The sequence below is a fragment of the Solanum lycopersicum genome, chromosome 1 (assembly GCF_036512215.1).
Source record: "Solanum lycopersicum chromosome 1, SLM_r2.1".
Lineage (NCBI taxonomy): Eukaryota > Viridiplantae > Streptophyta > Magnoliopsida > Solanales > Solanaceae > Solanum > Solanum lycopersicum.
In genome coordinates, this window is record NC_090800.1 from 70,575,296 (window position 1) to 70,647,384 (window position 72,089).

Genomic DNA, 72,089 nt, shown 5'->3' on the forward strand with positions numbered 1-72,089 from the left:
CCCGGTTAGCATCAGACAAACCGGAACCAGGATTATCAACGTAGAAAACAATATGAGTCCGTCGATGGTTGACCCTACGGCGGCGAAGGAGTTCACGGCGGCGCTGAGACACAAGGTACCAACGAGCATATAAATGAAGACCCACCATGAAAACAACAACAGTGAATAAGATAACAATAGCACTTAGCATAATTTTTCCACTCAATGCATAGCCTCCATCTCCTGTGGAATCAATCAATGGATCATGAATCATGCTTGGGGTATCGTTATTCATGGTAAATACTGCCAATGAGATGGACTATCTGTAATTGTAAATATAGCAAAATTATTGTAGAAGATATATATATATATATATATATATATATATATATATATATGGATGGGGAAATGGGCAAGTTGAAGGAAGAAGAGAGAAGGAGGAAAGTTCTTGATGGTTTCGGTGGGAAAAGGGAGAAGTTTAGGTATGATGGTTTTAGTAAGAGAGTGTAATGTGATGGAAGACGCCAAAGTTGACGCGGGATTAGCAAATGACACAAACACCCTTTCCCGCCTGAATCTCTTTAGAGCCCGTTTGGCTATGCCAGATGGTATCATGATATGGAATTATGAGATGAAATTAAAGTTTTATTTGTATACGCGATATAAAATTTTGGTATCATGATATGAAATTATGAGATGAAATTGAAGTTTTAGTTGTATACGCGATATAAAATTTTGATATTGTATATTTTCTCATGAACATAAAAATCTAATAAGTAATAAACTATTAAAATTGCTCCTTTAATTTATTCAATATTATTAAATAATTATAAAATCGTATAATAAATTATTACAAAGTTATTTATTCTCAACATAAGTAATTATTTCATCAATATATTTTGAGTAAAAATGAAATACCTTTCACGGGCTCTTCTAGATTTTATTACTCAACAATCATAAAATGTGAGTGAAAGTGACTATATGTTCGTGAGAATAATAAATTTTATATCCGTGAGTTTAATAAATTTTAAGAGTAATGATGTGATTATAAATTTTATTATTACATGTGAAATAAATTGTTAATAGATATAAATGTGAGGTTATTTTAATCGAATATAAACCCGTGAATCAATTTTTGTATTAAAATAACTTAAATCATGATATGGTATTTCTATATGACCCCACTTCATAATTTTTGGAGAATACAGTGTCACATCTGGAATCAGCACAAAATCGCATATCGTAACACTGATTCCATCTCACAATATCATATCGTGATATGATATCACATGGTCAAACACCTACTTAATGTCTTTTTTCTTATTAATTGGAATTGGAGATTCGCTTGAAATTTGATTATTTTAAATTTCGAACTTGAACTTAAGATATCTATTTAAGAGAGAAATAGTTTGATCTATTTTATCATAAATCGTGGAATGTTTGGACATGAAGAAGGTTAGTTAGGTTGGTTGAATTGATTGAGGAGTAAGTAGTCAAGTTTTCCGTGTAAAGTTGCGTTACATAATTCAAACACCATTAATAACGTCTTCCTGTAAATGTATTTATCCATTTATCACAACAATAACAACTTATATACTCTCTCCATTTATACTTTCTTTATTATGCCTATTTGTTTCGTTCACTATATTAATAACAAATTTGTGAGTTTACTTGTTACTTTTAAAATAATCGTTATTTTCTAATACTTTTATATTGCATTAATTATACAATATAGAATTTCAACCACCAATTTTTGCTGACTTCTCTAGATCAAAATTTCAAATTACAACTTACTAGTCCGTGGGATTCATTAAAGTACCTTGACTAAAGGTTCACTTAATCTGTTCTAGTTACTTTTTCAAGAAATTAAATTCATTTTTATTACAAATTCATCCACACAACTACTCTTTTATATCTAGAAATTTATTACAATTCAATAATAATTTTGGAACAACTCAACAAACTAAAGACTAATAACCCTAACTTTTAATGAGAGGCGGATCTATATTTAATGTGTTGATTCTCGTGCACCGGTTAACTTTGAAAACCATATGTATATGTATGTATCTATCTTAAGAAATAACAACAATTGTGATATAATTAACAGTGCACACATGATGAGTATAGTTATATAGGAGTGTCCTTGTATTGTTGGTACAAGCTAGAGAAATCATTCGCGAGACTAGAGTTTAAATTCAGCTAGAGCATTATTTCTTTAGTTTTCTTTTAAATTTGTTGGTGCATCTAAAGTCTTTAGAGACTAGAGTTTAAATTCAGCTAGAGCATTATTTCTTTAGTTTTCTTTTAAATTTATTGGTGCATCTGAAATCTTTAGCAAAGACTAAAAAAATATAGTAAGATATTATAATTTTTAAATTTTTTTGGCTAAATTTCTGATCATCTGGCACTTCTTTTATGTTACATGTATATATATAGAAAAATCTTTTTTGATAAAATGATATTTTATCTATGTTATTTTATCTTTTTAAATATTTTTATCCTTTAATTTTAATATTTTTTAATTAAAAAATTAAAAAAATTATTTTAAAATTAAAAACTATTATAATTTTCTTAAACTTTCTGGCCGATCTTTTACCCATATATATGTTGAAGATTTTTCATACTATGGTATACCACAAATTAGGATGTTTACTTCAAATAGAATTTGGCTTCCTACAAGAAAATATCTAATTTCCTCCCATAAAAGAAATTTCACCCAATAAGAGAACTTTGACTCCTCTTTCAACTTTATTTATGCTTTTTTTTTCTTCTTTTATATTTTATTTCAGCTAAGTATTTTTTTTTTCCTCTGCTACTTCTTTGATTCTCCCATTTATTTTCGTCGTTGTGAAATTTGTAAAAAAAATAATAATAATAAAAGACGACTTATTTGAATCTTGAATCTCTACTTGTTTCTATCACGTAAATGTAAAAATATAATAATATGATATTCACAGTTTTTAAATTCTAAATCCACTTTCGTGTACACTATTTTAAGATTCCATGAATATCTCATTATGTATTCCAAATAAAAAAAAATGTATTTACGCCTATTATTGGGTTTTATATATTTTGCACTTTATCAAGAAAATCTTAATAGCGTGTGGATCATTGAAGCTTCTCATGTGAATGCATGCATGTCATTCCTAACAGACTTGCCTAAATGTATTTAACTGAGATTCTGATGCGAGTTTTAGTCGTTATATGAAAAAAATTATATAGAAAAAAAACAAACTTATATAAGGCGTATTTTATTTGGATAAATCTCAAAAATTAATGTTCTCCGATTTTCAATATAGTGTTGTGGAACTCTTCTTTAAATTTTCAAGTATGTTATTCTTTTGTTTTAAAACAAGTAATGTTTTAACTTAAAAGATATTTATGATAGTAAAAACTTTGGACTTGTTTAACAAGAAACTTCTGATTCACACTTTTTAGTGTCATATCTTTCAAAACCAAGTTGTGTTCCGTCCGACATGATACATCTCATTGTAGACAACATTAAAAACTTTGAGATATACCTCCTTTGTTTCATATTAATTATATTTTTGAGGTGTTTCACACTCTTTAAAAAAGTAGATCAAGACATAAAAATGAATATAATTTTCTATTTTTATCCTTATTAAATATATCAAATTTATTGAAGTCATCACATTGAAAATCCAAATGAAGGATAAAGTTGGATTAACATTTAAGTTAATTTAGAAAATGAAAATTGAACATTTAAGTTAATTTAGAAAATGAAAAATGCCTCAAAAGTTCAAGTAATATGGAATGGAGGGAGTAACAAATACATAGCTAAAAATACTATTTTTGAAAAGGTACAAGTCATCAAGAAATCTAGAATACAGGAAATTAGGGGTGTCAAATGGGCGACTTGAGTAAAATTAGAGATATTAAAGTGGGTTGAAATAAAAATTGGGTTGAGCTACCAACCCCCCCCCCCCCCCCCAAAAAAAAGTTTTTTTTTTGGCTCAAATGGACTAAAAATCAGGTTGGGTCATTACCTGTCCAATTTGATCCGCTTAATCTCAATATATTAACATATTGTTATTAAACTTTTATAGCCATAATTGGAATTTCAACTCAACATTTTTTAAAAGAAACTTACAAATTGATAGATAAATCCTAAAAGATATAAAATAGATTCTAACTCATACTTTTTCAATATAAAAACATACATTACATCAATGCAAATAAAAAGCCTTAAAAACAGATTGAAACAGGAGATTAAATTAGGCTCAATGCCTCTCTTAAAATAGTTAAGACTTGAATGATCTAAAATTGAATACAATTCAATTTAACTCGAGCCCAAACCTTAAATTTTGAATGAATTGGACGAGTTACCTATATAAGCTACCTATATGTGTGCTCATTTTTAACACTCCTACAAAAAATTATCTAAAGTTCTAAATACTATAAATGACTATATACATATTATTGAAACACCAGATGACTGAAATATACAAAGCAAATAACAGATCAGTAAGCTCAAATAAGTTCCCTTACATATGTGCTCATTTTTAGCACTCCTACAAAAAATTATCTAAAGTTCTAAATACTATAAATGACTATATACATATTATTGAAACACCATATGACTGAAATATACAAAGCAAATAACATATCAGTAAGCTCAAATAAGTTCCCTTACATATGTGCTCATTTTTAGCACTCCTACAAAAAATTATCTAAAGTTCTAAATACTATAAATGACTATATACATATTATTGAAACACCAGATGATTGAAATATACAAAGCAAATAACAGATCTGTAAGCTCAAAGATAATATATTATTTGTTACTAAAAACAAGGGGTAATATACTCATATAGAATAGTAATTAATTTGATTCTCTAAGTATGTGAATGAGCTAAATAAGCGTGTAGGAATTCCTTATGAGTTAGTTCGAATTGATTACATATTCTATTACATTATGTATTGCACTATTAATGGTGCAAATAGTGTAGTTAGTTCTAATTTTAATTGCAATTAATCAAAGTTAGTTAATTATCTAAGTTTATGTAGCATTATCATATAAATACATGTACTAAGCATTGTGAATCAATCAATGTAGGATAAAATTCTCTCTATAAATTACTTTTGTTCTCTCTAGAATTTTGAATTATTCCTAGAAGACACAACGTTAACATGATATCAGAGCCAAATCGAACTTACGTTAAGGGATTTCCTTCTCATTTTGTGAAGAATTTAAGTTTTTATCAACTCAAAGCAATTTTTCAATTTATAGGTTCCTTTTTCATTTTTTTAATGTTTCAATGGACATTCCTATAATTGTTGCAAGGATTCAACTAGTTACTGCCATAGATGTAGCTATCATTGATCTTCTTCATCCTTTGTACATCTATTCACCTGAATCACTTAATATGAACATCATGCTCACACAATCTGACTGTTACACCTTGTGGAGCAAAACTAAGGTGAAAGTAGAAAAAAAGAGATAGTATAGGTACCAAAATATTAATCTGAATTGAAGTGACAAGAACTAGCACTTCTTAGAAAGAAAAAGGTTGAATTTATTTATGGCACACTAATGCCAGAACAATTCTCAGGGGGACTTGACACGATTGTGAGATCAATGCAATGTCATTGTAGTTTTGTGGATTTTATGCAATGTAAATAAAGATTTACATATTGGTGTTCTTTTTTTGTTTAGATGCACATTTGATTTGGAGGATTTGAAGGAGAGATTTAACAAGGTTAATAGTTTGTGAATAACTGCTTAAAATGCTGGATCAAACTATTATTAGTGACACATATGAGACTGCTAGCATGACAGGTAATTCTTTTATACCTCAATCTGATTTAATACATTGGATTGTGGATACTAGTGTTTCCCACCATATGATAGGTAATCCTCACTTACTATATCATCTTAAAGGTCTAATAGACAATGCAAGACATGTCCAACTGCCCACTGATACATCTGCCAAGTGTCATACATTGGAAATTACCACAGGGGCTACTCTTAGAATTGTATAGACATTCAAGTTCAACATTATGTCAGTTTTACAGGTGAAAAAACACTCGAATTGTTGTGTCACCAGTTATCATAATGTTGTATCTTTTCAAGTCCTCTCATCTGGGAGGGTGAGGGTGATTGATAAGAAGGGAAATAATCTTTACAGGATAGGGTCCCACAAAAATGTTTAATTGTCACACAAGAAACTAATGGTGGTGTATGTCTTAGGGTTTTTCATGTTCCCATAAATGTACTTAGGAAAATTCTTGTTTTACATAGTCCCAGTAATAAGTTTGCACTGTATAATTGTGAAGTTTCTCCACTTGCCAAATAGACTAGGTTACCTTTTCCACATAATACAAGCAAATCTACATGTCTTTTCCAATTAATACACATGGATGTTTGGGGTCCTCATAAAATAGAAAATTTTAGTGAAATAAGATATTTCTGGACTATTATGTACGATAATTCAAGGTAGACATCGACTTTTTTAATGAGGCTTAAATCCGATGTTATTGATTTGTTGAAATAATTTTTATTGATGTTGAAACAATTTGATACCAAGATCAAGAGAGTTATATTTGAAAATGGATCTATGTTTTTTAATGTCAATTGTAAGACTTTTCCCAACTTTATGGTGTTGAACATGAAAGTTTATATCGTTGTAGAATGGTGCGGTGAAAAGGAGACATGCATATTCTTGAAACAGCTAGGGCAATCGAATTCCAAACCAATTATGTAGATAGATTTTGGAGTTTTTATGTTCAAGTTGATGTATATGTCCTGAACAGGATATCTTCCACTGTCCTAGAAGATGTCTCTCCATTTGAATAATTATATGTAGAACCATCTCTTCTAACCATATGAAAGTTATATGGTGCTTGTATTTTGTCAAAAATTTCTCCAAACATGATAAATTGAGTCCCAAGTATTGTAAGAGTTGCTATAGAACTACTTGAAAGGTCTATAAGTTGTAAGATCTAGAAAATAGGTGTTGTTTATCAGTGGGGATGTGGAATCACCGGTCAACAAAGTCAAATGCATACTTACAACCAATTTGATTTGATGACTATGTTAAAACTGCTATTGTGTCAATACTCACTTCCAATCATACAAACACTTCAACACTATCTATTTCTCAAGAGGTTGAAAAAGAGCATGTTCTTTTTGTAGTTCTTGTTTTTACTGGTATCTCTGATTCATGAGAAAAACCACTAGAGGTGTTAGATCCCTATTTTGCATATGGACTATGTGACTGAAGCGAGTACTCCATTGCCTTGTTTATGAATTATACAGGTTTGTCACCTCACTACTAGAGTTCTATCTCTAAGTTATCCACTAATATAGAGCCTATCAGTACCATCTACACAGAAGCTGCTAAGGATCAGGTGGATAGAAGCTATGAAGTGTGAGAATAAATCTTTAAAAGATAACAAAATACGGGAAGTGGTGGAATTGCCTAAAAGGAAGACAATTTTAGGATGTCGATGGGTTTATAAAATCAAATACAATGTTTACAATATAATGGATGATTAAAAGTTAAATGAGTTGCCTAATGATATAATCAATAAGAGGAATTTGACTATCAAGATACTTTCTCCTTTGTGGTGAAATGGCTATGGTAAGGTTAGTAGTTTCTCTTGTAGTTTCCTTTCATTGACCTATTCACCAAATGGATATATATATTGCCTTATTGCAAGGAGACGTATGAAAAAGTATATATGAAATTTCCTAATGGTTTTCACTATAAATCTGGATATAATCAAGCTTGCAAGTTATTGAAATCATTATATGGGCTCAAACAAGCCTTTAGGAAATGAATATTAAGCTTAAACTGTTTTGGTTGCATCAAGTTTTCACTACTAGGGACTATTTATTGTTTACCAAGAAAAAAAGGGGACAAAATAGCCATAGTACTTATTTCTGTGGATGACTTGTTGCTAACAAGAAATGATCCTTTTATGATACATGAGACAAAGGAAGCTTTGCTGACAACTTTTAGGATCAAAGATCTTGGATAACTTAGATACTTTCTTGACCTAGAGTTTGCTAAAAGTGGTGAAAGTATTCTAATACATCATAGGAAATATGATTTAGAATTCGTATCACACATGTGGTTAGCAGGAGCTGAACCAGTCTATACTCCAACAGAATTGAACCTTAAACTCACTATCACTGAATTTAATGCTAACGTATCATCTAGTGATCATGATCCTTCACTTGCAGATCCTACCGATCATTAGAGATTAGTTGAGAGGTTGTTATACCTGACCACCACTAGACCAAACATTTCATTTGCAGTTCAATGTTTAAATAAAATCATGCACTCACCCAAGAATTCACATATGGATGTCGCATTTAGGCTAGTAAGATACCTAAAGTCAACATTAGGTCTGGGAACTCTGATGTCCTCTACATGAGATAATGAGTTGAAGGTTTTATGATGTTGATTGGGGTGCATGTATCAATCGTAGAATATCCATCACATGTTATTTAGTTCAGTTTTCATGGAAATCAGAAAAGCAACTTATAGTCTCTAGGAGTTCAAAAGAAGTTGAGTAGAAAACTATATCTTCAACTAGTACTGAGATAGTTTGGCTTGTTGGTTTATTTTAGGAACTTAGTAAAAGCATTTCACAACATGTCTCCTAGTACTTCAGTTCTTCAAATTGTTGTCAATCCTGTGTTTCACGAGAGGACAAAACACATTGATTGTCACTTCACAATCACGTGTTTTATGAGAGGACAAAACACATTGACAGTCACTTCACAATCATGTGTTTCATGAGAGGACAAAACACATTGACTGTTACTTCATTAGGAAAAAGATTTAGGATGGGTTGCTTGTTACCATAACAACCAACATTCTCACAACGCACTTGGAACTAGTTCTCTGTCCCATCTTATGTCCAAGAGCTAAGAATGAAGAACATCTTCATAACTCCTAGATTGAAGGGGGTGTAAAGGAGTTAAATAAGTGTGTAGGAGTTCCTTGATGAGTTAGTAAAAGTTGTCAATTATATATTGCACTGTTAGTGATGCAAATAGTGTAATTAGTTATAAAGATAGATACAATTAGTCAGAGTTAGTTCACTGGCTAAGTTGTTGCAATATTGCATAATACATGTACTAAGCATTATGAATCAATCAATGAAGGATTAAATTCTCTCTGCAAATTACTCTCCGAAATTCTGGATTACGCCTAGAATTTACAAAGTTAACAAAGCACTCTTTGAATTATAATTATTCAAGTGGATAAACATGTATATTTGAACTATTATAACTATACATTTAAAAGTTATTAAAGTTGAAACTCCCTTTAGATCCAAAAGTCTTCATATATCTATTAAAGAAAAAGCTTAGGAAATTTTCAAAATTAGAAGTGCTCGGTGACGTAGAAATATAGATGAAGACTTAATAGGCCAAGAAAGTCCTACCTAGGTGACTTAAATTGACTTGAGATTGAGGACTAATTATATATATGGAGTTACTAATTATATAAAGTTTAAATATAAAACTAATTTAACAAGTCTAGGTTTCACAGTCTTTAATTTGTTCTTTACTTCCACACTATGCGTCATGTATAGAATGTAAACAAAATGGTTTAAGAAGAAACAATTCTTTTACATCTTTTCTTCTCGATAGTCAAATGTGGGTGGTTGTCGGTGCAAGGAACTTTACTAGTTTGGTGCAATCATGACTAACAAATACTTTTTTATCCATTTTTAATTGTAATGTCGTATTTATTTAAAGTTAGTTTGATTAATTTTCAAAGTTAAATTGGATAATATTAATTTGATATTTTAAACAAAATAAATTGAATATTCAAAAATTATATGAAACGTATTTTCATATCAATATGATAAAAAAATAAAAAAAAGTCAAACCCACCCATTAGTGTCCCCTTAAAGTTGGCACAATATTTCACTTAGACACTTTAACTAGACCATTTTTAGACACCTAATGTAGGATCCCCCGCTATGTCATTTTGACACCCTTTTTAATGAAAGCTATCAAGAAAATTTAATTTTATCGAATGAGTAATTATAGTTCATAAATATAATATATGTTCTAACATACTATATAAATAAATCATATATCTCCATTATTACTTTTCAAAATAAAAATATGTGAGTTCAAACTTTTAAATAAACGTAATTTTATAAAAACTAATTAGCCAACATCAATACTCCATATGTGTCTATTTTTCTTTTTTTATTTGTCTCTAATTACTGTCTACTTTGATAAATCAAGAAAGGATAATTTATATTTTACCTATTATATCCTTAATTAATTTCTTTGGAAACGGTAGAACTTCTTGAAAATCTTAAGTTTTTAATTCATCAACTTTATAATTAATAGGGATAAAGTAGTAAACTTATTATGACAATCATTGTTTTCTTAAAAGGTGTATCAATTTAAAATGGATAAGTAATAAGAGATCGAAGGAGTAATAACTTCGCCCGTTGTCTCATTTCATGGGATATCATTTTCTTTTTAGTTCGTTTCAAAAGAATGTCACCTTATAATAGTCACAAATAATTTAACAATTTCCTCGGTTCATCTTTACTTGTTCAGTATACTATTTTGGGATGTACAATAATACCTGTCCAGTTTATAAACTAATGATAATTTATTATTTTATGTCTATTTTGTCATTGCTATTAAATTTTTTTTTAATGTTTATCTGGCTTATTTAATAAGAGTGGTTTGTCAAAATTACCCTCATCATTTAACACTATTTCTTAATTCATATGTCAATTAGTCAATATATAGTGAACAATTATTGTTGGACAGAAAGAATATAAAAAATATCTTTTATGTTTAATAAAATGATTCTCTGTCACATAAATATCTAAAGATTGTTTTATATCACAAGTTTCAACAGTTTTTATTTTATTTGTTAAGTACCATATCAAATCAAAGTATACCGTATAAAATGAGACACCGTATCAAATTAAAAAGTACCATATAAAATGAGACATAAAAATAATAATTTTTAATACGGTACAAACAATCTCTTCAGAATTAAACTTGTCAATTATGTATTATCTTTTCATTTGAGAGTAGTATGATTAGTCATCCATAAATTTTATTAATTCGTGGCCAAATCCATTAATAGCTCTCTAAAGTTAGCACTAAATTTCTCTTAAATACGATAATATTCATTTTAGACACTTTATGTATGGTTCCGTTGTCTCATCTCCTCCTCCTCTTCCTCCTCCTCCTCCTCCTTCGACTTCGAATTCTTTATTTTTTTATTCAAATTCATTTTCAAGTCATTTTCTTCTTTGTATTACTTTTCTAAATCTACAATTACCATTCTCCACCTTTTTTGTCGGAAAAATGGATACCAACACTTATATTTTTATATTTTTTTCTTTCTTTCTCTCCCTCCTTCCTCCTCTATTTTTCTCTCAAAACAACACCAAAATAGAAAGAAAATAAAAAATACGAAATAATTAAAAAAAGTAGATTAAAAAAATAAAATAATTATTGAATATAGTAGAAAAGACAACTACCATCGGGCCGAGGGTGGGGTGGGGGGTAAATTGTTTTTTTTATAATAGTATTTTTTATTTTATTTACTAAATAGATTTTAAAATAACATCTAACTTAAAATGAAACATGTAATTATATAATTAGTCGTTTACTACGTCAATCAACGAGTGTATTTTACTCTCTTTCAGTTGTTTGTTGATTGCCAGAAAAATGTTAAAATGACACGATGAAATCCTACATGAAGTGTTTAAAATGAACATCGTCTAGTTAATTGTCTAAGTGAAACTTGATGCCAACATCACCGATCAATTTGGCCTTAATTCATTTATGAGTAGTTATGTTCATTTCATGTGAAAGAAGACTCCACAAGTTAACCGTGAAGGTGATGTACCCAAATTTATACTATTCAACACGTCTCACCAACATTAAGCAAACACTTCATGTTAAATTCCGTGTTTGAAACACTAGTTTTTGTTTTAATACCGTATTATTTATTTATTCAAAAAGAAACAGCCTTCTAAGAAATTAGGTCAAAACTTTGTTGCCTCCCCCATTTTCTATAGCTTCTGCCTTGTTGTGTGGGTGGGTGTAGGGGGGTAGTTTCTCTTCTGGTCTTTCAATATTTTATTTTTGGGCATTTTACGGAAGTTTCATACATTTGGAGCTAATCACATTTTTTAAAGTTTCTTCAATTATCAAAAATTAGGATTTTTTATTGCTCTTGGATACATTTTGATTGTCACATATATTACTTAATGAGAGGAATATATCTGAGAGGAGATAAAGATGTATTCGAAAAGGAATAGGATTGTATCCAAACAAGGACTTTTATTAAAAAATTGAAAAATTTTCAGAAATAAGAAACATGATAGACATAATAATGCTCTATAATTATAGTTTTGATAATTGTGCTCCACAACTATAGTTTTGCTTGGTATGGAGGTTGTGGTTTGTATATTTATACCCGTTTGCATATTTCGCTTGTGTATACAAATTTTGTACTTTTACATTTAGAAACTTTTTGAAACTCGATTTATATATTTCGCTTGCCAATATAAAAATAGGGTAATTTATTATGATTTTTTTATAAATCGTATATACAAATAGACAGGGTAAGCATATACAAAATTCTGATTTCATATAAGGAACTGAATTATATAAATTCTGGATTCAAAAATAAGAGATATTATTCAAATTAGGCGAGTTATACAAATCAAACAAATAACAAAAATTGGAAAAACTATAGCCGCGAGTTATAATTTCCTTAAAGTGTAGGTATAATACCTAAATAGGCTAAATGTTTGTTATTCTGTATAATTTTTCCTTTTTTAAAAATGGTAGAAAATTTTAGAGATTATAATATTTACGTTGTATGTAATTAATTCTTTTTTTTCTTCATGATATAGATTTTGGATCAGATCAAATCGAGTTGGAGCATAATTATTTGTTTGGATTTTTAAAAGGGATTTTTTTCAATATATATATAAAAAATAATTAGTTTTATATATACATATATATATATATATATACACACACACCGAGTATATATTATGATACACTCAAAAAATCTGAATAGAACTTAATAATTTATAAAGTATACACTGGTTATACATGAAGTATACACTGCGATATATTATACATAAGCTCAAAAATCGCCTCTAAACAGTCTCAAATATTAGATATGAAATACTCTCAAAATTTTAAATTTTGATATATAATTTACTCGAAATGATTTATAGTTGTGATATCACAAATTTTTATTATTATATTGTAAAGGTAAAGAGAAGGAGGAGGAGGAGGAAAAGTAGAAGAAAAATAAGGACGAGCACGAAAAAATAAAACAAACCAAATTTTTTAAGAGTTGAAAGTGTTGAATGACCCCTTGTCATAATAAGTGGTTTATTTCTTTTAGTGGTAATTTTTTTTTTTTGCATAAGATATTTAATCTAATAGATATGTTGTTTGGTTTGCACTTTATAAAAAATTGAGTTATCTATTTAAAAGTTAGTATTCCTAGGTTGTGTGAATTTTGTATTACAAAACAGTAGTTAATTAACCTTCATAAAGAAAAACATAAAAAAGTTGCATGAATATATATAAAGTTTACCCCAAAACCTAATGAGAGAATAACTTATCTTTTTACTAGTGTTTTAATAGAGGTTTTAACCAAACTAAGCCATTATATTAAGTCATTCACTAAAATAATATGTTTTTCTAAAATTTTACAAAACTAGTATAAACGTATTCCACAGTAACGTTTTAGGATATATTTTATTTTTTTAAAGTTGATGGCGTCAGATTGATATACGTTACTTACAGTAACGTTTTACTCCTTAAACGTTACTCACAGTAACGTTTTAAAACGTTACTGAAAATAACGTTTTAAAAGTAAAACGTTACTTACAGTGACGTATATCAACCTAATGCTGTTATTTTTAAAAAAAATAAAATATACCCTAAAACGTTACCATGAAATACGTTTATACTAGTTTTGTAAAGTTTTAGAAAAATATATTACTTTGGTAAATTGTTTATATAATGATTTAGTTTGGTTAAAAATTCATTTTAGTATTAGATGTGTGTTCGGTTAAGACAAAATATAGAAGTTTATTTTTATGATCGATTTTTTGTATTGGATGTCTCAATAATAAACGTATTAGTGTTTCCTTATTTACATCTTCTAATTGGGAAAATGATGCCATGCTAGGTTTAGCATTATTGGTCAGAAAAGTAGAATTATCTACTTGCAAATCCGGAAAAACTGCAAGAAAACCATTTGGGAGTTGATACTCTATTGCAATTCATTCATTATGACATTTGTTGTCCAATGTATGTAAAGACAAGACATGATAAATGATATATCTAAGTCAAGACTTCTCTCTTTATTGAACTAAGAACCAGACCGTTTTCACTCTTAAGATCAAATGAATTTGAGTGAGTCATTTTAATGATTAGTGGATTAATTTTTATTTCTACAGATAACACTATATCTGAATCAAATCCTATATATTGATTTCAATCGAACAAGTCATCCACAAATTTTTCGTCATTGATTTGAGACCGAAGAAAGAGCATTTATAGTTACTCCGAATGATGAAGAGCCAAGAAATATAAAATGATCGGACAAATGGTTGAAAACAATGGATGAGGAAATTGAGTCAATGAAATCTAACCAAGTGTGGAAATTGGTTGATTTACCTATAGGCCGAAAAGCTATTGAGAATAAACTAATTCAAAAAATAAAGTGTAAAGCAGATGGTAATATCCAAAGATTTAAAGCTCGATTAGTCACACCACCATGAAGAGTGGTTATTATTATCTACTTTTGATATGAAACATATATTCTTGGAGTTAAGATTTCAAGAGATCGTTTGAAGAGATTGTTATCTCTCTCATAAGAACATTACATTAAGAAAGTCCTTGAACACTTCAATATGCAAGAGACTGAATCCATAAGCACTCCAATTTCTAAAAGTGAAGTTTTGATTTTTCCTTATGTGATCAAGGAAATGATCTACAACTTAGGAGATTTAAATCAGAGAAAATCCACCTTCAAGTATGCATTATTGTTAATAGATGGTGCCATATCATGGAGTAGCAAATAGTAGTCTTGTATAGCCTTGTATATAATGGAAGTTGAATTTGTTAACACTTTTATCTTCTGTGCAATAAGTTGTTTGGCCTAAACGTTTTCTGGTTCACTTGGGTGTGTGTAATAACAATATTGTTGAGCTTTGCCACAATCAATTCTCATTGGTCATGTTGCAATATCCTATACAAAGGTTGCAAAGTACCATGGGAAGATGAAACATAGTGAAATAAAATATAATTTTGTAAGAGACATATGTCATAATCCGAGCTCACACCCTAGACGTTATCAGAACTTGAGAATCATTTTTAATCCCAAGCGAACCCTTGTCTTGGGTTACTACCAAGACTCACTCCAATAATAATAGGCTCAAAGACGAATTTGATCTCAAAATATAATTCAAATTAGAATAACTGAATGTACTCATTGCAATAATTATAAATAGTTTGCAAAAAACATCTTTAAAGGAAAGAAAGTAATGTGAGACTCCTCAACTCTTTCTATCTTTGAAGCTTCTGCTATTAAGAAGAATGTTGGGACTAGACCCATGACATCTCAATACTATTAACTAGAAAGTAAATGTGAAATCCTTTGAAATAAAAGGAGGCTCCTAAAAGCTAGTTGAAGTGTAGAGTGATCTCAACGAAGCGCCTGTTGATGATCCTGAACATATGTATCTGCATCATAAAAAATGCAGGTCGAATGACAATAGTACATTAAATGTACAAATATGTAATATAGCCGAAGCAAAATAACTTAAGAAAGTCCTACAATAGACAAAATATACTCAAGCTAGATGTAAATAAATAAAGGAGTTAAATCATTTAAAATTTTACAAAATACTTACTCATCTATGAACATAACATAATAAGTGATATATTAAAATACATTATAAGTCTATTAAGAGATCTTCTAAATGATAATCATCACTTTGAGCTACCTGATGATATAACATCTTGTTCATACTGTCAGAACTATTATATATCGCGTCGAGATATCGAACCTCTTAACTAAGTTAATCCACCAAGCTTAAGGATTCATCTAGAAACATTGGCGGATCTATTAAGGCTTGTGGGGATGCCACGCCACCCACGAGCCTCGACAGAAATTGTATGTGTATATAAGTATTTATATACAATATTTGTATAAATAAAAATCGTGCCACCCATAAAATTAAAGTATTCTTTAGCGCAGTGGCAGATTGTCTAATTTGCAAGGCCTAGGTCGCGAGATTGATTGGAGCTAGCAAGTTTTTGTTTTAACTTTTTTCAACTGTAGGTAGCGTTTCTTTGTTTTAATTTTTCTTTTTAACCACATGCAGTGTTTCTCCTTCAAACTACCAGGAACATTCTCTTTTTATAAGCCTATTTACTTATTAACTTATAACTAAGTATTAATCAATAACTATTTTTCAGCTAATTTAATTTAACTCTTTGAATTCCGTTTATATGATTAAATATATAAAGAAAAAATCCTCTTCACCGTTGAACCTCCTTTAAACTTTTGAATAATAAAAAATTGTCATTAATTAAAGCTTCAGTTTTTCGTCTGTTGTCCAATCCTTCTCTCCCATCCAGTCACAAGACGAATAATTCTATCTGAATCTAAAATTGATTTAATCGATGAGTCTACTGAGTACTAGAGAAGAATTAAAAATTTGAAGATTTTGATGCACCAATACTATCTTAATTTAGGTAGTTAACGAAATTTTTACCACAATGAAGGAATAATGTAGTATTTGATTGGTAACTAATTGCTCGAATATGATTTATAAGCTAAACTTAAAACAAAAGTAATGAAATAAGACTGAATCGTATGCTCACGAGTGGTTCCTCTAGCTTGTACCAACTAAACAAGGGCACCTCTACGCCTCATATGGGGCACGGTTGATTATATCCTACTTTATGTCAGTTTCTCTCAATAGATATACATATATACACGTGATTTTATTTAAAGTTAACGGATGCACGTGCACCCCTATCAAATCATGTGGGTCCGACTCTATTTAGCACCCAGTGACTCTATATCCTAGATCCACCTCTGTCTAGAAAGTCTGATCATGTACCTATGTTGGCAAGACATGCTTCATGGTGTTGTAGTTGTCTGAATTCTCCCCTCTATGGGTGATCAATTATACTTCCAATAATATATATATTCTTGCTTAAATTTATAAAACATGCACTTTCTCTGCTATGAGATAATTGCTAAAACTATCATCATGTAAGAGGTAACTGCTTTGAAATATCATTCAAACTCATCACTCATTTAGAAAACAAGCTTTCTCTTTGCTCAGTATAAAAATACATTCTCTAAGTTGAGAAATTATTCAAAAGGGGCTCATTTAAGAGGTTATTGAATTGTACTCAATCTTTCTTTAAATCTCTTTTAACTTTTCTGATAAAACATATTCTCTTTTGTAAAGATATGAAACATTTCGAAATTACTTGGTTCCTTTTATACTTTTGCTTAATTTTTGGTTAAGCTCTTTCTAAAACTCCTATTTACTTTCTCAAAATTCAGTCTAAATAATTAGGATTTGCCTAAATGATCCTCAATAAATACTCAAAAATAGAATTCATGCTGAAAAATAAATCTGGACAATCAACTCAAAAATCTCAATGCAAAATATAGCAACTCAATAATCGTTCTTTATAATTAATATCAACTCATCCATAAAAAAAAAAAACTCAAATTTAAGGATAGAACCGTGAATTACCCTTTTGCAAATTTGAAAGTAGATATAGGTCCAACACTCTGATATCCTTACATACTTGAAAGAAAAAAGATTTAGACGAAATCGACAAAACTTGAAGAACGCTTAAAACCCTGGGTTTCTCATCTTGGATCTTTGCTCTAATTAATTGAAGTGTTAATGAACATAAAATATATAATTAACACTTTCTAAGCCTTAATTAGGTATTAAACATTGTGGTTTAGGCTTAGAATGGAGATTAAAATAACATAATTAAGTATCAAACGGATAGGGGAAAGACCAAAATGACCCAAATTTAAAAAATGACAAGGTGCCTTAAAAGGGAGGCTTCAAAAACTCATTAAGGCTCCACGGTCCTGGAAACACTTTACTGGTCGTATAGCCATCCGTGAAACTTCGATTGTGTAACAAGACCTTACTAAAATAGACATAATTTTTTTACTCCAAATTTGAAATGAGGCAAACTTGTGGTGTTGGAAAGAGGACTCAAAGACCTTTAGTTTGATAGGTCATAGACCACCTAATTCATTATGTGTTGAGATAAATGGTTCTTTGAAGTTGACCTTAAATTTAAAATTTGGTTGGTGACCTGTACGGACCTCTAAATGAACTGTAAAATCCACCACGAACCGTCTAGGGTCCCTTCCAAGTGACTCGGACGGATAGGCACCTTGCCCTAAACGGGTAGTGGACCCTTAAACAAACCATTTAGGGTTTTGTGATGGGCCAGTGGTCCATCTTGAGTTCGTGGACTTGCCTGTTAGTCCTATTATCCTTTTTCAAAGTTCGAGGTGTTACACGAACGATTAAAATTTTAAGATTAGATTTGCGAGGTTTTATAGAAAGATTCCAATCTTAATTTACAATTTTTCGGGATGTTACAAAATGGTAATATAAAAAAGTGAACCTAAAATACATATTTATGCATCAAATGATAGCAGATCCATTAACGAAACCGATAGCATGTGATGCTTATGAGAGACATATGAAGTCATTGGGCTTACGTAGATTTGATATATTTTTTCTTTATTTTTCCAAGCCTGTTCATGTAAATTCACATTTTTTAAGTTAATGTTGTTTTATGCCTAATTTTTTAGGGTCCGAAGTCAAAAGGGCAAAAAAATTGTCAAAAATTTCAAAAGAATATATCAACCTTTTTTTAACCAAAAGGGCAAAATCGCTCTTGACGGAGCGATTTTCTTCTGACAAATTTGACGTGTTAATTTTTTAAAGAACACTAAAATCGCTGATGGGGCAGCGATTTCGTCCAAAAAAATTTTTTTAAAAAAAAAATCGCTGTGGTGGCATCGATTTTGTCAAAAAAGTTTTTTACAAAGAGGCAAACAGAGTTGGCAGCCTCTATTGCTGACTTGCTGCAAAGATAGGAAAAAGAAATCACTGCTTTCAATATATTTATTTATTTTTAAAAAAATGTTGCACATGCAACGATATTAAAAAAAATTACGGTATCAATTTTGTCAGAAGAAAATCACTCGTCAAGCGAATTTGCCCTTTTGGTTAAAAAAAATTGATATCCCTTTTAGAATTTTTAACAATTTCTTTTGCCTTTTTGGCTCAAGACTCTAATTTTTTATCCTTGTTGGTTTATATACATATATCATTTTTATGTAGTGTACATAAAATTCTGAGGATGAAAAGTATGTCAAACAAATTAAAAGATTGGCCTATTTGCTCAGGCAATCACTTTTATTGTCTAGGTGAAAAATGAAAATAATACAATTGTAAACAAATTATTATCAAAAGTGGTGATAACAGAGAGCTAAAACTTTATAATCAGAATGTTGTTTGTTAGTTTGTGTTTAATCATATGTGATTAAAATGAATTAGAGTGTATTTGGTTTGGGTCAAAAATTGATCAAAATCTATTTTCAAGTCAGTTTTTAACTTCTGAAATTATTTGGAAAATATAAAAAATATTTTAAAATAAGTTAAAAATAACTTAAAATAAGTTGAAAAGTGTTTGGTAAGATAAAAATGACTTAAAATAAGTTTAAAATAACTTAAAACAAGTCAAAAACCAAAAGTAGGTCTCCTCCTACTTTTTATTTTTTCATGGGATAATACTCAATTACCCCCTAGCCTATACACAAAATTCCTACGACACACCTTATTTTTGATGAGGTCCTATTACCCCCTCCAACTTTTTTTTAAGTAATTTATTACTCCTTTGCGTGCCTACGTGGCAATAATCGTGATTTCACCCATGTAGGGTGCGTGAGTGCAGATTTTGGCTAACAATGATCAATAAAAGTTAGCCACGTGTCAAAGCAATTTGAAAAAAAATTCAAAAATAAATTTTATTGTTTCTCTCAAAAGCATTTCTTCTTCCTCTTTTGAAAAAATAACTCCATTTTCATGGTTTTTCATCTTTGAAGAAGCTCCATCTATTATCATTCAAGTTAAATAGCTCCTTGATTTGAAAAGGTAAAGTAAAATTTAATATATTCTTTACATCTTTTTATGTCGATTATTAATTCTTATTTTTTTGACAATGTTTATAAAGTTAGGGTTATGACAAAATCCGAGTTGAATAAGTTGTGTATGGATGAGAACGATTCAATGTTTAACGCGGAAGTGCGATGCAAGCATAGAATCTTACTGCAAATGCAGACGTCTTGGTCAAATCGCAATCCCGGAAGACGATTTTGGTCTTGTCCTCACTATGAGGCCACAAACTGTAATTTCTTTAGATGGAGAGACACGTAGAGAGTCGATGAAAGATCTCGTTTTATTATTCCTAAATTGGTGAATATGATTAACGAGTTAGAAAAAAATTATGAGTGTGTGAAGATGCAACTGGAACAACTTGATAATTCCAACATTGAACAGTCAAAGTTAAAGGACTAAAAAAATTATGAGCTTGTGAAGATGCAACTGGAACAGCTTGATAATTCAGACATTGAACAGTTAAAGTTAAAGGACTAAAAACAACTAAGAGACACAAATAACATAGATAAAATATGGCCAAAAAGATTTTTTCTTTTATTTTAGGGTAATGCTAATTGCTAAACGGCTAGAAATTTGGCCAGAAATTTTAAAAATCTATAATTTTTTTTATTTTAAAATAAATTATTATTTTCTTCTTCTTATTTTAATTAAAAAGTAAAAGCTAAAAGGATAAAATATTTAAAGATAAAATTAAGTTAATGGCGTGCGTGACTGTTGTCTAGAATCTCGAGGTCTAAGCTCTTTATTAACTATAAAAACTGAAAAAAAGTAAAGCAGACTTTTCCTCCCAAGAGAACAGTCAAAGATCCAAATATATCCTTTTGTCCTGTTGTTTTGACCCATTTTCTTATGGAGCCTAAGTATGATTTTTTGGTTGATATTTTTTTGGTCGATTTTTATTTGTTATATTATGTTTTTTAGAAAATTAGTTTGACTAATTTTTAGAGTTAAATTAAATTATATCAATTCAATATGTTAAATTAAAAAATATATATATTCAAAAAGTATATGAAAAGTATTATAAATTACAATGTTTTACATATTAATATGACGAAAAATATATCTAAAAATATTAATAAAAGATTTTATAATTTGATTTTAAAAATAGAAATCATAACAAATAATAATAGACGGACGGAGTAGTTATGTTGCATGTTAGGGATAGAGGGAGTAATTGACTTACTTGCTAGCATTCGTGTCTTAGAAATCTACAAGAATACAGCCATCTTTGTTCGAAATTTTGTTGTACTATTTGTATTTGCTTGAGAGATTACATTGTCTAATAAGCGAGTTGGATAAAATTTGAATGGATAATGATGTTAATAAATACCCATTCGAAAGATATATGGGCTAAAACAAAATTAAAATGTAAGTTATGATTTAACCTTCGATTCTTATTAAGTTTGAATATCTAATAAAAAATATTTTTTCAATTATAATTTTATACTCTCTCGACTACTATTTATATGATTCATTTCAGATTTTGATATTCAATCAAATTTATGTTTGACCTAAATTTTTTATATATCTTTTAAATAATTTGAGTTATCAATTACTCTGACTTACAGTACTCTATTCATTTAAATTTTTTTTTGTCTAATTTGACTTGAAAAGAAATTTAAGAAATGAACGAAAACTTTTTAATTCTTTGATACTAAACATGTCCCTTGAAATGTTGAAGTTAGAGCGTTGTAAAGAAAAGGTTATTTTTATTTAATCAGGCTAAAAAGAAAATTATATTATTCTTTTTGAAATGGATGAAATACTTGTTATATAGTTAACAAATATAGAAATTTAATTTCAAGAAATTTAAAAAATTTCATTCGCAAATTTTTAAATTTTTAACAAACTTAAATTATTCAACTCATAAAAACAAAATGTGTCACGTAAATATAAATATAAAAGTGAAAAAACAAAACTTGAAAGGTTATACTCAGATGCTAGTACCTTGTCGAATACGTGAAATAATTTAATTGCATTGAATATGAACAAAACTTGTAGCATTGGGAGCTGTACAATAAAAATATCATAAAAGAGTTATCAAAAATAGGTAACAAGCATTCATTAGGGTTTGCAAATAAAAATACCATTCCCTAATATTCATCCACCATTTTCCCTTAGAAAATGTCAAACAAATCCCCCATTTTTCCTATTGTTGAACCTCAACACTTCAGTGACTATGGCTTCGACCCTCAAATCCATTATTTTCAGGTATATATTACATTGTTATTACCTAAATTAAAATTATATTATAGTAAGTGTTGAACCTCTTATTCGTATTTTTTCGTATGATTTGCTCATTCATATTTTAAATTTCTTAATAAAAATTGGTTCATCAATGCAATTTTTGCTCTCCCCTGTTTTAATAGATTTTGGAAGAAGCAAGAAAACACAAAATCAGAGAAACTGCGAGGTCATCCATAGATACACTTCACTTCAAGCTACAGAAACCCATTTCAAAAGATGAATCATCGAAGAAGATAAAAAAGAACAGTAGCCGTAAAAGATGGTGGAAAAATGCTCTGCTTTTCTTCAAAAAGACCAAATCCAACAATGAAAAATTCTACGGCGCCGACGGTGAAGTTCATCACCGGCGACCTAATTTTCAAGGATCGATTTCTGGGCCGGTATACATTACTGAGAGCAGAAGTGGGTCGAACACGCCTTACCGTACAACAAGCCGGCCGTCCTCCGGTCCACTCGCCGGAACTTTAACTCCTAACCGGAAAGGTGATTTGGAGATCCCCTACATTAACCTCAGGGAGTTTAACATGGACCAGCAGCAGCAGCATAAGATCTGTACAGCCTCGCCTATGCCAATATATTTGGTCACGTGAACAGAGCAGTATTTAATTAATTAAATTGATAATTTTAAGTGTTACTGCTAATTAATTACTCTTATTATCCTAATTTAGACCTTTTTAGGGTTTCAAATTACTTGAAAGTTGATGACCCATGGGTATCCTCTTTTAGTTCTTTGAATTATGTGCAACTTTCTTTTATGTAAAAGTGCTTTAATATTGATGGCATGTAACAACTTTTTTCTTGTAAATTGTCAGCAGACAGTATGGATTTTCTTGCAGCCTATTGTAATGAACTGCTACAAACATGCCTTTTTGCTTTGACCATGTTACTCACTTTTGATAGCGGAGCCAAATTTTTTATTGATTTGATATATTTAGAAGCTTGTTGAATATGATATCACGATATGAAATTATAATATGGTATTATGATATAGAAATTGAAGTTTCGTTTGGACATGCGATATGAAATTTTAGTGTTGTATATTTTTTCATAAACATAAAAATCTCATAAATTCTAAAAATATTATAAAATAAACAAAGAATCATAAAATCGTATAATAAATTATTATAAAGTTATTTGTTTTTAACTTAAGTAATTGTTTCATCAGTATATTTGAGTAAAAATGAAATACCTTTCACCGACTTTTCAAGATTTTATTATCAACAATCGTGAAGTGTGAGTTAAAGTGATTATATATTGGTGAGAATAATAAATTATAAAAATTAATAATGTGATTATAAATTTATTTATATGTAAAACAAATTGTTAGTAAATATAAATGTGGATATTTTTAACAAAATGTAAACTTGTGAATCAATTTTTGTATTAAAATAACTCAAATAATGACATGATATTCAATATGATTCCAAATTATGGTTTTTGAAGGATATAATATCATATCATGAGATGGAATCAGTGTAAAATCGCACATCCAAACGCTAATTCCATTTCACGATACCATATCGTGATATAATATCACATAATCAAATGCCTATTTAATCTAAATTAAATAAGATAATGAGGCATTATTTGTAGTGCTCAAACAAAAAACTACATGTTAGAGAATGAATTAGTAAACAAAATTTCAGATTAGCTAAATAGTTGTACAAGTGATGGACCACATGTATATGAATTGATGCCCAATTTTTAGGGGAAGCCTCGATGTTTGTCTTGATATAAACTATTATTAGTGACCGTTTGGTTGTGGGGTCTCACTCGCTTGTGGATATTTATGACTTACATCATTATCTCATTTGTGTTTATTTTCACTGTAGCAAAAGCAGTGGAGTAAACATTGAGGGAGTTGGCAAGGCAAACTGCATGTGATTCTCAGGCCCTCCAAAAAAAAAAAACATTAGAGGGGTATATGGTCGGGTTAGATTGGATCTTTTAAATATTAAATTAAATTAAATTATTTTTGTTAGATTTTAAATTTATAGGTCAAATCAAATCAATATAATTAGGGTTTTCAATCTAGAGTTTTTTTTAATTTAATTTTTTTTTAATAAAGTATGCATATACACATATAATTTACTTGTGCTTTAAATTTTTCTTTAGTCCTATTAAAATAAAACTATCTAAGGTGTTTCTTAAGAAATAACACAAAATATGATATGATTAATGACACACTAGAATATTTCAAATAATAATAATAATAATAATGAAATCGCGTAAAAAAATATTACAAATTAACAAATCATAATGAAAATAATTATAATTTAAAAGTACTAAATCATGCTAAAATAAGTTTAATAAATATTACTTACTTGGCTAAATATTAAAGGAAATTAAAATTAGATTATGTATTTTAATTGTCTAAATCAATGTAAAATCAAAGAAGAAATATTTAATATTATTGTCTGTTGTGCGGAATTTGAGATAATACGAGAAAATATAAACGCGAAAAACAAGACAACAGATTTACGTGGTTCACCAATAAATTGGCTACGTCCACGGGAAGAGAGGGAGCAGTTTTATTATGGAGAGGCAAAAACAGAATTACAGAATAGGGTTTCCCATAGCGTCTATATATAGTGCTAAGCTACGCCCTAACAGGCTTGGGCCCAACATACAGAATCAACAGAAAATTAAGGGCCCAATACAACAACATTGTATACCGTCGGGCCGGGGGCGGAGACGCCCCCCCGGACCCCCAGGCCAGGGGGCGCGTCGCCCCCCTGGACCCCCCGACTCGCTGACCGGGCAGCGAGACCCCCGTCCTTTCTGTTTGTAGCGGGTCCGATTCAAGGCATTCAACAAATCTCCACCTTGACTTGAATTCTCCGAACAGATTCTTCAGACGCACTATGATAGTGCCAGGACTCCCCCTCTTCCTCAGAGTTGCCCCGCAGGGCAATTAACAGCTTCTGATGTTGAGCAAGTCCAAACAGTGTTGAAACTTGCTCTGTGGAACCGGCTTTGTAAACATATCAGCAGGATTATCAGCAGTTCCTACTTTCTTCACCTTGATTCTCTTCTCACTTCTCAGAAAATGATACCTTACGTCAATATGCTTGGTTCTCTCATGATGGACTTGATCCTTGGCTAGACAAATTGCGCTCAAACTGTCACAATACACCGTAGCCTGATCATGATGCAGACCAAGATCACTAACCAGCCCTTTCAACCAAATCCCTTCTTTTGCAGCCTCTGTCAAGGCCATGTACTCCGCTTCCGTAGTAGACAAAGTCACTGTAGGTTGCAAAGTTGCCTTCCAACTGACGACAGATCCTCCAAGGGTAAACACATAGCCAGTCATCGATCTTCTTGTGTCAACATCTCCAGCATAGTCTGAATCAGAATAGCCAGTAACTAAGCACTGAGTATCACCTCCATAAATGAGACCAACGTCAGATGTACCTCTAAGGTACCGGAAAATTCTCTTCACAGCCTGCCAATGTTCTCTCCCTGGTTGTCCCATGAATCTGCTCTCTACACTGACTGCATGTGCTAAATCTGGCCTTGTACAGACCATAGCATACATTAAACTTCCTACGGCACTGGCATAGGGGACTCGTGACATATACTCCTTCTCTTCTCCTGACTGTGGAGCGAACATGGCAGTGAGATGGATATTGGCAGCACTGGGGGTATCAATGGGCTTAGATGAAGACATGCCAAACCTCGCCAAGACCTTCTGAATGTAGCTTCTCTGTGACAAGAAAAGTTTCCTTCTCTCTCTGTCTCTAATGATCTCCATCCCTAAAATCTTCCGAGCGGCTCCCAGATCCTTCATCTCAAACTCAGCACTAAGTAAACCCTTCAGCTTCTGAATGTCATACTTCTTCTTTGCAGCTATTAACATATCATCTACATAAAGCACCAGATAGATGAATGAATCATCATTGAGCCTATTGTAGTAGACACAACAATCATATGAGCTCCGAGTATAGCCCAACTTCACCATATAGCTGTCAAACCTTTTATACCACTGCCTTGGAGACTGCTTAAGTCCATATAAGGACTTCTTCAACTTGCAGACGTGATTTTCCTTCCCTGGAACTTGGAAACCATCCGGTTGAGTCATGTATATCTCTTCCTCCAACTCTCCATATAGAAACACTGTCTTCACATCAAGTTGTTCAAGCTCCAGATTCTGATGTGCAACTATCGCTAGTAACACTCGGATGGAAGTATGTCTGACCACTGGTGAGAAGATCTCATTGTAGTCCACTCCCTCTCTTTGGTTGAAACCTCTGGCAACAACCCTAGCTTTATACTTGACTCCTTCTGGTGGTGATATCCCTTCCTTCTTCTTGAAAACCCATTTGCAAGTAATAATCTTTCTCCCCGAAGGCTGTATGACCAGATCCCATGTCTGATTCTTGTGTAGGGACTCCATCTCATCTCCCATAGCGGCAAACCATTTTTCAGAATCAGAACTTAAAATGGCTTCTTTGTAAGTAGACGGCTCAGATGTATCTACCTCTTCAGCAACCTGCAGTGCATAACCCACCATGTCCTCAAAACCATACCTCGTAGGTGGCCGAACTCCAACCCTCCTTGGCCGATCTTGAGCTATACTCTGATGGATATCTGATGGCATAGATTCTGGAATATCAGTTTCTGTCTGTGGCTCTTGATCCTCCTCTTCAGGTTCCTTTAAATCTCTCTCGTTCTGAATGACTTGAAACTCCACCTGTTTGTCAAGACTCCCAGTTTCTGACGTAGTTGTAGGCTTCACAATGGTTCTAAGCAGAGAACTTTCATCAAAGACAACGTTCCTGCTCATAATAACCCTCTTTTCTGCTGGAGACCAGATTCTGAAACCTTTCACTCCATCTCCGTAGCCCACAAATACTCCCTTTTTAGCTCTTGGTTCTAACTTACCTTCACTGACGTGATAGTAAGCCGTACAACCAAAAACTTTCAGATTTGAATAATCAGCAGCTTTTCCAGACCACATCTCCATAGGTGTCTTGCACTGTATGCCTGTATGTGGTCCGCGGTTAATCAAGTAGCAAGCTGTACTAACCGCTTCTGCCCAGAATCTTCTATCTAGCCCAGCATTAGAGAGCATGCACCTTGCTCTCTCCAGAAGTGTTTGATTCATCCGCTCAGCTACACCGTTCTGCTGTGGTGTATTTCTGACTGTGCGATGTCGAGGAATCCCTTCATCCTTACAGAATTGATCAAATTTAGACCAACAGAATTCCAGCCCATTATCAGTTCGCAACCTCTTGATCTTCTTCCCTGTTTGATTTTCCATCAAAATTTTCCACTCCTTGAACTTCTGGAAGGCTTCACTTTTATGCTTCATCATGTACACCCAAGTCATCCTTGAGTAGTCATCAATAATGGACACAAAAAATCTGCAGCCTCCCAAAGACTCAACACGGCATGGACCCCAGCAATCAGAATAGATATAATCAAGTGTGCCTTTTGTTCTATGAATGGCCTTTGGAAACTTGTTGCGATGTAGTTTTCCAAAAACACAATGTTCACAAAACTCTAGGCTCTTAACCTTATGACCAGCAAGTAAATCCTCCTTTGACAGAATTTGCATCCCTCTTTCACCCATATGACCAAGTCTCATGTGCCATAACTTAGTCATATCCTTCTGGTGAAATTCTGACGATGCAACATGGGCTGAACCCGTAACCGTGGAACCTTGTAGAAAATACAAAGTACCACGCATGACACCTTTCAGAATCAAATTTGAACCCTTCCAGACCCGCAAGACTCCATCTTTTCCCGACCAGCTGAATCCCTTGCTGTCCAAAAGACTGAGAGATATCAGATTTTTCGTCATCAATGGAACGTGCCTGACCTCGTTCAATGTGCAGAAGCTACCGTCATGTGTCCTTATCTTGATCGAGCCTGTCCCAACCACCTTGCAGACAGAACTGTTGGCCATCGAGATGCTGCCTCCGTCTACCTGCTCATAAGTCGTGAACCACTCTCTCCTAGGACAGATGTGATAGGATGCCCCAGAATCAAGAATCCACACATCTGAATAATGAGTGTGCTCATCCGCAACTAGGGCAATATCTTCTTCAGAATTGGTGTCTTCTTCAGCAACAGCAGCAGACACTGATTGTTTTTCCGATTGCTTCTTCTTCTTCGGACAATCAAATTTCCAATGTCCCTTCTTCTTGCAGTAATTACAAACATCATCCGGCTTTGCACCCTTCGACATCGGCTTATTTTTCTTTCCGCCGTTTTTCCTTCCCTTTCCGCTACTGGTGAACAGACCGGAAGGCTGTATGTCCGTACTTGTGCCGTTAGCCTTATGCCGTAATTCCCTGCTATGAAGGGCCGATCTGACTTCTTCCAGTGACACAGTATCTTTCCCAACAATGAACGATTGAACAAAATTCTCAAACGACATTGGGAGAGATATTAACAGAATCAGGGCAGCATCTTCATCCTCGATCTTCACATCGATATTACGCAATTCTAATAGCAAAGTATTCAATTGCTCTAAGTGTTCCCTGAGTTGTGTACCTTCAGCCATTCGTAAACCGAATAGACGTTGTTTCAGAAGCAGCTTGTTGGTTAGAGATTTTGTCATGTACAAACTCTCCAGCTTCAACCACAGACCAGCAGCAGTCTCTTCATCCGAGACCTCCGTGATGACGTCATCCGCGAGACACAGCATGATCGTCGAGTGCGCCTTTTCCTCCAGAATCGCCATCTCAGGAGTAACGACGGCGTTCTTGTCTTTCGACAACGGCGCCCAGAAGCCTTGCTGTTTCAACAAAGCCCGCATCTTGATCTGCCATAAACTGAAACTGTTCCTCCCTGTGAATTTGTCGATTTTCACGTTCAAAGCAGACATCTCGAATTCTCCAAGAACACCGATTAACCGAGAGGCTCTGATACCAATTTGTTGTGCGGAATTTGAGATAATACGAGAAAATATAAACGCGAAAAACAAGACAACAGATTTACGTGGTTCACTAATAAATTGGCTACGTCCACGGGAAGAGAGGGAACAGTTTTATTATGGAGAGGCAAAAACAGAATTACAGAATAGGGTTTCCCATAGCGTCTATATATAGTGCTAAGCTACGCCCTAACAGGCTTGGGCCCAACATACAGAATTAACAGAAAATTAAGGGCCCAATACAACAACATTGTATACCGTCGGGCCGGGGGCGGAGACGCCCCCCCGGACCCCCAGGCCAGGGGGCGCGTCGCCCCCCTGGACCCCCCGACTCGCTGACCGGGCAGCGAGACCCCCGTCCTTTCTGTTTTTAGCGGGTCCGATTCAAGGCATTCAACATTGTCATTCTTAGAGTATGTTTGGTATGAAGAAAAACATTTTTCAGAAAATGTTTTCTAACTTATGTTTGGTTGGGACAAAAGTTTTGAAAAATGTTTTCCAAATTAACTCATTTTCCTCAAAATTAAGGAAAAAGACTTTCTTTCAAAAATTAAGGAAAACATTTTCCAAAACTTTCCTCCAATTTTAAATTACATTTTCTTTTTGGAAAAAACAACAAGTTTTTTTAAAAATTTTAATTTTAAAATTTAATTTTTTTACCCGATCCCTGACCCCCACCCACCCACCAACCACCGGCTAGTCCCCCCCCTCCCTCCCCAACCCCACCCACTTCCCAAAAAAATAATTTTGCTTTTTAAAAATAATTTCAACTTTGTTATAAAGTATTTGTATTATAGTGAATGCATATCATGTGGAGTCCTTTTTCGGATATGGTTAAAGAGTCCTACTTGGAGACCAAGTTAGATTTCTCCTATAAATAGAGTGCTACTCTTCATTGTAAATTCAATTCATCAAGAGAAATAACAAGTCTTCTCTTCTTTTCTCTCTAGTTTCTTCTTCTTATTCTATAGTTTTATAACACGTTATCAGCACGAGACTCTAATTTCTCAAAAGTGAAGGTTAGATTTGAAGAATAAATAAAGATATGGATAATTCTAAGAACATATTATCGAAATATGAAGATATTTGTTTGATTGATTCTGGTACAACACATACGATATTCAAAAATAAGAATATTTTTCTCATTTAAGTATGGGTAAAATAAATGTTACTACAATTTTTGGTAGTACTAATATGATTGAGGATTTTGGAAGAGTCGTTGTAATTTTGCCCAAGGGAACTAAACTCATCATTAATAATGTTATGTTTTCTCCAAAATCTAAGAGAAATTTGTTGAGTTTTAAAGATATCCGTGAAAATGGTTATCATATCCAATCAATGGATGAAATAAATCTTGAATATCTTGGTATCACCAAGTATGTCTCTGGACAGACATGTGTTATAGAAAAGTTCCCTGCTTTATCTTCTGGCTTGTATTGCACAAAAATTAGTGCAATTGAGGAACATTTTATAGTAAATAAGAAGTTTACTGATTCCAATACATTTGTACTTTGGCATGATCGTCTAGGACATCTTGGGGCAATAATGATGAGACGAATTATAGAAAATTCGAATGAGTCCCCTGCGTTAATTGTGAGACCATCACCAATCAAAGTTAAGACTGAGTCCCCTGCGTTCTTGGAACGTATACATGGGGATATTTGTGGACCTATTCACCCACCTAGTGGGTCATTTAGATATTTTATGGTTCTAATAGATGCTTCTTTCAGATGGTTTCATGTGTGCCTATTGTCATCTTGTAACTTGGCATTTGCAAAATTATTGGCACAAATAGTAAGGTTAAGGGCACACTTTTCTGATAATCAGATTAAGTCCATTCGTCTTGATAATGCTGCAGAGTTTTCATCCCAATCATTTAATGATTATTGTTTAGCAGTTGGATAAGAGTTGAACACTCTGTTGCTCATGTTCATACTCAGAATGGTCTCGCAGAGTCATTAATTAAACGTTTTCAATTAATAGCAAGACCATTGCTTATGAAAACTAAGTTTCCCACTTCTGTGTGGGGACATGCAATTTTGCATGCTGCAACACTTATTCGTTTCAGACCGACAAGTTATCATAAGGTTTTTGCATTGCAATTGGTTATGAGTCAAGAACCTAATATATCCCATCTAAGAATTTTTGGAAGTGTTGTACATGTGCCTGTGTCACCACCAAATCGCAATAAGATGGGCTCTCAAAGAAGGTTAGGAATATATGTTGGGTTTGAGTCACCCTCCATTATTCGCTATCTTAAACCATTGACTGGAGACATGTTTACTGCTAGATTTGCAGATTGTCGGTTTGATGAGACACTTTTCTCAAAATTAGGGGGAGAGAATAGTGAAATAAAATGAGAAATTTTGTGGAAAAATTTATTATTGTCTCATATTGATCCATATTATTCTACTTGCGAACAAGAAGTACAAAAGATTATTCATCTGCAGAAAATTGCTAATCAAATGTCAGACGCATTTACAGATTTGAAAAGGATTACTAAATCACATATTCCTGCAGAGAATGTCCCAATTCGAATTGATGTCCCTAAAGGACCATCCACTAGTGTCATATCTAATGAGTCAAAAACACACGTAAAGCGTGGTAAACCATTGGGGTCTAAGGATCAAAATCCTAGAAAAAGAAAGATTAAATGTCAAGATGACACTATGAAAAAATCTCATATGGAAGTTCAAAATTTGAATAAGTCTGATATTCATGAAAGAATCAATGAACTTGAAACTCAAAGAAATAATGAACTATCCATAAATTTAAGAGATGTTGAAACTAATATGAATCAATCAGAAATAGTGGTTGATTATGTCTTTGCATATAATGTTGCAACAAATATCATGCAAGATAATGAGGATCATGAACCTCAATCTGTTATAGAATGTCGACAACGAAATGATTGGCCAAAATGGCAAAAAGCAATTCAATCAGAGTTGAATTCACTTGCCAAGCGTGAAGTTTTTGGACCTATAGTTCAAACACCTTATGGAATTAAACCTGTTGGTTACAAATGAATTTTTTTGCGAAAAAGAAATGAGAAAAAATAACATACAAAGGTATAAAGCACGCCTTGTGGCACAAGAATTTTCTCAAAGGCCTGGCGTCGACTATGAAGAGACATACTCACCCGTTTTGGATGCAATAATATTGCATTATCTCATTAGTTTCACAGTCCATGAGCAACTTGAAATGCATTTGATGGATGTGGTTATAGCCTACCTTTATGGATCACTTGATAATGAGATATACATGAAAATTCTTGAAGGATTTGCGATGCCTAAATCATGTAATTCAAAATCTCGAGAAATATTTTCAATTAAATTGCAAAGATCATTATATGGTTTGAAGCAATCTGGGTGTATGTGTATAACCGTCTTAGTGAGTATTCAATTAAGGAAGGACATACAAATGATGCAATTTGTCTATGTGTCTTTATAAAAAAAATAATATCGAAATTTGTTATACTTGTTGTTTATGTTGATGACATAAATCTTATTGGAACTCCAATAGAGCTTCAAAAGTCAATTGATTATTTAAAGAACAAATTTAAGATGAAAGATCTGGGAAGGACAAAATTATGTCTTGGTTTGCAAATTGAGCATTTGACAAATGGTATTTTTGTTCATCAATCTGCCTACATAGAAAAAGTGTTGAAAAGATTTTGTATGGATGAAGCGCATGCATTAAGTACTCCGATGGTTGTTCGTTCACTTAATGTGAATAAAGATTCATTCCGACCTCAAGAAAAGGATGAAGAAATTCTTGGTTCTGAAGTACCATATCTTAGTGCAATTGGTGCACTAATGTATCTTGCTAATACTACAAGGCCTGATATAGCTTTTTTACTGTTAACTTGTTAGCAAGGTATAGTTCTGCTCCTACTAGGAGACATTGGAATGAGATCAAACACATTTTACGATATCTTAAAGGGACAACTGATATGTGTTTATCTTATTATATTAATTGTAGCCCAAATCTTGTTGGTTATGCTGATATTTATCTGATCCACACAAAGCTCGATCCCAAACAAGCTATGTGTTTATATGTGGGGGGACTGTCATATCTTGAAGATCTACAAAGCAGTCCATCGTAGCCACTTCATCTAATCATGTTGAAATAATAGTTATTCATGAAGCAAGTAGAGAATGTGTGTGGTTAAGGTCTATGATACATCTCATTCGAGAGAAATATGGTTTGACATGTGATAAAGTACCCACCACTTTATATGAAGATAATGCAGCATGCATAGCACAACTTAAGGGAGGATTTATAAAAGGAGATAGAACAAAACATATTTCACCGAAGCTTTTATATACACATGAACTTCAAAAGAATGGTGATAGAAATGTGCAACAAATTCGTTCAAGTGACAATGTGGCTGATCTATTCACCAAGTCTCTACCAACTGCAACTTTCAAGAAGATGGTGTACAAGCTTGGAATGCGAAGATTCAAGTCTATGGATTGATGTTCTCATTAGGAGGAGTTAATACGCCCTTTACTCTTTTTCCCTTACGAGGTTTGTCCCACTGGGTTTTCCTTGTAAGGTTTTTAATGAGGCAACCTAGATGCGTATTAATAGATATGTGTACTCTTTTCCTTTACTCGAGTTTTTCTTTTCTTAAAGTTTTTTTTAGGAAGATTTTTGACGTGGCACATCATCTATGAATTAAACATTCAGGGGAGTGTTATAAAGTATTTGTATTATAGTGAATGTCTATCATGTGGAGTCCTTTTTAGGATATGCTTAAAGAGTCCTACTTGGAGACCAAGTTAGATTTCTCCTATAAATAGACTGCCCTTCTTCATTGTAAATTCAATTCATCAAGAGAAATAACAAGTCTTCTGTTCTTTTCTCTCTAGTTTCTTCTTCTTATATTATAGTTTTATAACAAACTTCAAATTTTTATTTTAAAACTCCTACGCCCCTCCCCCCTCCCCCACGGCCAGCCCCCCACCCACCTCAAACCCCCCCAAAAATTAATTTTGTTTTTTAAAAATACAATAAAGTTCAAATTTTTATTTTTTCACTACTACCCCCTCCCCCTACCGCCTCGCACAACCCCCCCCCCCTCAACCACCCAAATAAAAATTGTTTTTAAAAAATATTTTCAATTTCATAAATTATTTTCTCTAGTAAAAAGAAAAGACGTCTCTCAAAAACATTTTTCATTCATAAATCAAACACTAAAAATCATTTCCGGAAAATAATTTCTACTTACCAACCAAACATGAGAAATAAGTCCAAAATCTACTTATTTTCAAGGAAAACATTTTTCTTCATACCAAACTCAACCTTAGTGTTAACTTGATTTTCTTTTTGTATTAGTATTAATTTAATTTTGATTTAATTTTTATTATAATTACCAACATATGTGGATTATAATTTTTTATGAAATCATTCAAAATTCTAACTTTAAAATTTGAGATAATATATTAAAAGATACAAACTATGAAAAAGTATAAGAAATATTTAAAAATTATATCAAAGTAAATATTTTTATGTATAAAATAAATTTTGGATTATATAATGTCAGGTTGATTTGGTCTCGGGTTGATTTTTTTTTAATTTAAATCAAACCAACCCAAATATAATCAACTTTTTTTTTTCATTACCAAACCAAGTCAAAACAATCACTAGTCAGATTTTTTCTCAATTGACTCGATTTGCGATTTGATTCGATTTTGTACGCCCTAAATTCGATAATCAACTGTAACAAATGCTAGTGTGAGAAAACATTTCCATGACCCTTTTGTTACCATTGAGTTTGTGAATTACTTTGTTAAGAATTCACAAGTTATATATATATATATATATATATGCTTCTTTATCTGAATGAGTCGGGTCTTTTCCCTTAGATGTCCCTTCTGCTTCTTTAAGGAGTTGCTTTGTTAGGGGTTATGGCCTCTATTTCGATTTTAAGAAGTCTAGATTTGACTTCTCTGATTTCTTCTTTAAGAAGATTGACTTCTGACCGAAGCTCATTTATAGATGGTTCTTCCTTCTTATTTTCAAATCTATTCATAATCTTTATCATACTGAAAGGAGTTATACTTGTAGTAACCTCTTTTTCTTTTCGATTACTAACTAGTTTTTGAAGTTTCAATAAATAACTTCTTCGAGCATCATCATCTTTGATATGCTCAATTGTTGCAAATAAGATTTCAGCTGAATATTAGAGATAACCCTTGTTGACTGATTGTCGCATAGGCAAAAAGCTCCTTCACAGTTGCACTCTGAGCTACTGTCATCTGTGTTTTGAGCTACATTAAGAAACTCTTCGTATTCAGTTTCACTATCAGAAGAGGATTCAGGTTCTGACTCTTCTTCGTCTAAGATAGAGGGAAACTGCTTCTTAGTTTCTTCATCTACTTCAAGAAGGTTGATCTTCTTCTTTTTTCTTTTGTTTTTGAGACAATCAAGGGACTTATGGCCTCCTTTGCCACAAGTCCAACACTTATCCTTTTGAGAAGTTTGTTTACTTCTTTTTTTAAAGTGTTTTTTCTTTCTAGAGGGATTTTTACGATCAGGCGATTTTCCAGATTGCTCTTTCTTAGAAACCTTTCTTGCAGAAGGTGGTTTAAGAATTGGAAATCCAAAGTCTTGACAGAAGCTGCCAAGCTCGGAAACTAAAAACTTTTGATCTTTCATAAGCTGTTCTTTTAGCTTAAGATCAGTGCAAAGCTCCATGGCTACAAACATAATTAAACTGATCAGATCACCATAAGAGATTTGTGAGTAAGGGATATTACCTTCAAATCGATCTCTTATTTTTTACCTTACTTTTTCGAAAAAGTGGGGAGGCAATCCACTAAGGAAGCGTTCTTTCCAATAGTCGTTGTTGCAATCTTCCCTTATCATCACTTTGGTTATAAACATATCTTTATATATATATAAGAAAAATTACTTAGTACCTATAGAGAATCAATAAATATTTGAATATCTCATGTTAATATCTGATATTAACATATCATGCTGTTTGCATAATACATGCATATCTTAGCATAAAAATGAAATTTCTACAAAAATCTTTGCATAGCATAAGAAAAAGAGGTTGGAAGCATAAAAGGGCTTTATTTCATATGGATAGAGCAATTTTCGAAATGGAACAAGTATATAGGCATACTGGTTATCAATATGATGCATTAATATTTTGTATACATGAAATGAAAATGTATAGAATACAAGAATATTTTGAGTATAAAAATGTTTTATCAATTTTAAAAAACTATATAGTTTTTACTGCTATATATATATATATATATATATATATATATATATATATATATATATATATATATATATATATATATATATAAATATATCTTTCAAGCTTTAAACTTATTTCCCAAAATCAGATTAAGCTTAAAATCTTTATTCAACTACATCTCTATCAGTCTTACACAAAATCAAATTTTTTATTTTTCGACCGTCAAATTCGCAATATTGCATGATTTTTGGAAAAAAATCGTGTTGTGTAGATTATCAAACAGGTTTATTTCTTAAAGTTTTTAATTTTTTCCCTGATTCTTTTGTCAAATTATTTAATTTTTATATGTTGTTTCTTGATTTTATATTTGTTTATGTTAAATTCTTTAATATTTATTTGTCTATAAATTTTTAGGATCTGGATTGTTGAATACAATGTATAAACCAAATACCCTAAGGAGATTCCCAAGAGGTACAAACTATACCAGTAACTTCATGGTTGAAATACCATCTTTTGATCTATGTATAACTCAAATTCAATTGCAAATCTCATGCTATACAGTTGCGATGGAATTAGAGAAGAAGTCGAATGATGAACTAGTAAGGTCTAGTCCTTCTAAAAGGAAAGTAATGTCAACGGTGAAAGCAATCGGAAAAAAATAATACAAGAGGAGGAAAGTAAAAAATTATGTCCCGAACATGATTGGAGAACCGGTTGTTAATGAAGAACAAGACGAAGTGAGTGAAGAATCACATAGTTCATCAATTTCTTCTTCTTCTTCTTCTTCTCTTCTTGGTGTGTGAAACCAAGAGATGATTTTGACTTGTCACAAAAATCCAGTAGTAGAGATCTTGTAACACTTATGTCTGCATGTTGTATAAAATATATTTAACTATATATATCATAATATATTAACTGTTATTTTTAACGTTAGTATGCTTAAATGAATATTTGTTTTTTATTAAATGTGTATGATTTTTGTATAAATTTCGATTGCAATATGCAAAAATATATGAACATTGTATGAAAAATGTATAAATATTGTATAAATTATGAATGTCATATTGAACTTTGATATATGTAACAGAAACAAATGATATATATATATATATATATATATATATATATATATATATATATATATATATATATATATATATGAATATTATATGAATACTATATGAATATTTTATGAATGGCGGTAAAGTTCAATGTTTATATATAATGTATAAACATTGTATGAATTATGAATCTCATATTGAACTTGGATATATGTAACAGAAATAAATGGTATATATATGAACATTGTATGAATACTATATGAACATTTTATGAATGACAATATAATTCAATGTATATTTATAATGTATAAACATTGTATGAATTATGAATGTCATATTGAACTTTGACACATGTAACAGAAACAAATGATATATATGACTTTTTTTATGAAATCAAACTTTATAAATGTCAATGATAACAACTCCACTCAATAAAATAAAATGTGTTTTTAACATTCAAAACAACACAATAACAAATGTAACATTATGAATCATTGTTATTGCACATGATAATTTGAACATGTCTTTTTATTGTGTCCAACTTGACGGCATCTACTGCAAGTCATTTTTGTCATTTTGAATTTTACGTCAGCAAACCCCTTCTATCTTTCAAGTTTTGGTATACCCGCTGTACGAAATTAATACAAAACATATATTCTAAATTCATTAGAAACATATACTGTAATTTTGAAAAAAATGGACTTTCATACACAAATGATACACGTTTCGTATAAACTATTAAAAAAAATTCAGACTTCAACGTTAAACAAATTTATAACCAGTTCATATAATTCATACACACTTCATACACAGTTAATATATCATTCACTATTCTATACAATACTCAAATTAAACAAACACAATACATTTTCAATACAAAATTAATATAAAAACATATATTATAATTTAAATAGAAACATATATTGTACGCCAAAATTTATCAGGTTACTAAATAAAAAGAAGAGAAATATGCAGCTATGAAAATATTCTTGAATTTTATGAAAAAATGACTTATACGTTGAAAGCAATCTGAAAATAATCGTGAAATTTTGGAAAGAAGACTACTTGTAACGTTGATCCAAATATGTTTGAAAATGACAATCTGAAAGTATTCTTGAAATTTTAAAATATTTGTTATTATCTGGTTGAGTTTTTTAAGGAATTAATTCAAAAAAATAATATTATTTTAATTAACTAGAGATATTTAAGGCAATGATGATAATTTGAAAATGTTTAATATCCCTAAAAATGTGCTAATCATATATTTAACTTTAATTAAACTCCCTAAAAAGTGTAACTATTCATATTAAAAATGTGATACCTGCATGCAGCAATTAATAAGAAACAAAAGTAATGCTTATAATTTATCTACCCTTAATTGAACTCAATAAAAAGTTAAACTTTTCAAATTTTCAGACGTGCAACATTGAATAAATGCAGTAATTATGACTGACAAAAGTCATTTAATTTATATTGTCATAAATTTTTAATCATTAAAATTAATTACTCATTATCAATTTATCTACTTAATTTTTTAATTAATTTTTAATAACAACTCTTTTTAATAAATTATAGTTAACAATATAATTACTAATAAAATGTTATAGAGTGAAACATTAAATGCTACAAAATAAAATTAAAACTCTAATATCATAACTTGATAATAATACTACATATAATGCTATATACAAAATTTACTCTATATTTAATTTTGTAAGATAAATATAAGGCCTGCTAAAAAGTTATTTGAGATTAAAAAATTCCTCTTTCCCACTTTCCATTAGATGAGTATCTTTTTCTTCTTTCTTATTTCGTCTTTAGAAATTAGGATGAAGAAGAAAGAAAAAATAGTAAACTTAATTTTGCAAACTTGAATTCTTTCATTTAGATCACTCTCCTAGCCATTATTTACTCATTTAATTGTTTTAGTGAGTAATTTGACCGGTATCAATTTATTCACTAAAATAAATATGCTTAATATATGATAATTAAAATAAAAAGTTAAAAATAATACTTTGGGTGGGAGTGCATCATTTGTGTTACTCTCTGCGTTTAAAAAAAATGACCTAATTTAATTTAGAATGAAGCTTAAAAAAAGAAAGAAAACGTATTATGTTAAATGTACAAAAATATTGTTTAATCTTATAATTTTAAATATGTCATGTGAAAAGCTAAAATTAAAGTATTGAAAAAAAATATATCATTTCTTTCAAATATTCTTTTAAAGAGAATAAAAAAAAATAAGGTCATTTTTTTAAAAACAAATGGAGTAGTAAATTTGAAAACAAGAGTCACATTGGTTGTCTCAACTAAAGTAGTCCCTTCTCAATCACCGCTAAGTGCTTTGGAGGGTAGTGGATTAACGAGTATGCCTCTCTATATTCAGAAAACGACTACTCCTCTCACTTGCATGTGTTATAAAGTTGCTTTTGAGTTCTGTTTATTTAATTTTATAAAGATTCAAGAATGTCTTTATCGTATTAAAAATTGTTCAAAGTGTCATTTTTAGCTATTAAATTAATTTTGTCCTTTTCCTATTTGTTGGGCTAAACATATTTTTGACGTATTAAACATGGTTTATAAATATTTTTCTACTCATTGGATAAAAAATATCACTAACGCATAGAAAATGTAGTTTAAATTTGTCCTCCTTCTATCTACTAGATAAAAATTCCTTTGTCATTAGAAATGGCTCAAAAATATTTCTTACTTCTTATTATATATGTCAACTTTAACAATTACTTAGTTTTCTTTTGATTTTCATATTATTCTTGGAAAATAATTACTTGTTTGTCTTATGTCATAATAGAAGCATTTGTTTCAAATAACATATATGAACTATCATGTAAATTAATTCGAATGTATGTTGTATAAAAGCATTGTCTTAATTGATAGAAGGAAGTTCAATTTTTTTTGGCAGAAAGGATATATTATATATAAGTTAAAACAGTACACGATTACTATTATAGCTAGTGATTACAGATAAGTTCTCGTAACTAGCTAACTTACTACAGGATGACCTAAATATTTGCTTAGTAGTTAGAACTCCTTCTTGATCTGCTTTGAGAAGTTCCATTGCAGCTTCAGGCGGAGTATGTAGAATATATGATTGAGGGGTCATTGTTAGCTGAGAATATATCTTGCACACAACCAATATTATTGATATTAATACCCATATCCAACCAGAATTTCTTGGCTATATAACAATCGTTGAAAATGTGACTAATGGTTTAATTTCCAATGTGACAAACTTGACAAACCAAGTTTGGCACGATATTGATGTAGTGTAGGTATGTTATGATTGGCAGCCGTCCGTGCGCACAGAGCCAAAGGAAAAAATTTAGTTTTTGAGATGTTCTCAAGTGCCATATCCAAGGAAAGGAAAGGATCTAGAAGATTGAGAAGCTAGAAGATGTCTTACCGATAGGGCAGAAAAGATACCGCTGGTGGTATTAATCCAATAAGGGATGTCGAAGTCTCTAATTTCGTCAGTGAGGCTAATTTTTGAGGCCTTAGAAAGGAAATCAGGAGGTAGTTCAAAAGAGAGTATGATAGAATCCATAATTCTACTACAAGAATAATCAATGTTTTGATGATAGACAAGAAAGTGCAAATAATAAGTAGCAGCAAAAGAAGCCCAGATCGAGTAAAATGGGTCAGCCAAGTAATCAAGAAAATAGAGTTATTTGTCAAAGCCAAAAATAATATATTAAAGGTATAAGTTGACACAAACAAGGAAAACCTTAAATATATTATTAAGGAAGGAAGTTGTATATAATAAGGATTGTACCTTAAAAGGGAATCCTTGTTCAACAATAACTTCCTTACCTTATCTGATAAGGATTGAAGGCAAAAGAAACTCTATAAGAAGAGGACGACGCTGATGAAGAATCTCACGACTTCACAGAGAGAGAAAAGAGAGATTTATTTATCGAATAGAAGTCTTCAAGATCGATAGGTTTGCTAAGTTTAAAACGTTCTTGAGTGAGAAGGTTTTCAACGTGTAAAACTATCTTCTTGTTTTGTTCTTGATTGTAAGTTACAATTTATTGTACAAAGGGTGGGTTTGGCTCTTTGTAGGGTTGAGTTTCAGTGAGGGTTGTAACAAAAGGTGGGTTTGGCCTTTTGAAGAGATCGATTGTAGTCAATCGAGAGAGGTAGTAGAGATAAAGGCTTTTTGATTATTGAGTTGTAATCACAAAATCATATAGTTGAATTAATAAAATGAGGTTTTTCCTTCCTTAAGTGAGGAAGGTTTTTAATTTAATAAGTGTTTGTGTCTTTTTTTAAAAGCAACTTACAAGAACCTGGTTTTTGTTCAGGGGTAAGGTTTCTTCAAGAGTTTCGACCAATCCCAAGCGGAGCCCGTCCAAAAATTAGAGAGCTTGAGGTGATATTCTCCTTTCATAAGAGGACCATGAAGCAGATTTCTAAGGGGAGGAGTATCGGAAATCCAACGATGATGCCATATATTGATGGATAGGCCAGACTTAGGGGACCAACCAATTCGCTTCCCTGAAGAATATAATGTTCTTCCAAATGAAAGGTTGGAAATTGGCGTAGGCTCTGTCTTTGTATTTTTGGGTAAGGGTTGTTGCCCACTGAGACTTGCTGGTAGTGAGAATTCTCCGTGCAAGGCTTGTAAGAAGGATTTTGTTCTTAGTTTCATCGCTTTGCAGTCCTAGACAACCATTTTCTTTTGCAGATGTGATATTATCCCACGCAACATAATGAAGCTTTCGTTTATGGATAGAGGACCACAAAATAAAATCTCTCTGTATTTTATCTATAGTGAGTCAGATCTTCTTTCGAAGTAAAAATTATTTCATGGTATAAGCCGAGATGGCATTGAGGGTAGTCTTAGCTAGTCTAACGCGACCAACTATCGTCATGAATTGAGTTTTCCAGTTGGAGAGCTTTTTCTTCATGTTATCAATAATGTATTGAAAATCCTTGGGTGTAGGCTTTTGAGAAAGAATAGGGAAGCCAAGGTTTCCCAAATTGAGAAGGAGTTATACTCAACATGTTTTTGCAAGATCTTGCGCATTGTCTTTGCAGTGAAGAGAGTAAATGGCCTTAGATATGACTAGAAAAAAGGCATAAGTCATTCAAGCATCTAGAAATAGTTTGTAAGGATTTGGAGGTTCCTTTTGTAATCAAAGTTACTTCATCTGCAAAAAATAAATGAAAAAAAAAAGAGGTCCATGAGTTGAGAGTTGGATCGGATCCCACCGGGGAAGATCCACCTGGTAGTGGATATAGGCGGAAAGAAGTTTCATACACATTATGAAGATGTATGGGAACATAGGGCCCCTTGCCTTATTCCCCTAGAGGGAGAGAAGTAAGGGGTTTGATTACCGTTAACTAAGACAGCAATGCTAGAAGTGGTCATACAACTCATAATGAGTTTGCAGATTTTTGGAGGAAACTTGAAGTAAAGTAAAGTACGGTGGAAGAAGGACCATTCGAGTCGATCAAAGGCCTTCTCAAGGTTAATTTTTAACATGACCATACCCTTTTTGCTTTCAGTATGTTGAAGCTTATTTAGGAGCTCTTGGACTAATATTGCGTTATCGCTTGCCCTCCAACCTTCAAGAAAACTAGTTTGACAAGGTCCAAAATTTTTTTTTTTTATATATAAAAAATATATTTCATTATATATGCCCATAAAAAGATATTTTTTAAAGAATAAATTTATCACTTAATATAGTTTATATAAAATCTCAATAGTTTAAAAGACTAAAATTATCTATTGAAAGACTAAAACTATTAGATAATAGAAAAAATATATAACTAAGATGCTAATAGAAGTAAAACAAATTTAAAGATTGATCAGTTTTCATTTATCCAAATTTGAAGGCTAAAATAAATTTTAAAAATATTTTGATAGTATAAATATATTATATTTATTAATAAGATTGAACGAAATGCGGGCATATTAAATACTAATATTTAATAGTTAAAAAACATATTGTGTTGGTAGGAGAGCAAATTTGAATAATTTCTAATAGGTTAAAGGCTATTTTTTATTCAACACGTGAAATAAAAGTATTTTTGAATTATTTCTATACGCTAAAGATATTTTTAACTCAATGGCTAAAAACAAGACATTTTAAAACTATTTTAATATGTTAAGTGTTATGAAACTATATGAAATTAGAAGAAGAAGAAAGTAGGGAGAAGAGAAAAGACTTTTTATTCATATTGAAGTATATTCAAGATTCATTGATCTTTCACAAATCTTTTTTACAATGAAGGAAAACCCTTTATTTATAGAGAAAACCTTACTTGGTCCCCCAGTAAGATTCCTAACCATATCCTACTAGGACTCCACATAATTAGACATTCACTATAATACAAATTGTTTATAATACTCCCCCTTGAATGTCGATAGATTATGTGCCTCGTTAAAACCTTACTAGATAAAACCCAGTGGGAAAAAAATCTAGTGAAGGAAAAAGAGTACACATATCTAATAATACGCATTATGGATGCCTCATTTAAAATCTTACAAGGAAAACCCAATGAGACAAAACCTTGTGAGGGAAAAAGAGTACATCGCGTATTAACTCCCCCTTATGAGAACATCAATTCAGAGACTAGAATCTTCGTTTTCCAAGCTTGTGCATCATCTTCTTGAAAGTTGCAGTTGATAGAGACTCGGTGAATAAATCAACAATAATGTTACTTGAACATACCTCTTGCATATTGATATCACCATTCTTGGGAGCTCATGAGTAGAAAAATCTTGACGAAATATGTTTTCTTCTATGTGCTTTTATGAATCTTTCCTTGAAGATCAAATATTTCTGCAAGTTCCTTACTTTAACTTCTTTAAGCAAATAATCTATTGCCTTTTGAAAACTCTTCAAGAGTTTCAATTCTAGTTATCAACTTGCCCAACAATATTTGTATATGCTTCATGCATTTTGAATCGATTTAATTCTTATAAAGATTATAAACAAGTTCTCCAAAAACTTGCACATACTTTAGATTTTGAATCCTTCATGACTTTTCATATTAATTTTGTCAAGTGATAACATTCAATATTAAATGTATGATATATTCTAGTGACTAGATTGCAAGTCATATAAGCTTTACGCTTACCAAGATGCATCATTTCACTTTTCACTTGATAATTATTTCTACACAAGCATGCTTTAATACATGTAGAATTCATATCCTCATAATCTTTTACAATATTGCGCGCTATTGTATCAAAGATATCGTTAACGATATACCTTTTGTATCGATTCACAATACGACAAAACTTATTGAGATCTCATCACTTCATTATTTTTAGCTAGCTATTCTCTCATGAGGTTTCATAAAGTGTTATGTCGTAGGCTCTCCAGAGCACATTATCTCCTTATTATGATCATTTTGATTCTTTGATCCTCCCCTTTTTTCAAGGATTATTTTATTTAGAATTAATTAGTTTATCATGCTTCATGTATGTCATAGACTTTATCCTTAAGGGACATTCAATAGGAGTATTTACAACTTTTGTGTTGCTTCTAATCTCCCCCTTATGTTAGGCAACCTAACATATATCTCAATCTTTTGGAGAATCTATCTTTGTGCATCATAATATATTCATTAAATATATATTGCACATCAAAATTATCAGATGAAAACTATTTGGTCACTGACCATAAACCAATTAACATAAAAATTGATCATAACTTATTGGTTTGATTCATACAATTATGTTTGTATGTCATATCTTATTTCATATCAACATATAAAACTTTATTTTCGTAAACAATGATTTTACTATTTGAGACATGTAGTGTCACATCATCTTGAGTATTTATCATTATTACCAAGATAAATTCTCTTGATTACACATTCTGAAATTGTGCTCTTAACTAAATTATTTTTGCACAAACAATTTTGTGAATGTCAAACTACATGTTGACAACAAACGCACATGTGATTATCTTGTAGATGCATCTTTTTATCATATCACATAATAGGTGAATGGGCCCATATTCACCTTTTATACTTTTCAGAATTTAGAGATTTAATCTCAACATTAGTTGACCCAATCAACTTGTAATGAGAACAAACAACAAAAGAATTCTTGAAGAATCTTCAAATTTTTCAATGTATGTCCATTACTCAGTATGCATATCTTTGGGATAACCAAATTATTAATGCCAACTAATAAAATTATTAGTACTCGTAAACTCTAAGTTTACTATGTCATGTGCCTTTTGCTTTAGTAAATTTCTGATTTACTATTATATGAGTAAGTTTCAATTTTATTATTTTAAGAGTAATTTTCAGATTTATCACCCTTTAGGTAAGTCATGATCCCATCATTGAAAGAACTAATCTGAAGAAAATTGTGCATGTAACATATTATTTGTGCCAACATTTTTGCAAACATCAAGTTGCGAGATAATAATAGGCACACATGAGATCATATACAAGAAACATTTATTAGGACCATTAAATGTCTAAACAATCCACTGGGTGGATGACTAGGTCCACAAATATTTGTATACGTTTCTAGAACACAGAGAATTCAATCTCAACTTTCGTTTATGATGGTCTCACAATTATCTTGCCTTGCTAACAATCATTACAAGAAAATTCACGTCTAGCATGGTGGCTTATCACCGCATTTGCTTTAAAGAATGGATCTGTATTTTTACCATTTATCAAAGGCTCTCATTCTTCATGAATGGAACACAATCATCTAAGTACATCAAATTTTAATAATTTAGTACCTCATTCCATATTCATGTGCATCATTTAATCAATTGTCTTCTTTTAGACATTTATGCACTGTTACATTCTCTTTGGAGAATGGTTCTGCTTCAACGAGATATATTTCATGACTAATTTTATCAAAAGACATTATTTCCCTTAGTCATCATTATATCATCAATATGGTGCATTGAGACTCAAACCCAACGTCTTATGCCATAAATCAATGAGGGACTTAAACCCAACATCTTTCATCACAAAGTATCAAGACTCCTGATATCTTACCCTCTTGGTGCGATTGGACGTAAATCCATCGTCTTATTCTTTTGGTGCGATAAAACTTAAATTTATCGTCTTACCCACAATGAGGCTCAACCTCAAGCCTTCAAAATAATTGTAATTTTACCACTTTTGATGACCATTAATACGATTGTACATTATAATTACACACAGAATTGAGATTATTGAATTCTTATAATCAACATTAGTAGTTAATAAATATAGCTTAATAGATCACATACCTCATATAAAGGTTGAAAACATACCTTTCACTAAATTGTACTTATTTAATTATTAAAATAAATTAAGAAATTCTCTTTCGAATCGATTAAAATTAAACGTATAGAAAGTCAACAAGACTCTTTAAATACTTATTTTAGATGGTATCTCCAGATCTGTTATATAAATAATTATAACATAAAGATAAATCATACCTTGAAGATATAAGAACCTTATTGTATAACTTATTCAAGATATCTTTTGCACTTTTTTCGTCTTCTTCATCATTCTTTAAGAATAGAATAATCGTGCTGATAACGTGTTATGAAACTATATGAAATTAGAAGAAGAAGAAAGTAGGGAGAAGAGAAAAGACTTCTTATTCATCTTGAAGTATATTCAGGATTCATTGATCTTTCATAAATCTTCTTTACAATGAAGGAAAACCCTTTATTTATAGGGAAAACCTTACTTGATCCCCAAGTAGGATTCCTAACCATATCCTACTAGGACTCCACATAATTAGACATTCACTATAATACAAATTGTTTATAACATTAAGGACATTTTTGAACCATTTCTAATAGGTTAAAGGATCATTTGGCTGGGAACTAATTATCCCATAATTAACTATCTTGGGATCAGTTATTCTGATCTTGGGATAATTTATTCCATCACTATGCTATAAATGGTGATATAAGTCATCCCAAACATGTCAATCCATCAAGACATCTAAATTTTATGCCATTACTATTTGTTGATCCAATAGGTGGAAAAAGTGTATTTTTGAACTATTTCTCTGAGTTAATAGCATTTTCAACCTAATAAGCGGAGGATGACAATTCTAAACTATTTATAATATATTAAGAACATTTTTAACCCAGTGAATAAAAAAGGACATTTTAAAATAGTTTCTAATACGTTAAAATGACATTTTAAAATAGTTTCTAATACGTTAAAATGACATTTTAAAACCTTTTCTGTTTTATAAATTATTAGAAAACTTAATTAGCTTGTTTGGTATAAGATTGTAGGAGAGAATTATCATGAATGTTTAACCAAACTACCTCGAATCTTTATATATTACGACGTACACGGGTGATCAATTTTTTAATAAAATCATCGGAATTCATTTTATTTCTCAAATGAAGTGTGTTTGATACAAAGGAAAATATTTTTTATTTTTTTAGTGGACAATCTTTTTTTCTTTCAAAAACAAACTCCTCGAAAAAGGGAAATTAAAATAATTTTTTTAATAATAATAGAGAGAAGGAAAAAAGTATAGATTTATAAGCTTTTACTGGTTATCTATTACACAATTTTACTACTCAAAACTTAACTAATTACCACCCTGAGTATCATGTCAGAAATTATAATTTTTTATATATTTTTTTGTATTATTTTTTTTTATCAAGTAATTTTTCTTTTGTTAACTATATTATACTCTAATTAATTAGAAATTTATTAGTTGAATTTTCTAATAATTTTATTTTCTTCATCACTAAATTTCACCTAGTTCTTTTTTCTAATAAAAAATCAATCATTTCAATTTTCATCTCACCGTAAAATCATGTTCGGTCACCTTCAGTATCGATTATATCACCCCCAATTCTTCTCCCACCCATTTCAATTCTTATCTCCCTTCAATATTAATTCTTTGTTTTTCACCATAAAATCACCTACAATTCTTCTTCCACCCATTTTAATTTTCATGTCACCGTAAAAATCATGTTCGACCATCCTCAATATCGATTATTTGTTCTTCACCACTACAAAAGGAACCTCAATTATCAACAAAAAAATTCGCCCGTAAATTGATTAATTTGGTTGGCAAATTGAGTTACCAACCAAATGCCAACATATATTAATCCGTTGCTAAAAAGCTCGTTCGTAAATATTAGCAACTTATTTTATTTTGTTGGTAAACTTACCAATCAAAAATTAGTTGGTAAACACCCAAAAATGTTGTTACAAAATTTTGAAATATGGCCCTGAAATTTTCGTTGGTAAATTTACCAACTAATTTTTTGTTAGTATATCGTAGTACCTTTATTAACAAATTGAAAATGAGTTAGTAAATTTTTTTTCTTCATTTTTCAATTCATACATTGGTAATTGGTTGGTAATTTTAGTAACAAAAAATTTGTGTTGGTAATTTGCCAATAAATTTTAGATACTTTTTTAATTTGTTTTTTGTTTTCCATTTGGTGTTCGATACCCACGTTGGAGCCCGACTAAATCTGGATTCACACCGAAAAGTCCCACATTGGGTGATAAAACACTCTCTAACAAAGATAATTATGTACCCATTAAGAGTAGACCTCTTGGCTAAAGATGCAGGAGTATTTACCACTACACTACAACCTTTATTTGTAATAAATTTAAAATACTTTAGTATGATTATTTATTTTCCAATAAATTTACTGATTGATTGTTAGTTTATTGGTAATATATCATTCAAGTTCTATGTTATCTTAGTAATTGATTGACAATATGTTCAAAATGTTATTAACGGAATAATTATTCAATAGTAAAATATTTATTAATTTATTGCATTTAAAAATCTAAGACAGAATATAAATCCAAAAATATTAATCAATTTTGTAAATCATATTTGAATGAAACAATAAAAAATCTATCATAACAAGTTAAATTAGTCTCAATATGACGCGTATCATTATATCAAAAAAAATAATTTGAGCACGTTTATAAAAAATATTGACCAAGTATAAATTTTGGCCAAAAGTTAAAACGCTTAACAACACAAACTAAAAATGGAAGTCTCAAAACTTGAAACAACCATTTTGTTAGATATAAAAATGACCTTTCGAAGCTAATCGAACTGACAAAATTTTCATTAGAGCACATTTACAAAAATTCTAAGCAAAATCAATTTTTTGCCAAAAGTTAAAAGTTAAATCACCTAACGGTACAAACTAAATATGAAAACCTCAAAATTCAAACGAGTCATCCTATAAAGCGAAAAATGACCATCCATAGCTAGCCGCGCTGATGAAATTCAAATTTGAGCTTGTTTCCTAAAAAAAATTTGACCTAATTCAAATTTTAGCCAAAAGTTAAAAGTTAAAACGCTTAACAACACAAACTGAAAATAAGTCTCAAATTCCGAACCAATATTCCTATAAGATCAAAACTGAACTTATATGGCTAACTGCGGTGATAAATTTCAATTCGAGCACGATTACCAAAAATATTTAGTAAACTGAAATTTTGGCCAAAACTTAAAAGCTAAAATGTCTAATGATATAAACTAAAAATGGAAGTTTCAAAATCCAAACCCTCTATCTTATTACATCAAAATTGATCCGCATCTAACTGTCTTTATCTGAATATGTTATCAAATATATTGACCAAAGTTAAGTTTTTGCTAAAATTTATATGTTAAACACCTAAGGGCACACCGTAAAAACGAAAGCCTCAAAACTCAAATTAAACCAACCATCCTACTAGATAAAAAATGACCTTTGGAGTTAATTACGCTAATGAAATTCTCATCTGAGCACGTTCACAAAATATTGACCAAAGTCAAATTTTGACCTAAACATAAAACTTAAAACACATAACGACACAAACAAAAATGAAAGCCTCAAAACATGAACCAACCTTTCTGTTAGATAAAAAATGACCTTTTGAAGCTAATGACACTGACGGAGTTCTAATCTGAGCACGTTTACCAAAAATATTCAATAAAGTCAAGTTTTGATTAAAAGTTAAAAGGCCTAATAACACAAATTAAATATGAAAGTCTCAACACTAGATGCTGATTTGTCATATAAATTAACTTCAATTGATAAGTTACCAACTATTAAAATATAAGTTAGTAACTAATAATTTACCAATAAGTTTTATCAGAGTTGGTAATAATTACTATTCAACTAAACATTCATATGTAATATTACCAACTAATAATTAATATGTTGGTAAGTTTTACCAATGGATTAGTGATCAGTTGATATATTACCAACTATTTTAATGATGTTAGTAATTACTAATTACAATCTTTATTCGTCGGTAAAATTTTCAACTAATTTGATATTGGTTGGCAAGTTTACCAACAAATTACATTTCGTTACTAATTTATCGACACATTTGTATTTGGTTGTTAAATTTAACAACACAATCTTGTCGTTGGTAAATGTTTGGTTAGTACTTCATTGATAATATGTTAATAAACTATATAAACAATTTTTTGTCATATTTACCAACTGATATATACTTCGTTGGTAATATTACCAACAAAAGGTGTGCGTTAGTAATATTTTTGTTGGTAATCCATTGATAGAAGATTGTTAAATTTGGCGTCATTTTTTCCCGACATATTTATCAACTAAAATACTTAGTTAGTAAGATTTATGTTGATAATCTGTTAGAATTTAGTTGTTAAATTTTAAAATATTGGTCAATTAGAAATATGTTGATCATTTTATTAGTAGAATACTAACTAACTTAAGTTATCAGTAAAATCTATTGACAAATAGAGGATTTTTTTAGTGCTCTTCCTCCTGCTCTTCCTTTTCTTTTTATCCACCCACCCATCCAATGCCCTCAACATCTACCCCTTACCATCCCACACCATCCCTCTTCAATCCTTAAGATTTTAACTAGATTATATACAAATGCTTTTGAGTTAGATACTTCTTTTGCTTACATACTAAACTTTAATCAGAAATAAATAATGTAACTTGTAATTTCTCAAAAAAAAAAAATATTTCTAGGAAAAATATTTTCTTCTCGAGCAGAACACAAAGTTTAGAGTAATAACATACATTTTCATGTGTCCCTCTACTAACACTTCCGTTCATTTCCTAGCATAGAAGTCCCATTCACCTTTGATGTTCTTTTTTTTTTTTTTTGGTAAATGTACTCTTAAAGAAATATATTTATTGTAAGGTACTTATATGTAATTATTTATCTTAAATAAAATAAAATAATCCATCAAATCACAATAAAGTTCAATTAATAAAACATCCATGCTAATTAGTTACTCAAATTATATCTTACTAATCATGATTACTTTTTAGTCTCATGATTAATTATAAATCTAAAACGTGACGCTAGCTAATTACTTATCCTAAAAATGAAACGTAAAGGAAAGAGATAGAGAACCAGCTGGAAGAGAATATTTAGAAACTTATTTGCTTTTAATTTAGCACTAGGCAAGGCATGGATTGTGATGCTTACCAAATCTAATTATTTAACAACAATGGTAATAAAATCAAACGTAAATGTCAAAAAAAAAAAAAATACGTATAAAGTATGTCTGAAGTGGAATTAGATTACTTGCTTAATGACCTCGGTAGGTCTTTTTTTGAAAAGTTTCGTGAATTTAATTTTATGCCTTCCCAATTGACCCCGAGCCTAAAATAATTAAGTTTTGAACTTTGAGTTAAAAGTCGAAATTTTTGGTAGGTTTTGAGTTTGAAAGGCTAAAATTATTAAGAAAAATGATTTTGATTGTCTTTTGAAGTTTCGAGTGTCAGAATGAAATTATATCAATTTCATCAATCGCGAAACGTGAAATCTACTTCCGAGTACTTTTTAAGGGTTTTAGGTCCTATTTTGTGAAGTTTGGGTGCTCAAATTTTGGAATTCCAAGAGTCCTGTTCGATTGGAGGATGATTATGCGATCTAATTGATTATAATTACCTTTTTAGCAATATATTTAAATATTTGCTAACGTAATAATACTCTACAAATTGACTATTATATATTATTTACAATACTATACAAATATTGGTTATATACTATACAATGAACATATACATAATGTATATACATTATATAACCATATATACGAGGAATATACATATTTTATACATGGTTATATTTTATATGTATGCTCTATTCATATATTAATTATTCACTAGGTTGTGTGAAATTGATAATTATTCTTCATCGCTTCTTGAATTTGTATTTTCTTTTGTTTTTTGGTTGTGGGAGATTATATTTTTTGGATTTGAGTTTTCCTTTTTTTTTCCTTGGTGTTGAAAATCCATTCTTCTACTTTGTATCGTTGAGCCACAATAATTTCTATAAGAGTTGAGGATCGAAAAAACATATTTTGAATATAGCTAATATAAGAGAAATAAAATAAACGAGTGACCAATCCTGTTAAACAAAAAAGTTAGCTAAGTAGCCATAAACTATTTTTTCCATATACGTAAAAGTTTATCCGCTAAATATTAAATTAATAAAAATGAAAATTAATCATATCACGATTTTTTAAAAATATCATAAGATTTTCAGAACTGTTGTTCTATTGCAAAAAAAAAAAAAAAAAAAAAGATAATGAAAAAAAAGTTGTTCAAAATTGGGCCTCTTGCCCAATATGGGAACCTTACAAACAACTTTCATTTGAACATAACATTGCTTTTCACATGTATCACTGTACATATTTGATATATACAAAATTCAAGTGATACATTTTTGCGTATCTCATGTATAAGTGATTTTATAATGGGAAAATTGTATATAATAGCAAACTAATAACTTAAAATAAATGGAGTAGCTAGGGTTTGATCCAATTGTGCTCCATAGCAAACGTTTGCAAAAAATTATCAGGCACCTTTCTCCCAAATATCTCGCTCGCCACTCTCCTCCAATCTCTCACTCGCTTCCTCACTTTTTATACAAACACAAGTGTATAAAAATTGTTTCTAATTGTATAAAGCAGAAAAAATTGTATAAATACATATATTTTTGTTCCCCTCTCTCCCCTTTTCCAGATCTCGCTCGCCACCCTCGCCTTTCTCACTTATACAAACAGAAGCGAAATGTATAAATTACGTTTCTGTTTGTATAAAGCGTGAGAATACACTTATAATTACACAATAAAGATACTTCCCTGCTCAGTTTTTTTTGTCTTTCTCTCTTTCTCATTTTATACAATTTTCAAAATGTATCTAATTTATCTCTTTCTCGTTTTATATAATTCGATTCAATTGTATATTACTTGACAAGTCTCTTTTGTTTTTCTCTCTTTCTCATTTTATACAAATTCAAATTGTATATAATCGTTCTATACACTTATAATAATACAATTCGTTTTTATACAGTTCTCTGCCCAAGTGTCTATCTTTTTTTTTGTTTTATAGACTTTGTTTTATACAATATGCTTTAACTGTATATGTATAGCGAATTATACAATTTATATGTTTGGTATGGAGCGCAATTATGCAACTTTGCTATACATATAAATATGAATTTTTTATTTGCTATATGTGAAAGTTGTCCTTTTATAATCACGTGTATCATTATGTATAAAGATAAATGTTAAAAAATATACTAAAATATCGTTTATTTTTTTCAAAGTTTTAAATCCAAATTATTGGGAATGTGAGAAATGTACCTCAATGTTGTTTGAACCAAGTATGGGTATACACAAACTCAGGTGCATTTGGGTCTTGAATTTTCGTCCACTTCTTTTTTTAAAAAAATTGTTGACCTATTTTTGAAATATATTTTTCAATCAGTTTTTAAAAGCCTAAACTCACCCCTTCTTCTTCAACATCTCTTAACTATTTTTCTTTCATTTCTTGATCACCTCTATTGCATATATCAATTTTTAATCCTCCTTTCTAGAGTGTTTCTAAAGCTCTTGTCGCTGCAACTTTAGTTATAGTTTTTCTGAAGAGTAACTTTCACATATAACAAGCATAAAAATCATATTTGTATGTTTTAGTTATACTTTATATCAAACATAAATATGAATATTTCGTTATATATATATACAAAAAAAATAGTTGTATAATTCGCTATACATATACAAAGAAACCAGTTGTATAATTCGCTATACATATACAAAAGAAAACAGTTGTATAGAAAAGATCAATTGTATAATTTGTGTATGTATAATAAGAGAAGAGAGAAAGACAAAAGAAAATTGGGCAAGAGAATATTTGTGTTGTATAATTACAAGTGTATAGGATGAAGATATATATATGTGCATGTGTATACATAATTTTCTCTCGCTTTATACAAACAAAAACACAATTTATACATTTAGTTTCTATTTGTATAAGCGACAGTGGCAAGCGAGATTTGGGAGAGGGGAGAGAGTTAAACGAAAATATATGTATATATACAATTTCTCTCGTTTTATACAAATACAAACACAAAAAAACTTTATACATTTGTGTTTGTATAAAAGCGAGAGGCGAGCCAGACTGCCACAAAACGAGAGTGGCAAGTAGATTCTACCAAAGAGAGAGACAAAATAGCAATAGTTTGCTATAGTGTACAATTAATCAAAGTATATTTATAGCATTTAATTTGAATTAATAGTTTGCTATTATATACAATTTTTCCTTTTTTTAATGGGTTATTGGAAATTACTTAGAGCTTGTTTGGATTGACTTAAAATGATATTTGTACATTATTTTTGAAAGTTTAGGGATATATTTATCCTTTATTCCATAAATTTTTTAGAGACAATTTACTTGTCCAAGATCAAACATTCCCTACTTTCGTTATTGTTACTTTGTTACTCTAACATAATATATAGAAAGAAAGAAAAAAATAGAAACAACAACAAAATAATATTTTTGAACCTTTTATAAATTCATTCTTCATTAATCAGATGTTCTGAAGGTCTTCTTAGATGTTTCATGAATGCAACTTTAATTTACAATTTTTTTTAAAATATGTATATATAATTGTTGCATATGAAAGTACAAGTAGATCAAAATGTTGGATTCTAGACTCATCTTAAAGAAATATTTTCAAACATTAAAAAATTAAAAATGATTCTAACCTAGATAACTCAAATGCTCGACAATGACTTGGGACATGAAGGACAACAACTTTATGTAAATAGACATATCTTTTGTAGTTTAAGATATTTCTTTTATTAAAAGTAGGTTTTGTTTCATATTCTTCGAATTAAGCAAGTCATAACTCATACAAACAATATTTAGATGAGCCAGCTCATAAGGCAAAAAGAAAAACATTAGAAGGACGAAAAATTTTGTCCTAGTGAGATCATATACATACCCAACAAAAAATAATCCATACAATTTTAAGGAAACAACAAAACAGCAATAGAAAACATACATTAAAGGGAGTAAATTATGACATATCTAATGATGATAACAAATTATTCTAACCAGAAAAGTTCCTACGTTTTGAAATAACATACCTAAAAAAATTGACTAGCACTTTCAATCCTTAAAGTACTCATAATATCAACTGATAAATTTAGTAAAGATAGATAACAAAAAAAATAATCAAAAACTATGAACATGGAAAGTTATTAACTCTTAGAGGATTTTCTAAAGAACACATAATCACATCCTTGTATGTAAAAGAATGACGTTGTTGATGAAGAAATTAGGGATTTGTAAGGGTTTTTCTTATTGTACCTTCAACAATTTCACTAAAGAAAACTTGATTGAATACTCAATTTACGTTGTTATTTAATATGTACTAATAAATACTTATAATAATAACTTTGCATAAACATGAACAACAAATTCTAAGGCATGTACTGAAAAATAGCAATTAATAATATAAGTATTAAGTAATGACCGAAGAAAATATACTAGGTTCTTCAAATATAGAATAAAACAGAATGAAAAAAATCGAGCTCATTGAATGCACAATATTTTTCCCTTGAGGAAAGTATTCCTCTTTAGTACCAGATGTTTAAAGGAATATAGCTTCTCAATATAAAACAATTCTATTCACTAGTATATTAATACAAAAGCAATGATGTCAAAGAGTCAGAGCTAAGTACATAAACATTTAATTGTCCAGATGAAGAAGAAGAAGTTCAAATTTTTTCATTATTTTAAAGTGGCAGGGAAGTCTTCTATATATTCTATAGACAATAAAGGGTATTGTGAAGAAATGATTATTGTGTCTAATCGAAAATGTTACAATTCTAACGAAAAGTAACAACCTTCGAAAAGTTCACAACATTTCATATAAGTCACAACTTTTTGAAAAGGTTAAAACTCTTTGGAAAATTTATAACCCTTCGAAAATGTCACAACCTTTCATAAAAGTCACAATTTTTCATAGAAGGTACAACTCTTTATAAAAATCACAACTTTTAATAAAAATCACAAATTTTCATGAAAAGAAAAGACTAATTTTAAAAATAAAAAAAATTAAAAGAAAATCCTGATTTGTAAAATAATGACAATACCACATGGAGCCCACAAACAATAATGACTCACATTACTTGTCTTGTCGCAAGCAATTGTGAATGCCATGTGGACACTATCGTACACTTGGCAAATAGTGGCCAAGTTACATCTTTTCAAATTACCACTATAATAGTAGTACATTTTCCAAATATAAAGTCATAAGAGGAAAGTTTGGCATATATCAATATTATACTATCTCTTTGTTTGTTCTTGTTCTTAATTTAGATTTATTATTAATTTGTTAGCTATTTATTTTATAACACGTTATCAGCATGAGACTCTGTCAACTTGAGCTAATTTAAATAAGTAAAAAAGGTAAAAATTCTATTTTTCTAAAAAATATCCAATATTTCTAAACTTGAATTTGGTTCCTTGGATATATTGAGGAAAGAATACTCATCATGGATACTAGATGTTGAAATCACTTGGATGCAATTGGTTTGGTAGAACAACCAAAGATAATAATCAAGCATCCAGTCAAGAACGTGCAAAATTTATGATCTTTCTCCGTTACCATCTTGACGAAGGGTTGAAAATGCAATATCTCACTATAAAAGACCCCCTTGTATTGTGGAAATTTTTTTTAAAAAAAAACACCTGAAGTTGGTCATTCTATCACAAACACGTCATGATTGGTTTAATATGAAATTATCTGACATTAAAAGTATAACTGAATATAATTCTTCCATGTATAGAATTATATTACAGTTAAATTTATGCGGAGAAGAGGTCATTTGAACATACTCCACTTTTTTTGCCTCGAGTATTCTCCTGCAGCAGCAGTATCTAGAAATGGATTTTAAAAAGTATTCTAAATTACTTTCACATCTTCTTATTGTTGAACGACATAATGACCTTTTGATAAAGATCATGAAAGTCGACCTGTTGGTTCTATGCCATTCACTGAAGTGAATCAGGTAAATTATCACCAACGAAAAAGAGATCGGTTCTCCTATCGTGGTCGTGGCTCTGGTCATGATCGTGATCATGGTTGTAAAATAAATTATAATCATGATGGTCGTCTTGCACCAACAAATAACCAACAGTATAAAAGAAAGGGTGAGATGCAAGAAGAAATACAAAAGAAAAATTCAAAAATTGTATGTCATCGATGTGGAGGAATAGGCACTGGTCGCGTGCTTGCCGATCATCTAAGCGTCTGGTTCAGCTTTGTCAGGCATTTTTGAAAAAGGGTGATGATAATTCAGAAGCAAACTTTATATCTGAAGATAATGTTGAGCCCATGCATAATATGAACAATAATGCAAAAGCAAATGTTGAGCATATGCATCTGGATGTGATTGATTTCTTTGTATTTCCTAATGGAAAAACGATCAGTGACGATCCCGAGATAATTTGGATAGTTTCTTTTTTTGTTTGTTTGTATTAGTTAGTATGTTTGTGTTTTTCTAATCATTGTATATATAATAGCCTTGTTTAATAGTATTATCTTACTTCGTTTATATTTGTTTTGAAGAAAATATGAATATGTCCTAAACTTCATTTAAATCAATGATCAATCATGAAGACATTTGTGTAATTAATAGTGGAACAACGGACGCCATATTCAAAGATGAGAAATACTTTTCTTACTTGCTTAGAAGAAAAGAAAATATATTATTATAATTTCTGGTAATTTAAACATAATAGAAGGCTCCGAAGAGCTAGAATATTCTTGCCCAAGAGGACAAATCTTGTTAAAGATATTCGTCGAAATAGATATATTGAGACAATAAATGAAATGAACGTTGAATACCTTGGCATTACCAAGATTGTCTCAAATCAGAAATACGTGTTAGAGAAATTATCAACTTTATCTTCTAGCTTATATTATGCAAAAACAAGTAGAGTTGAAGCACATTTAATCGTAAATCAGAAGTTTACTGACTTAAAAACTTTTGTGCTTTGGCATGACCGAATGGATCATCCTGGATCAATGATGATGAGACGAATTATTGAAAATTCAAAAAGACATCCATTAAAGAACCTGAAGATTCTTACATGTGATGAATTCTCATGCGCTGCTTGTTATCAAGGCAAATTGATAACTAGGCCATCACCAATGAAGGTAAACATTGAATCCCCTCAATTTTTAGAATGTATACATGAGGATATATGTGGACCTATTCACCCATCTAGTGGGTTGTTTAGATATTTTATGGTCCTAATACGATTAAGAGTGCAATTTCTAGATTATCACATTAAAGCAATTCGCCTAGATAATGCTGGAGAATTCACATCCCAAGCTTTTAATTATTATTGCTTATCAATAGGGATAAAAGTTGAACATTTTGTAGCTCATGTTCATACTCAAAATGCCCTTGCTAAGTCATTTATCAAGCGCCTACAATTTATAGCAAGACCTCTACTTATGAAAAGTAATTTACCCACTATTGTTTAGGGCCATGCTATCTTACATGCAACATAGCTTGTTCGTCATAGACTGACTTATTATAATAAATACTTCCCGTCACAATTATTATTTGGTTATAAACCAAATATTGTTCATCTACGAATTTTTGAATGTGTTGTATATGTGCCAGTAGCACCACCTCAGCGCTTTAAGATGGACCCTCAAAGGAGGTGAGACATATATGTTGGGTTTGATTCACCTTCCGTAATTCGCTATCTCGAGCCAATGACGGGAGATTTATTTACTACAAGATTTGCAGATTATCCATTTGATGAAACAAATTTTGTGCAATTAGGGGAGAGAAAAAAGAACTTAAAAGTGAAATTGCATGAAAAGTTTCATCATTATCTCATTTCGATCCACGTTCTCCTATGCGTGAACAGGAGGTCCAGAAGATCATCTATTTGCAAAACATAGCAAATCAAATGCCAAACGCATTTACTGATTTGAAAAGGATAACAAAGACACACACTCCTATATTAAATGTGACTATCCGAATTGACATTCCAAAAGGACCATCTACGAGTGTCATGGCTTCTAAATCACAAACACGTTTGAAGCGTGGTAGAATTTAAAAGATAAAAATGCTAGAAAATGAAGTACACTACAAAAGAATCTCATGAAGATAAGATTCAAGATCTGATTAATCTTGATATTTCTAAAGAGATCAGTGAACCCGAGAGTCAAGTGAATGAAGAACTTTCAATAAGTTCTACGGGTGATGAGACAAGTTTAGATCGATCGAAAATCATAGTTAATAATGCTTTCGCATATAATGTTGCACTTAACTATGCAAGACAATGATTGATCTTAAACTCTTATCTGTCGAAGAATGTTGACGAAGATGTGATTGGCCAAAATGGCAAGAGGCAATTCAATCAGAATTAGACTCACTTACTAAACGTGAGGTTTTTGGACTTGTAGACCAAACCCCAACTGGTGTATAATCAGTTGGCTATAAACGTGTTTTTGTCCGAAAGCGAAATGAAATTGTAAGATACAAGGCATGCCTTGTTGCACAAGGATTCTCTCAACGACCTAGTGTCGACTATGAAGAAACATATTCACTAGTTATGAATTCAATAACTTTTCGATATCTCATCGGTTTGGTTGTTCATGAAAATTTTGAAATACATCTAATAGATGTGGTTATAGCTTATCTTTACGTCTCACTTAATATTAAAATTTTTATGAAAATTTCAAAAGGACTTAAAATTCCTGAAGCATATAGTTCAAAACCTCAAGAAATTTGTTCAATCAGATTACAAAAGTCATTATATAGCTTAAAACAATCAGGACACATGTGGTATGATCGCCTCAGTGAGTACTTGATAAAAAACGATTATATAAATGATGTCATTTGCCCTTGCGTTTTTATTAAGAAAACAACGTCAGGGTTTGTTATTCTTGTAGTTTATGTTGATGACATCAATCTCATTGAACTCCAGAAGAGGTCCAAAAGGCAACTGAATATCTAAAGAAAGAATTTGAGATGAAAGACCTTGGAAAGACAAAACTTTGTCGTGGTCTACAAATTAAACATTTATCAGACGGGGTCTTAATCCATTAATTTGTCTATACTGAGAAAATTCTGAAACAATTTTATATGGACAAAGCACATCCATTAAGTACTCCAACGATTGTACGATCACTTGAAGTGAGTAAAGATTCATTCCGGCCTCAAGAAGAGAATGAGAAATCTTTGGTCCTGAAGTACCTTATCTTTGTACAATTGGCGCACTTATGTATCTTGCTAATTATCGAAATCTGACATAGCATTTTCTATTAATTTGTTAGCAAGATTTAGTTCTTTTCCTACATGAAGGCATTGGAATGGAACTAAACATATATCTAAAAGGGACTAGTGATATGAGTCTATTTTATACTAATAAAGATAGTGCAGATTTGTTGGTCATGCAGATGCAGGTTATTTACCTGATCCACATAAAGTTCAATGTCAAACAAGCTATTTTTTCACATACGGAGGTACTGCTATATCATCGAGACCTACGAAGCAGTCCATAATCGTTTCTTCAAATCATGTTGAGATAATAGCCACTCATGAAGCAAGTAGAGAATATGTATGGTTGAGATCAGTGATACATTTTATCAAAGAAAAATGTGGTTTGAAATGTAATGTCAAGATATTCATTGTGCTCTTTGAAGACAATGTTGAATGCATAGCTCAATTAAGAGGAAGCTTCATAAAAGGAGATAGAACGAAACATATCTCATCAAAACTATTTTTTGCACATGATCTCCAGAAGAATGGTGATATTGATATAAAACAAAATTCGTTCAACTGATAATCCAGTAGATTTATTCACCAAATCTTTACCAGCCTTAACTCTTGAGAAGATGGTGCAAAAGATTGGAATGCGAAGATTTAAACATCTTAATCGTGTTCTTTATCAGGGGGAGTAAAATATATGTTGCACTCTTTTTTCCTTAATCTAGGTTTTGTCCCACTAGATTTTGTTTTCCTAGAAAGGTTTTTAACGAGGCAAGAAGTAAAACGTATTGTGAATGTCTATGTATATTTGTTTTCAACTTTTCATTTACATAGACATCCAAGGGAAAGTGTTGTAAAACAATGACAGTGTCACATGGAGCCCACCAAAAATAATGAATCATATTACTTGTCTTGTTGCAAGCAATTGTGAATGCCATGTGGACACTATATTACACTTGACAAGTAGTAGCCAAGTTACATCTTTTCAAATTACCACTATAAATAGTACTCCCTCTGTTTCTATTTAGTTGTCCACTTTAGAAAAGACACACATATTAAGATAACAATAATTAACATGGTGAAGTTATTACCTTTATTAAATATGGTTTCAAAAACGATGAATTAAAACTTAGAAATTTTCAAAAAGTTTGTATAATAGGAAATTTTTTTGTCTTTTCTTGATTTGTCAAAATGAACAAGTAAATAGGGACATCTAAAAAAGAAAATATGGATAAGTAAATAGGGACAGAGAGATTAGTACATTTCCAAATGTAAAGTAATAATAGAAAAGTTTGGCATATATCATTATTATACTATCTCTTTGTTTGTTCTTGTTCTTAATTTAGTTTATTATTATTAATTAAATAGGGACAGTGTCACGACCCAAATCCAGGCCGCGATTGGCACCCACACTTACCCTCCTATGTGAGCGAACCAACCAATCTAAACCTTAACATTTCAATGTAATATCAACATAAAGTAATGCGGAAGACTTAACTCATTAACAAAATCAATAACTACTATTATCCCTAAAATCTGGAAGTCATCACCACAAGAATAATCTAGTCCATGCCGGAACTTCAAGGCATCAACACATGAGGAAGAAGATCCAGTCTAAGCTAGAAGAGTTAGCTCACCCTGAAGATCCGGTGTGACGAAGACTGGCTAGAATTACTGTTGAGTTGAAGACGACGGCACGTTTGCTGCACTCCACAAATAACAAAGAAGAAAACATAAAAGTAGGGGTCAGTACAAGACACGGGTACTGAGTAGATATCATCGGCCAACTCAAAATAGAAATCAATATATACCAAGTAATATCATAAAATCAACTATGATACTCAACATGTAGCAACAACAAGCACTATATCACTAACAATTACCGTCAAGTTCACACATGAGGACTCAAGCCTCAATACCATACTCATTTGGAAATCATGTTCAGTAGATTGAGTATATTAACATCTTTCAAGATTCATTATCTTTATTTCTCTTGTGTCGGTACGTGACACTCCGCTCCCTCATATTCATTAATCCTCTTGTGTCGGTACGTGACACTCCGATCCCCTAAATCTACGTGTTGGTTCGTGACACCCGATCCCCAAAATCTACGTGTCGATTCGTGACACCTGATCCCCTAATTCTACGTGTCGGTTCGTGACACCCGATCCCCTAATTCTACGTGTCGGCTCGTGACACCCGATCCCCTAATACTACGTGTCGGTTCGTGACACCCGATCCCCCAATACTACGTGTCGGTTTGTGACACCCGATCCCCTAATACTATGTGTCGATTCGTGACACCCGATCCCCTAATCTCCTTCTATCAATTCATAAAGCCTTCTTTCTTACCAAGGCATCATCAATCCCATTATTTTAGTTCATCACGCCTTCTTTTATACCAAGGCCTCATTATTAACAAAGAGATTAGGATTTTGCAAGATTTGGGATTCAATAACTTCAACATGCTTATATAATCACAATTATATAATTACATTCATGCAAGCATACAATTAAGCACATAACAGGGTTTACAATATTATCAATACATATCATTCGCTATTAAGAGTTTACTACGAATATCGTAAGAGGAACCATAACCTACCTCCACCGAAGATTAGTGATTCAAGCAAGCAATTTTCTCAAGATCTTGGCTATCCTCTTCGTTTTCTCCCTCTCTCGATCGTTTCTCTCTTTCTCCTCTGTTCTTTCTATTCTTTTCTTATTCAAACCCTCTTTCTTTTACCCTAATTAACATGTAATTAAGTGTAAAAGATGACAATAATAACCCACAATTTAACTCAAGGTTACCTCTTTTATCCCCCAAGAAATTGAGTTATTAATATAGACCCACGAAATATATAATTATAGCAGGAATAGTCCAAAACGCCCCTTTAAAACTTAACCAGAAATCTGACTCCGACTGGGATTACGCAACCTGTGACGGCCTGTCGCGCCTGCAACCGTCCGTCATGCAGGTTCGTCAGAGACTCGATTTCCTTAAGGAGTCTATGACTACGACGGTCCGTCTTGCACTTCCGTCACGACGTTCAGACAATCGTTCCTTGTACCAAATTCTCAAGAGTTGAAGTGTTTTGAAACGGCGAATCACGACGGTTCGTCGTGCCTGTGACGGTCCGTCCTGCAGGTCCGTCACAGAGTTTAGAGAGTCGATTCTCAGTACCTAATTTTCAGAATTTCTAAGTGTTTTAAAACGAGACCCCTCGATGGTCCGTCGTGTCCATGACGGTCCGTCGTGGGTTCCGTTATCTCAGCCTGTTTTTCCAGAAATAAAATCTGATGCTCAAAACGACTAAACAGGTCGTTACAATAGATACCAATTTACTCATCGTTCGTCCCCGAACGATCACAAGAAGGAAAACAAGGGCGAGAAGGAGTACCTGAATCTTTAAACAGATGTGGGTATCTTTCTTGCATATCTGCCTCCTTCTCCCAAGTGGCTTCTTCAATCGGTCGATTCTTCCATTGCACCTTGACGGATGCAACCTCCCTTGACCTCAACTTGCGGACTTCTCTATCTAAAATAGCAACAGACTCCTCCTCATAAGACAAATTTTCATCAAGCAAAACTGAATCCCAAAGAATAATATAGTTTCCATCCCTATGGTATCTTTTTAACATCGACACATGGAATACTGGATGTACTCCGGACAGCCCTGGAGGCAAGGCTAACTCATAAGCCACCTCCCCTACTCGCTTAAGTACTTCAAATGGTCCAATATACCTTGGACTCAACTTACCCCTTTTACCAAACCGCATCACCCATTTCATGGGCGAAACCTTCAGCAAGACTTGTTCACCCTTCATGAACTCTAAGTCTCTAACCTTTCGATCTGCATATTCTTTTTGCCTACTTTGCGCCGCTAGAAGCGTTCTTGAATAGATTTCACTTTCTCTATCGAATCCCTCAAAAGATCAGAACCCCAAGGTCTAACCTCGAATGCATCAAACCAACCAATGGGGGACCTACATCTCCTACCATACATTGCTTCAAATGGAGCCATATCAATGCTTGAGTGATAGCTATTATTGTATGAAAACTCCGCTAAGGGTAAGAAGCTATCCCAATGGCCACCAAACTCTATCACACATGCGCGAAGCATATCCTCCAACACTTGAATCGTTCTCTCAGACTGACCATCGGTCTGAGGATGGAACGCAATAATAAGGTCCAACCTAGTACCCAATTCCTCATGCAATGTTTTCCAAAACTTAGAAGTAAACTGCGTACCTCTATCTTATATAATGGAGAGTGGAACCCCATGTAATCGCACCACTTCCGAGATGTAAAGTTTGGCTAACTTCTCTGCATTGTAAGTCACCTTGACCGGAATGAAGTGAGCAGGCTTTGTTAACCTATCAACAATTACCCAAATAGAATCAAACTTTCCCAATGTCTTTGGAAGACCAACCACGAAATCCATTGCAACCCTTTCCCACTTCCATTCAGGAATGGGCATTCTCTGAAGTGTTCCTCCCGGCCTTTGGTGTTCATACTTTAGTTGTTGACAGTTTGGACATTTGGCAATAAAATCCACAATATCACGCTTGATTCTACTCCACCAAAAGTGTTGCTTTAGGTCACGGTACATCTTGGTTGCACCCGGATGTATCGAATACCTTGAACTATGAGCCTCTGTCAGAATAGTGTTGATCAAATCATCGACGCGGGGTACACATACCCTTCCCTTGATCCTCAAAACACCTTCCTCATCGATCTTCGTTTCTTTAGCCTCTCCTCGCAACACTTTATCTCGGATCCGGATCAATTTTTCATCATTAAACTGCTTTCCCTTAATCTTGTCAAGGAAGGAAGATCTTGCCTCCACAGAAGCTAAAAATCCTCCCTTCTCATTAAATTCTAATCTCATAAGGTCGTTAGCCAGAATCTGAACTTCTCTAGCCAATGGGCGTCTAGAAGCTTGCAAGTGAGCTAGACTTCCCATGCTTCCCGCCTTTCTACTTAAAGCATCGGCTACAACATTCGTCTTCCCCAGATGATACAAAATAGTGATGTCGTAGTCCTTCAGTAGTTCCATCCATCTCCTCTGTCTCAAGTTCAAATCTTTCTGAGTAAAGACATACTGTAGGCTACGATGATCCGTATAGACCTCACACTTAACACCATATAAATAGTGTCTCCATTGCTTTAATGCAAACAATACCGCGGCCAATTCCAAATCATGAGTTGGATAGTTACGTTCATGCACTTTTAATTGTCTTGAAGCATAAGCAATCACATTCTTCTCTTGCATTAGCACTGCACCCAAACCCGAATAGGATGCATCACAATAGACAATGAAATTCTTACCTTCCACTGTCAAGGTGAGAATTGGTGCAGTAGTCAACAGAGTCTTGAGCTTCTGAAATCTTTCCTCACACTCATCCGACCATACAAATGGAACATTTTGCTTAGTCAAGTTTGTCAGTGTGGAAGCAATAGAAGAGAATCCCTTGACGAATCGGTGGTAGTAGCTAGCTAACCCAGCAAAGCTCCTTATTTCTCACACATTAGTAGGTCTTACCCAATTCTTCACTGTCTCAATCTTAAAAGGATCCACCATCACTCCATCCTTGGAAACCACGTGCTCCAAGAAGGACACTGCATCTAGCCAAAACTCACACTTAGAGAACTTGGCATAGAGCTTTTTCTCCCTTAACATTTCCAATACCATTCTCAAATGCTCCTTATGTTCCTCCCTACTTTTAGAGTATATCAGTATGTCATCAATAAATACGATCACAAAGAGATCCAAATATGGCTTAAAAATCCCGTTCATCAAACTCATGAACGCAGCAGGGGCATTCGTAAGACCAAAAGACATCACTACAAATTCGTAATGCCCATACCTGGTTCTAAAAGCGGTCTTTGGCACATCGGTTGCCCGTATTTTCAATTGATGATAACCGGATCTCAAGTCAATCTTAGAGAAGACACAAGCACCTTGTAACTGATCGAACAAGTTATCAATGCGAGGAAGAGGATACTTGTTCTTTATGGTTACCTTGTTCAACTGCCGGTAGTCTATGCACATCCGAAAACTCCCATCCTTCTTCTTCACAAACAAAACCGGAGCACCCCAAGGGAATGCACTTGGTCTAATGAAGCCTTTGTTCAACAACTCTTGAAGTTGTGCCTTTAACTCTCTTAACTCCGCGGGAGACATTCTATAAGGAGGTATAGAAATGGGGCGAGTACCCGGTTCAAGATCAATACAGAAGTCAATATCCCTATCTGGTGGCATACCAGGAAGATTTGCAGGGAACACATCCAGAAACTTACGGACCACCGAAACCGACTCAATCGAAGGTACTTGGGTAGTGTCATCCTTGAGATGTGCCAAGAAATCTAAACACCCTTTACTAACCATTTTCTTAGCACGAAGAAAGGAGATGATACACACCGGATTGGAAGTGTAGTCACCATCCCACACTAACGGATCTGTCCCAGGCTTGGCTAACGTCACCGTTTTAGCATTACAATCCAAGATCGCAAATTGCGGAGAAAGCCAAGTCATACCCAGAATTACATCAAAATCATCCATTTCTAAGATAACCAAATCTACATAAGTGTTGCTCCCCACAAAATTCACCAAACAAGACCTATATACCTTTTCAACTATCACAGACTCACCCACCGGAGTAGAAACACGAATAGGTATATCAAGTAATTCACAATGTAAATTTAGACCATTAGCAAATGAGGAAGATACATAAGAAAATGTGGATCCAGGATCAAACAATACATAAGCCATGCAATCACAAACCAGAAGATTATCTGTGATGACAGCATCAGATGCCTCCGCTTCAGACCGCCCAGGGAAAGCGTAACAATGGGCCCTATCGTTTGTCTGTCCATTGCCCCTACCATGTTGTGATGTAGTGGCTCCAGTTTGCCCATCACCTCGACCATTTTGGTGACCACCATTACCTCGACCACCACGTCCTCCAGAATAACGGCCTCTACTATGACCACCTCTACCTCTAGCCATTGGGGGTCTATAACTCTGTTTTGGACAATTTCTCCTAATATGTCCAGTATCCCCACATCCATAACACTCTCTAGAGTCAAGCATAGGTCTCTCAGAGAAGTGTTGACCGGTCTAAGGTGGACCCCCAACTACAGTGTGTAGTGAAGACTGAATGGGTCGAACTGAGTAACCTCCGAAACCCTGTCCTCTAGAGTAAGAACTATTAAACTCACCTCCCTTTCGAAACCTCTTTGATGTCGACGCCATGGTGAATTCATCTGGTTTCACTCCTTCCACCTCTACCACGAAATCTACCACTTCTTGGAAGGATTTTGCCGTAGCCGCTACCTGTAAGGCTGAAATCCGCAACTCTGACCTCAACCCCTTCACAAAACGACGAATCCGCTCTTGTGGACTGAAACAAAGTTGGGTGGCATATCTGGATAGTGCACGAAACTTAGCCTCATATGCATTGACCGACATCCTACCTTGCTCTAGGCTCAAGAACTCATCCCTTTTCCTATCCCTCAAAGTCCGGGGGATATACTTCTCCATAAACAAGCTAGAGAATGAGGCCCAAGTCATAGATGGTGCCTCCGTTGGTTGACACTCAACATGTGACCGCCACCATATTTTGGCGTTCCCTTGAAACTGATAACTCACGAACTCAACACCAAACCGTTCTACTATACCCATCTTGTGTAGTAGCTCATGACAGTCAACCAGAAAATCGTAAGCATCCTCAGATTTAGCACCCTTGAAGACTGGAGGTTTCAATTTCAAGAACTTACTGAAAAGTTCATGCTGATCATTTGTCATTATAGGCCTAGTAGTCAGACGTGGAAAAGTGCCTATGTCCAATGAAGCATCCATACGAGGAGCCATAGTGGCTGCATGTTGTACCTCTAAAACCGGAGGTGTTGGTGCAGAAAACACTGGAGGTGCCTGACCTTGATCAGACAACCCACTAAGATAAGCGAGAACCTGATTGATCATCTCTGGGGTAGGTTGGGGTGGCAATCCCTCATTCTGCACTTGTTCATTTTCCCCATCCTCCCCTTCTCTTATTACTTCTTCACTCGGTGGAGAAGTCACTGCCCTAGTATCAGATGGGCTAGGTGCTCGTCCTCTTCCCCTAGAGGACGTCCTCCCACGACCTCTACCATGGCCTCTTGCCGCTGCTCTTCCTCGAGCTACAGCCCCAGTGGCTGGCTCAGACGCACCCTGTCCCGCTGGTGCTGGTGTTGGTGTTGGCGTAGTCGTTGCTCTAATTCTAACCATCTGCCAAATAGAGTGAAGATGGTCAGATACCAATTTGTATCACCTAGATACCAATTGCACCCAAGTAATAGCACGAAAGAAAGAAAGAAGAATGGAATTTTCCTAAAGTCTTATAGCCTCTCAAAGAAAAGTAAAGGCGTCCCCCTACCGTTCCTTAAGACTCTACTAGACTCGTTCTTGTGTGATGAGACCAACGAACCTAATGCTCTGATACCAAGTTTGTCACGACCCAAATCCGGGCCGCAACTGGCACCCACACTTACCCTACTATGTGAGCGAACCAATCAATCTAAACCTTAACATTTCAATGTAATATCAACAGAAAGTAATGCGGAAGACTTAACTCATTAACAAAATCAATAACTATTATTATCCCCACAATCTGGAAGTCATTACCACAAGAACATCTATGATCAAATTACTAAACTAAGAGTATTCTAAGAAGCTAAAACAAATAAAAGCTAGTCCATGCCGGAACTTCAAGGCATCAATACATGAGGAAAAAGATCCAGTCCAAGCTAGAAGCGTTAGCTCACCCTGAAGATCCGGTGTGACGAAGACTGGCTAGAATTACTGTTGAGTTGAAGACGACGGCACGTTTGCTGCACTCCAAAAATAACAAAGAAGAAAACATAAAAGTTGGGGTCAGTACAAGACACGGGTACTGAGTAGATATCATCGGCCAACTCAAAATAGAAATCAATATATACCAAGTAATATCATAAAATCAACTATGATACTCAACATGTAGCAACAACAAGCACTATATCACTAACAATTACCGTCAAGTTCACACATGAGGACTCAAGACTCAATACCATACTCATTTGGGAATCATGTTCATTAGATTGAGTATATAAACATCTTTCAAGATTCATTATCTTTATTTCTCTTGTGTCGGTACGTGACACTCCGCTCCCTCATATTCATTAATCCTCTTGTGTCGGTACGTGACACTCCGATCCCCTAAATCTACGTGTCGGTTCGTGACACCTGATCTCCTAAATCTACGTGTCGGTTCGTGACACCCGATCCCCTAATTCTACGTGTCGGTTCGTGACACCCGATCCCCTAATTCTACGTGTCGGCTCGTGACACCCGATCCCATAATACTATGTGTCGGTTCGTGACACCCGATCCCCTAATACTACGTGTCGGTTTGTGACACCCGATCCCCTAATACTACGTGTCGGTTCGTGACACCCGATCCCCTAATCTCCTTCTATCAATTCATCAAGCCTTCTTTCTTACCAATGCATCATCAATCCCATTATTTTAGTTCATCACGCCTTCTTTTATACCAAGGCCTCATTATTAACAAAGAGATTAGGATTTTGCAAGATTTGGGATTCAATAACTTCAACATGCTTATATAATCACAATTATATAATTACATTCATGCAAGCATACAATTAAGCACATAACAGGGTTTACAATATTATCAATACATATCATTCGCTATTAAGAGTTTACTACGAATATCGTAAGAGGAACCATAACCTACCTCTACCGAAGATTAGTGATTCAAGCAAGCAATTTTCTCAAGATCTTGGCTATCCTCTTCGTTTTCTCCCTCTCTCGATCGTTTCTCTCTTTCTTCTCTGTTCTTTCTATTCTTTTCTTATTCAAACCCTCTTTCTTTTACCCTAATTAACATGTAATTAAGTGTAAAAGATTACAATAATAACCCACAATTTAACTCAAGGTTACCTCTTTTATCCCCCAAGAAATTGAGTTATTAATATAGACCCACGAAATATATAATTATAGCAGGAATAGTTCAAAACGCCTCTTTAAAACTTAACCAGAAATCCAACTCCGACTGGGATTACGCAACCTGTGACGGCCCGTCGCGCCTGCAACGGTCCGTCATGCAGGTTCGTTAGAGACTCGATTTCCTTAAGGAGTCTGTGAAGGCCCGTCGTACCTACGACGGTCCGTCCTGCACTTCCGTCACGACGTTCAGAGAATCGTTCCCTGTACCAAATTCTCAAGAGTTGAAGTGTTTTGAAATGGCGGATCACGACGGTTCATCGTGCCTGTGACGGTCCGTCCTGCAGGTCCGTCACAGAGTTCAGAGAGTCGATTCTCAATACCCAATTTTCAGAATTTCTAAGTGTTTTAAAACGAGACCCCTCAATGGTCCGTCGTGTCCATGATGGTCTGTCGTGGGTTCCGTCATCTCAGCCTGTTTTTCCAGAAATAAAATCTGCTGCTCAAAACGACTAAACAGGTCGTTACAGACAGAGAGATTAGTACATTTCCAAATGTAAAGTAATAATAGAAAAGTTTGGCATATATCATTATTATACTATCTCTTCGTTTGTTCTTGTTCTTAATTTTGTTTATTATTATTAATTAATTAATTTTATTTATATATATATATATATATATATAAACCCTAAAACCCAGTGCTGACAATTTAAACTCATTTTTCAATTATCCGTCCAAATAACCCTTTAAATATGGGTTGAAAGAGTGATCTTAAATATGTGTAATATTCGCGATTTTTCAAAACTTTCATATATGGGTCCCTATTAATATTTCAACTCTCGACTTCCACCCCGCGCTTCCAAAAAAATTAAAATTTATTTTTAAAAAATATTTTGAACTTCAAAATTTCATTTTTTCACCC

The 72,089-nt window shown here is 32.3% G+C and overlaps 2 protein-coding genes and 1 long non-coding RNA gene across 3 annotated transcripts in view; 2 read left to right on the top strand and 1 right to left on the bottom strand.

Annotated features, from left to right (window-relative positions):
- LOC101260171 (RING-H2 finger protein ATL2) overlaps positions 1-439 on the bottom strand; it is a 1,386-nt gene extending 947 nt beyond the window's left edge. Inside the window, exon 1 of the mRNA XM_004229213.5 lies at positions 1-439. This exon is cut by the window's left edge and continues 947 nt beyond it. Coding sequence (XP_004229261.1) covers positions 1-274 — 274 coding nt within the window. The 5' untranslated portion in view covers positions 275-439.
- A 21,725-nt stretch (positions 440-22,164) lies between these two features.
- LOC101259876 (uncharacterized) lies at positions 22,165-23,360 on the top strand. The gene is made up of 2 exons (XM_004229212.4): positions 22,165-22,446; positions 22,605-23,360. Exons 1-2 carry the CDS (start codon positions 22,360-22,362, stop codon positions 23,070-23,072), a joined length of 555 nt encoding a protein of 184 aa, XP_004229260.1. The 5' UTR covers positions 22,165-22,359; the 3' UTR covers positions 23,073-23,360.
- An 18,247-nt stretch (positions 23,361-41,607) lies between these two features.
- Positions 41,608-42,401, top strand: LOC104647574 (uncharacterized). Its single transcript, XR_741655.4, has 2 exons — positions 41,608-41,808; positions 41,974-42,401. It is a non-coding gene; the product is annotated as an uncharacterized lncRNA (long non-coding RNA).
- The last annotated feature ends 29,688 nt before the right edge of the window (positions 42,402-72,089 follow it).

Coding starts and splice junctions, on each gene's coding strand:
- LOC101259876 (XM_004229212.4), top strand. CDS start 22,360: ATGTCAAACAAATCCCCCATTTTTCCTATTGTTGAACCTCAACACTTC. Junction 22,447..22,604: donor CTCAAATCCATTATTTTCAG/GTATATATTACA, acceptor CTGTTTTAATAG/ATTTTGGAAGAAGCAAGAAA.